The 72,089-nt window shown below is 38.4% G+C and overlaps 3 protein-coding genes across 7 annotated transcripts; 2 read left to right on the top strand and 1 right to left on the bottom strand.

Annotated features, from left to right (window-relative positions):
* Positions 1–2,619: 2,619 nt before the first annotated feature.
* On the top strand, positions 2,620–23,727 carry stard15 (StAR-related lipid transfer (START) domain containing 15). Its single transcript, XM_066716660.1, has 6 exons — positions 2,620–3,288; positions 16,250–16,397; positions 17,864–17,967; positions 18,866–18,983; positions 19,854–19,906; positions 20,930–23,727. The coding sequence occupies exons 1-6, from the start codon at positions 3,139–3,141 to the stop codon at positions 21,137–21,139; spliced, it is 783 nt and encodes a 260-aa protein (XP_066572757.1). The 5' UTR covers positions 2,620–3,138; the 3' UTR covers positions 21,140–23,727.
* Positions 23,728–27,163: 3,436 nt separating this feature from the next.
* arap3 (ArfGAP with RhoGAP domain, ankyrin repeat and PH domain 3) lies at positions 27,164–62,022 on the top strand. 5 transcript variants are annotated; one of them, XM_066716656.1, is made up of 34 exons: positions 27,164–27,314; positions 39,802–40,902; positions 44,206–44,249; positions 44,684–44,757; positions 45,103–45,176; positions 46,674–46,910; positions 47,240–47,309; positions 47,616–47,736; positions 48,037–48,221; positions 48,552–48,658; positions 48,992–49,191; positions 49,307–49,392; positions 49,556–49,738; positions 49,967–50,117; positions 50,908–51,033; positions 51,220–51,373; positions 51,620–51,722; positions 51,925–52,123; positions 52,308–52,371; positions 52,764–52,927; positions 53,288–53,500; positions 53,690–53,795; positions 54,064–54,211; positions 54,608–54,676; positions 54,902–54,976; positions 55,552–55,669; positions 56,253–56,381; positions 56,631–56,767; positions 57,055–57,137; positions 57,482–57,517; positions 57,739–57,802; positions 57,961–58,098; positions 58,499–58,537; positions 59,465–62,022. In XM_066716656.1, the coding sequence occupies exons 2-34, from the start codon at positions 39,806–39,808 to the stop codon at positions 59,951–59,953; spliced, it is 5,283 nt and encodes a 1,760-aa protein (XP_066572753.1). In that variant the 5' UTR covers positions 27,164–27,314; positions 39,802–39,805; the 3' UTR covers positions 59,954–62,022. The 5 variants fall into 5 exon arrangements, with proteins under 5 accessions (XP_066572753.1, XP_066572751.1, XP_066572755.1 ...); XM_066716654.1 differs by having other exon boundaries at positions 50,905–51,033; XM_066716658.1 differs by having other exon boundaries at positions 50,905–51,033; positions 59,379–59,604.
* Positions 62,023–63,269: 1,247 nt separating this feature from the next.
* Positions 63,270–66,358, bottom strand: LOC136762997 (proteinase-activated receptor 4). Its single transcript, XM_066716659.1, has 2 exons — positions 66,235–66,358; positions 63,270–65,350 (listed from the first exon to the last, which is right to left on the bottom strand). The coding sequence occupies exons 1-2, from the start codon at positions 66,323–66,325 to the stop codon at positions 64,317–64,319; spliced, it is 1,125 nt and encodes a 374-aa protein (XP_066572756.1). The 5' UTR covers positions 66,326–66,358; the 3' UTR covers positions 63,270–64,316.
* Positions 66,359–72,089: the final 5,731 nt, after the last annotated feature.

Raw genomic sequence — 72,089 nt, 5'->3', positions numbered from 1 at the left:
CTTTAGGTGAGTGTATACTATACTGTACTGGATATAATAACAGATAATAATATGAGAGGAAGGAAATAACCTATTGGGGTTATAAGGTAATTGGGGCTGTGCGTAAAGGCATAAGTGGAGCCTTTCAAAAATATGTAGTTGCATGCATTTCCAGTATCACAAAAGGGGTTAGGAGCTTTTGTTCTGTATTGGCTCTTTTCCCTATTTTTCCCACACATGGTGAAAATAGTAATAATATATTGGGCTTTTTAAAATGCCTTACAGAATAATACTGGAATCCAAGATGCTTCTCTATCCACACAACAGACTGTGATCTTCTGATCAATGTAGATTAATGTGGTGGAGGAACCCTTCAGAAACAAAGGTGCCACCTGAATAACCCTGAGCATAAAACTGGATCCCATTGATATGGTATTGACTCTTAGTGAAGCACTGCCCTCTGCTGGAAACTGTCGTGTCCTTCCATGTGTTTTGGTTTCTTTGTGTGCGATTTATTTCCAGAGAAGGACTTGCTTACAGGACAACTGCAATTCCGATAAGAAACCAAGAAGAGTGTAGTCTGAGAGGAGAACGCTTCTCGTGGAATTTGTACATAGAAAGCACATAAATGCAAGCTATTAATCAATAATTAGGTTCCTATATGAGTCATCTATAATCACAATAGATATAGCAAACAAAGTAATTCCCAAAATTAGACTAAGAGAATAACATGACAAGAACCCGGAGGTCCCAGTGGATCATATTCAATCACCTGGCTTGGTAGCTTGTTCCAGACCCCTGCAACTCTGCAAATGTGTGCTCTTCCTGATTAATGGGGTAAATGCTCCTGCTGTTTATTTTAAACACTTGAATCAAATCCCTCACCTATTGTCTCTCTTCACAACTACAGAGATGAATTCCCTTCAGTCTGTGTATATTACACTCCTTTGAGACCAGGGATGCTTCTGGTCTTTGTCTTTCCAGGGTAGTAGTTTCTCTGTTGTTACATGGGGATCAAACAATATTGCAAATGAGGTCTCACTAGTCCAATATATATTTATACATAATGTCCCTTGATACAAATCTTATGCTTTTTACTTTATATCCAATTTTTTAGTTCATAGTATAGCAATTCCACATTCAGTAGGTGGACAGAAAAACAAATAAATGCTGAACACATGATGGCACTGTCTCCTTATTGACTCGAGAGCGCCTTCGAAACATGTATCCCAGTTGTTTCTGTGAAGGTGAAAAAAGTGAAATTTTGATATGCCTAATGTTCAGCAAATGTGGCTTTCTCAAAAGCATGGCTACTTAACTGATCAAAAAGTTACCTAAAGCATAATAATCAATAACAGTGTTTCAAATCCTCTCTCCAATTGAGACTGTATACACTTAAATATATATTCAGTTTCATATTGTGAAAGGAAATGCTCCTGTTTCATTATTATTACTATCATTTCTTAAAGTTGAAATGAAAGATGATAGACTCATCTGAAGGTCATGCTTGATGTCGCTATGTTGGAGCTCATATGCCTGGTGCCATATCATTAACTGTGATAATCAGGTGTTAATGAACTGAGTACACTGAGATTTACAGTGTTTGTATTGAAGAATTTTTAGTTTGTTTTTTTCATTCCTGACTGAAAGTCAGAAGGGACATGCTTTCATGTTGAAAAGGTCATAATTAGCACATTACAGATATGTCAGTGTGGTAAGAATGTTCATTCGGCGAAATATTGATATATGCATGACGCAGTATTTCAATCATGTGTCTCTGATTCTGGGGAAGAAGGTGGTTTGGTGTTGTCGAGTCTCTGGCGCCTGTACTGGTGCAGATGCTTTTGTGGTCCATGGTGAATTTTTTATATCAAAACTGGGTTGCTTCACTGTACATATGTTGCCTTTTCTCTGAGCCTTCAGTTTACTATTTGCCAACACAATAGTATGATTCCCAGGTTAGATTTATAGCTATAAACTCTGTATAATAGTGAATTCAGACAGCTCCATATTTCAAATTCCCTTGCAGCCTTGCATTGAAGAAACTCAATACACCATTAATAATCCATGTAAGATTGCAGCCAAAATGCCCAGGTAAACTGCAAACCAAGCAGATCCATTCTCTTCCTGAAAAAGTCTCCTTTTAAATATATGGCTGAGGGATATACAATATTCAAACTAATATTTGATGTAATATATTTGTATTTATTAATATATTTTTGCAAATACAAATAATGTAAAATAACATCCCAAAATAGCATTATTAAGTGACAATTAAGTATGTAATTCAAACAGGACAAGTTTGCATATGAATAAATTGACTCATGTATATACAGTGTCTATATAATTTTCTAATCTCTCTATTGCAATGCCAATTTGCTGTCTATACCTGGACCCCTACAAAAATAATAATTTCCCCTTGTAGTAACAATTGCAGAAACAGAAACAAATTCAGTGTATAATGCTGAACTCAATGGAAATGGGTGTTTTAGGCTTCCTCTGCGTGAGTGTCACGACTCGAAATGCAAGCTTAGAAGAAGAGAGAGAGAGAGAAAAAAAAAAAACTGGGGGCGGGCGGCCGGGATGACAGAAAGAGAGTGAGTCTGAAGACACGCCGAGCAACCCGAGCCGCCGGGCTGATATTCCATCTCCCACTACACACAACACAACACAATAACCATCAAGGAAAGGAAACCCAGTTCAACGGAGCCACCAGGACACCCGATCCGCCCCGATCAGCCAGTCTGACTGTGAGAGAGGTCCAGTAGCCGCCCCACTGCAAGCCCGGGATATCACTGACAGCCTTATCTATATATCGGCCCCCGGCGTGCGACGAGTGACGGGACAGCGCTGGCGGTGCTGGTGCTGATGCTGAGGTATCGGTGCGAACCCGCGGCACCGGCTGGACGACAGGGGCGATCCAGACCCCCGCGAAATACAGCATTTTCCAAAAAAGTGCTCTCATTGGGAAACTATCTTCAACCCATCCATTAACCCAACACCTGCGTTAGCACAGAGATCCAGCGCGGAGGGAGTTTGTGCGAGATCCGATACAGAAAGTAGAGGAGGAGGAGGAGGAGGAGAGCTCGTTGTGTTTGCCTCACACTGTCTGCGCTTCATCTGATCTCTCTCCCAGGCGCCTGTGATCGGGGCTTCGAGATGCCGGTCCAGATCCCGGATGATTCCGACTTCTCTTCCTTCAAGGAGCAGTGCGAGAACCAGGACGGCTGGACCGCCCGCTACAACAAGGGGGGGGTGACGGTGTGGTGCAGGGACGGGGAGGAGAGCCACGCCGTGCAGAAACTGAAGGCAAGTATTGGGCTTCCCTCTTGTAATACGCACTGCAGTGAAAATAGCATTGCACATTGCCAGAGTGCAGTGTTAGGTCCTTCTGCAGTAAGTTATACAAGTTTGCTAGCTTGCATGCAGGTTATTATCCCATCAAATACAACGGGGATGGATGCATTCAACTTGCTGCCTTTTTTGTTTGTTTGTCTGTTTTGCTCTTAATATGCAGGGATCTGTCATTCCAGATTGCCCCACAAGTGATCCATCAAATGACAAGTATACATGGCAGTGTTTAGGTCATGATTGAGGATTACTTAAAAGATTAGTCTCATTTCTACATATATAGAAATAATGCAGACTCCAGCTGTACACAACATATTTCTACAGTCACACATCCCTTCTGTACTTATGCCATGCTTTGTGTTTTGCGCTGCAGTATTGATTTGCCAGCTTCCAGTGATGGCAGGTCACTGCCTCTGTAATGGCTTTTATTAAATTAGAGGCGTAGCCCACAAGATCAGTTTCTCTCTGGGATCATGTGTCTGCAAGCACTTAGTGTGTTGACACAGTTTTTAGTTTGATCAATCCCTGGATAAAACTAATGTGTATATGACACAAGGCCTGTGTCTGAACCATCACGCTCCTGGGGAATGTGATGTTTGAGGGCACTGTTGAGGTTGCTGTTCTTGTTTGGGCTTTTTCTTGCAGACATGGAAGTATTCAAGAGAATGGCCATTATAATTGTCTGTTGCTGTTCATGTAGATGACCAGATGCTATTACAAGAGTTTGTCTTCAGGTGTTTTATATAATTGGATCCCATACACTATTAAGAAAGCATTCTTGTTAGCAGTGTATTTCATTTGCCTTCCTAGTTTAAAATAGCCAGTGTCATTATGTTGTGTTATTTCATAACACTGTGGGGTTGCTGGAAATGAATGCCAGGGGTGTCCAACCTTGGTCCTAGAGATCTGCAATTAAATTAGTTCTACAGGTCATACTTCATCCACAATTTCTCAGGACTGCAGAAATATGTCAGTTTGTACATATTTTAGCAATTGGCTGGTTCAGTTAAAGGGAATCTGGTAACGGAGGCCAAAGGGTAGTCAGGTGTCAAATTTATTGAATATAGAAAAACACCTGCTAAAGTGATCAGAATTACATCTTACATGCTGGGTGATTTTAGGATGACCCAAAAAGTTTGCTGGATTTAGGTCGTTAAGGGACTTCTTTTCCCTCGGTCTCCCTCACCTTTTTGTAACCTAGACATTTCTTATTGCACAAATACATACCAGAGGCTACACTCAAAGTGTCATATTGTTAATTTTTAGCACATTTGGGCAGTTAAGAATTGATTGTGTTTATATTTTGTCTTTAACCAAATCACTTGAAAGGATGATAAAGTAAGAGCAGTCCACCTTTGAAGTATTAGGATCCATTATGTAACGAGAAGTGATTTTGGCAGAGAAATTGATTGAAATTAAGTGCAAATCACGTGGCTGAAAATGAGAAATTCTAGATAATTTGAAGGTAGCAACATAAACGACAGTTATGTACTACACATTTTGGCTGTTGAAGTATCCCTGTTTATACAGCCAGTAAGGATATACAAAAATAAAATAAAAACATGAGTGATATTGTACTTGAAATACTGGCACGATTTTCTAATTGGACAATTATAAAAATACGAAGAGGGCCTAGGAAGGCCATGGGTAGTGAGTCTTGATGGACCAAAATGTCTGAATAAATGACATTGGCGTAATTACATTATTAAGATGCTTCGATGGCTAAGATAACCTTTGCTCTGAGAACTCATTGAAAATAACCAGAATTTTTCCAATGCAACTGCCGTTCCCAAAGGCTCACTCGGCCAAGGTTTCAAATACTACTAAACTAAGCATAACACAAGTGAAGTGTTCTGCAGGGCTTTGGCAATGCTAATTGAGACTCTGTAGTATTAATTAAAATGAGGAGCCATGGCCAGTGAGAATTGCACACTATACTTATGACTTTGATGTGGTCTTTGTGCATCATACAACAGCTATAACAATAGCTTTACATGAATTACCATGTTTCATTAGCACAGTACACCACCATACATGTTATCATATTTTTACCACAGTAGGCCTGTGTTTTTATTTGATTGACTGGTTGTCGACCATATGATGTCACCGTTGTCTCTGCAGGAAGCGATACATTAGCGATACTAATTTAATTTAAATCAGGGTTTTAATTACTTATTAATTATTTAAAATAAAGGGAGGAGTTAGTGACTGTCTGAATGTAATAATAATAAAGACCCTGGAAGAAAACAAGACTGCGCAGACTAATAACTGGTTGAAAGCATTAGAAGAGAATTAAGTCAACTTTGAGGTACACCTTAAATCCTCAATTTCAACTGACACGATTTAAATCAAGTAATTAACTGTGAAGTTTAGATGGTTAAATTAGCTCATAAAGTTATAATAGTGTAAAAATGTAAGTATAACTATGCATTTGGTATATTGGTATATGTTTGTGTATTATTAAAAGGCTTTTACAATATTTGTTGTGTATTAAAATGATTAGCAATTCAGGGAGAAAGATAGGAGAAAGATATAAACTGTGCAGCAGCCATAATTTGGAATGTATGATTTTCATTATATTTTGTAAACTGATTGTAAGGAAATATACTAAATACTACATGTGACTATAATTGTAATGTAATATAACTTAATGAATTAATTATTCTGCCATTCATGCTCATAATAATACACATCCTTAAAAGTTCGCCATCTTACATTGAGAGTCTAATCCAGTATTCTCATAGGACCCTGCTTGGCAGTGTTGTTTCTGGATCAGTCATGGAGCATGGGATGATGACACAGTTAATCAAGACACAGATACAGTATGATAGACAAGCAAGATAAAATATTGAATATTTGGGCAGTTGAAGAACAGATAAAAGCTGGATGGAGGGGGTGGAATTGAAAAAGTAAAGTGACTCCATTTAAAAAGGTTGTTAATTTATTTACATGTAAAGGTCAGCAGATCACTATTATTATTATTATTTTCCCCAACGCCTAACACATTTGTCAGACATAATTTGCAGCCAAACTATGATTACATGCTTTTAAATGAAAATACTAGTTTCTCTTTCACCAATCAATAAACCCTTTTTTCCATAGACATCCTGTTACGAACAGCAGTGACAAATATCGATCTTCCTTCAGCAGCAGTTCTTAGACCAACTTGGATATTCGCAGCTATAAAACAGTGTGAATAATAACGATTTGACCATTCAGGAAGTCTCCATTACATGTACAGTCATATACCAAGACAGGACAAGTTAGGATACGCACTTTGGAAATTTAATTGATATTAATTAATAGCATTAAGTAGAAACCATTTGGACAGATATATAGTTTTACTGAGATAGATAACCAAAAAACAACAACAAGAAAACAATGTTGCTGAAGAGAACCCCTGATAATGTGATTTGTTGCAGAAGCATTTACACTAATCCTGCCAGTAGCCGTGCTGAGCCTGTCTCCCCAGGGATAAACACAATAGCTTCTTATCCCAGGGTCTCTTAGTCCCGAATGGCCATCAGGAGATTAACTTCTGGTACAGCCATGATGAAAAGCAAATCCTGTATCTTCCTTTAAATTAGATGCAGACCGCCTTTCATTTCATTCAACTGTACTGTACACAGGAAGAAGAAAAAAACAACTGGTGCGATAAACGTACACATTATGTCTCTGCAGCAAAACAGGACATGAAGTGCTGATACTAAATAGAGGAAGAATCATATAAAAAAAAAAAAGCTTTCAGACGAACATCAAAACAGAGTTGGTAGTATCCCAGGTACAGAAGCTGTCAAGGTGTCATACAGTGCCATTCGTAGCTCTATTTTCCTGCTCGGCACAGATTCTGTCATTATGCCAGTCAAAACCCACAAGCTGGCTGATATGAAACTTCACCAAGGGGATTTTATTGTAAAATTTGAAGTGGATGTGACATTCGATTTCTATAAGATGGTTATACTAAATATTGTTGAATTTAAGCTTGCGTTCCCCTGGTTCTGCTTTAACAGTAGGGGAAAATAGCTATTAAGATTAATATTTCACCTTAGTATTGAACACAACAGGTGGAAGGAAAGTCTATTTCAAGGCTTGGGGGATATCGGGCTTTAATTTCATACAAGTCAATGTCTGTGAGTGAATAACTCAGCCTTCCTGACTCAAGCAAATTTCGTGTTTTGTGCAAAGTAAATTTGTTACCAGGAGCTTGTGTTACTGGGATGGAAGCAGAAAGCCAATACAAAACAGGTAACCTTTGACTTCACATAGTAGATCATCGTGTTTGGGATGAGACTCAGTGACATGTTAAATGAAAATGCCCTTTATGAATGTGATTCATTGGGCAAGGAGAGTATGGTGGTGAAAAACTCAACAATTTGCAGTACCTCAAGAAATTCCGATAGTACAGAGTGGTAATTAAGTTTGTTCCAACTTAATATTTAATACAGATACAAATACAGTTAGAAATAAACCTTATTGCCATGTGTGCTGAACCTGATTATGAGTTTCGTTAGGAAATACTTCACTCATGGAATGGCGTAGAAAAGAAAAAGAACAGGAACGTGGGAGCAACACAGCGGGTGGAGGAGGTTCTTTGCAAAAACTACAGCTTTGTTTAATTCAGTTATTTTTATCTCATCAAGGACAAGTGCCACAGTGTGTTAAGACAGTTCCATTACATGAAGCTAATTACAGGGGGGTGTCAAGAGAGGTTTGTCTCTTCGTGAACAGATCCGCTCATAGTGTATTGTGTTAAAATCAAGGCCTGGTTTTATTGGGGCTATTGCTGTCCTTCTAATACATTAAACTGGGTGGCATTGTGCACAAACCCAGCACAGACAACAGTATTTTAAGAAGAGCGTGTAATGTATATAAAATAAGGCTTTTTAAACAAGTCTTTTTATAATCCACTCACATTGGTCTCCCGTATGGAATTCATATATTGTGACTCAGGCTGTGCTATAGATCTATGATATGATCTATGGTTTCATGTCAGTGTAGGCCCTGTTGTTTGTGTGGATGAATATACTTGTCCTGAACAATTCCCAGATCAATTTCTTGCAATATAATCAACATTGAGTACAGCATATAGGTATACTGAAACAAATGGTTGATATTTTGTTAACAGCCTTACTTGTGTAATGAAGGTAATGGCCTGGCCTTCTCACTATGGAGACACTATTAGGGAACATAATGCCAGCAAGTTGCTGAGCTTTGAAAAAGATCTATAATTAAGACAAGAAAACGAATTACACTGCAACACCTTTAGTCATTAGTTAGTCCGTTATTATTGTGCCGAAACACACACAACATTAATTACGGCAATAAACAAGTGCATTTCTGCTTGGACAATAATTTATAGCACAGCCGTGTGGTGTGCATGTTAATATATTATAGTAACACCTACAAAAACGATATCCACGTTAATGTAAGACACAGCTTGGGTGTACATTGATTTGAATTAAGCAGCCAACTGGAGTCTGCTGAGCTTTGTGTAACAGGGCCATTACTTCATCACAAGGGCCCTGTGACGTCACAAACCACAAAAGCAGAGTTTACACCTTATCCCTCATCCTACCGCATCCCCCAAGATAAAATTCTACTCCTTACTGCGGTCTCTTGGGCCTACCTTAGATCTTGGCGGCACCTGTAAACTGAACTGGTTGCAACTCCAGCCTTTTCATGATTTGCGATACATTCATGCATTCATTACTCCGGGGTTGTGATTATAAATAAAGTGAATGTCAAATGCTATACTATCGTGGTGATAAAAAAGGTTTGGTGCCTTTGCTCTGTCAAGGGTGTTTTATGGATTTTGTGGGTTCCTATGTTACCCCTGATGAAAGTACTCTCTTAATCAGTCTTCGTCTACCTTTGCAGCACTGGATTGATGTGTCTGCTGTATGTGGGTTGTTTTTTTGGGGCTTTTGAGCAGAAGCCATGGTCTCCCTGCGAGCAATAAAGGTTATTGCCTAACATGGATCTTGTCACATGAGAATAACATGGTGTGACGGTTAATGAAAATGTAAAATATGGCATGAAATGTAAATTAATTAATTAATTACAGCAAAAAAAAAACACATTTTCTGCTTCCACTGTGAATTCCATTCTTTCCCAGGGTGATTAATGGAGTGAATAGTTATAACAGTTGAATTTACGCTGGCATGAGCGTGTTATAAAGTTGCTGTGAAAGGTGAAATTTATGAGGCTGCAATAAGTGAAGGCGGTATTTTCCTCCAGTCCATTTCAACTTTATGAATGTCAGAGGTACCGAGAGCTGCAGAGCAGTGATAATTGCCAGAATAAATTAAACGCAGCACTCACTTCTGAGGCCTACATCAAAAATGGAAGCGAGAAAAATGTTTTACAAAACTTTGTGCAAAAGCAAATCTATATTAGGCAACGTAAAATACCCAAGACACATTGACATTCTTTGGGGAATACGCCAAACAAATCTGTGATATATCGGTAGATAGAAAATAAGCTGCATCCACATAAATATTTGTTAGTTTAATTACCTATAATAGAATTTGTAGATGTAGATTCTGTTCTCTTCTATTTCTCATGCATTGTATATAGAAAAATAAATACAATAATAAAGCAACAACACTTTGTTGACATATTCTTTGTGTAACTTTGCAGGTTGTGTGTTTTCTAACTGGTTGCCAGTGGGTCTCCAGATTCATGGAAATGTACCGTCAGTAAAAGTGTTCTTATGCACATGCAGATCAACAGGATGTGTAATGGGCAGCCTGGGTACAGTTTATTTGGTGAGTGCTAGGCCAGTTAACAGATGGTGTATTACTGTTTTTGACAGGCTTGGCCTCCTCTTTTCTCACTGAACCTGTCATTTTGCTGTAATAAAGATGCTGAATTGCATTGTAATAAAACCCAGCAGCTGAGTTTGCAGACGGTTTGAATCTGGTTTGAGCTAAATAAGTCTCACTGCTGAATTTCTGCTTGTCCTGCCCTCAGTGCTCACTGTTGTTCTGGGTCTTTTCTTCTGCTTTGTACAGCTCAGATCTAGAACTAATGAAAAAGCTGCTAACTTTGTCCTTTTTTTGACGCAGTGCAGAGGACTACAGTTTTCCTGCTCTGTAATTTCATTATTTTTTTATGAACCAGCTGCATTAATTTTGTTACAATTTGTTTTTACATAACAATAGTTAGCTTTTATTGTAATAACATACGTGAGTGGAAATTAAATATGATCCGAAGAGATTTCACCAAGAATCTTTTTTTTTTTTTTTTTACAATTACATGGGAGCAGTTTCTTATAGGCTGTACATTTATGCACATTGTTCTCATTGCTTTTTGCTAACCCCTCGGATTGAAACACTTAACCCTTTCACTACTTTCCCTCATGCAAAAGCCTGACTGTTTGACTGACTGGATGTTTATCAGATTGTCCAGTGCTCTGACAACATTTAGCACTTACAATAAAACAAAATATCTTGCACAGCATCTAAACACATACTAACAAGGCACATTATATTTTTGTCATTTATATAACATCAATACAATGTCACTTAGTTCTATCACTTGTAAACAGATCTATCCCTGATATATATAATTTTCATCATCATCAGTCTATATCCATCCACTGCTGGATGAAGGCCTCCTCAAGATGTTTCCACTTGCTTCGATCTATAGCTTCCCTTTCCCATATCATTGTTGCAAAATGTATTATTTAATCTTCCCATATATAAACATATAAATATATGCTATGTCATATCTTTGGATGTATTTATGTTTTCAAGTATTTCTCAAAGCACACTGTATTGGTATCATATTCCTATAACTTAAACGTATCAAGTGTCAAATCTGCTATCCTAGTGGTGTCAGAAAAAGAAGATACTCTCTTTCAAGCTGAATATAGCAAACATGACATATCTGAAAAATGCAAAACAAAGGTAAAAACAGTGTCACTGCTGAAACCTGAGCTCCTCTGTAAGACAAAGAATCAAAGCGTTGGGAAGAGACCTCCCACTGACCTCCTGGGTAGTTGCAGGTGGGGGCACCAAGCAAGGAGGGGTGAGGGGGTTAATAAGACAAGAATTTGGACTTCCAAACAAAAAGAGCTAATAGATCTCCCTTCATAATTAATCAGCCTCCCTTTGCCACCCCTCTGCATCTCAACATGAATAATTAACAGTGTTCAGAGGAGGACTGACGACATCCCATTCACATTCACATGGCAGCCTGACAGAATTATTCCAAGAAGCCGAGTGGAAAGGGGGAGCTGAGGGGAGCTCATGAATAATGAAACCAGAGCTAGAGGCTAGGAAGAGATTGAGTTACACGGAGAGTATGCATCATTACCTACAATGGTAACTGATCGCGTGGCATCTGTAATACCTTTAGAATTCGGTCTTGACATCACCCGTGCCATCGGAATGGAAGAGAGACCTTAAGGAAATTGAAATGAAAAATGCATTTGCTCTGTGAAGCATTTGGTGTCTTTCTGCAGGTTGCAACGTCTCTGGGCTGTAGCGGGGGTTGGATACAGAAAGTGCAACCTGGGATTGCTTATTAAAGTTAAATTGCACCTGTTTTTGTTAACGTTCTTCCATTCTAAACCAATGATCAGCTCAAAACCCCAAAATCGACAATATCTCTCTCTTGTCATTGTTTTTTCATCACACATACACTTCAAATGATATTCATCTTCTTAAACATATCCCATTATTAGCCCTAATAACAGCCAAAACGTCATCGCTTGCCCACACCCTACAGCCTTTCCACAACCTCCCAACCCCAGACAAACGCAACCCCGAATGCAACAGATGTCTAGATGTTCTGGGGAACGCAGACAATACCCCAAGCCAAAATGGAATTCTAGTTTCATCTCTAAAATGAATTATTGTTTCATTTATCTTTCATTCCTTCTCCAAGAGTCACCAACACCCATTTTCCTCTAGTGATTGTATAATTATCTGTGGTGAAATTTGCGTAGTAACTATTATTATGTTTTTCTTGATGCGAACAAAAATGGATATATATGAATAACTCCCAGTACTTTGTTCTTCAGAGACACAATGCCCACCATTGATGGAACTATACACCACATGACACTCTCCACACAATGATTTATCTCCTTCGTTGCCATCCTTCTGCTATAATTGTCCTTCATGCCCATGCATAATAAAAAGCGTCAGCCCTAATTATGACCAACACTGAAGGCATTGTTTTCAAGTGCAGGTCTTAAAGTCTGCAGGAGGCGTCCAGCACTCAGGCCCGATTACCGCTGTGTATAATAACGGGCCCAGGGCACGGCGTCACCAAGCACTGAACTTGCAGACTCCTGTGGATTAGATATCCTCTAGGTGAAGAAGTTACAGCACTTGTACGGAGCAAAATATAGGATTCCGGACAATATTGTATGCGCCCTTTTCTTGGGTCTTGCTGTGTTTAATTCATTATCAAATAAACCCAAAATCCCATTGAGGAAACATCCAGTTCATACAGATACCTTATTTACTTTTTTAATTGTTAATAAGTAGGTATTGCATTCCCTGCTTCATAATATTTAACACATTAAAAGAAAATATTACAACATGAGTCATAACAAAGTTGAAGGTTTGAACAGAATGTTATGACACCACGAGGAGCTGAAATTATTTTCTGTAAATGTGCTAATGAACATCATTTTGAAAATGTAGGATGCTGTGGGACTTATAAAATAACATATTTTTATTACACCTACTGTATAAGGCCCTAAATGTATTCTCCTAAGTAAACAAAGCCAATGATTAAGCTTCGTCATGAAGTCACATTCTGTAGGTTTAATTATTTAATTATCATTTTTTTCTCACTTGACACCTTAATTAAAACAGTAAAACTTGTAAAGGAAGACAATGCCTTACTCATTGCATACCCTCAAGCAATTTTAATGTGCTCTTTTCAAATTAGACCTAAAACATGTTTAGATTCTTTAGGGGCTTTATTGTTTGACTTTTGGTTAATTTTTAATGAAATTTAGCCAATAATGGTCTTTCTGCTTGATTGTTTTTTGTTTTCTTTAACATATCGAAAGGAAACTTGTGCTTGGATAATTTGTTTTTAAAACCCTGCCAGGACCCAATTCTGTTAACACACGGAAATTAAGGAGCATATTGTGTCAACTGTATTTTCCTGTCTTGTTCTCCAGTGATATAAAACTTAAACTTAGGCAATGGCAATCTTCTTATTATGTTGTATGCAGCTTTCATCTCCAGGCCCATTCTTTATAGTTAATTTGTTTGTTTGTTTTGTCTGATTCCCAAGCAAAATACCTGTAATTCGTGGCAGTCTTATTTGGTACTGTAGAGGAATGAAATATACATGGCCACTACACTGCAGTGTTAGAGGTCAAGCAGTGAAATAAAGGAAACCAAAGTAATCGAGAAACAATAATAATGCCACCAAGAACCTGTTGAAGAGCAAATCACAGCTGGGATTTTCACTTATTACTACACTCTGAAAGCGGAATTCAGAACCGCTGCCTATTAATTAATGGAATAGGTTAAGGCAAAGGAGGGCTTTTTCTGACTGAGATCAAAATGTATCTCAGGCTGTGAGATTTGAAGTGGCTGGTTGGCATTTTAAAGCCTAACTGAAGGTTGCAAGGGAAGTAATTGGTATTCAGGTATGGCATTTAGAGAGAAGGGGGTTTTGTATTGGAAAAGACTAAGAACACTGTGAAAAAGGGCACCCCGTATTTAAACCCTCATGTTTTATTTACATTTCCTTGCTTGTTTCTGTTATATTTATGAAAAATGCAGTCCGAGACCAATTCGCAAGGGATGTGTCCCCCCAATAAATGAGGATGAAAAACACGTTTTTCTAATAGCTTAAGACATCTTGGAAGGTACAAGCAAACGCTGAGTGAAAGGAAAAGATCGTTTTAAAAATGCATTAAGGTTCAGTTTCCAAACTCTGGATTTTCTTGTTTCAGGAAGTGATATAAAGTTTAATCTGGAAATTATGAGATTATATACTAGTATGCGTCTTTACATGTTGCTGTAAGATCTAGGAATTTACTTGATAATATAAGTTGCCACGGGGAAGACAAATCCAGTGAATTTGTAGTGTTTTCCGCTTTCCTGGAAGTTATGACACAACACATCCAGAAATCCTGAAAATGCTTAAATTCTGGCTTTTGACATCCCCCATTAGGTGGGGTTACTTATGACTGGAATGATCTGCTATACATCTTATTCGCTATAGCAACACGTAAAGACGTATAAAACCATCCTTGTAGGAACCTGCGTGTTAGGCTTTAAACACAGGAGCTTGTGAATTATATAAACTCTTTTGAATGTGAATCCTGACATTGAATATAGTTAATATCATTTCTTCATTTGAAGACCTAGATGTTCTTTGAATTTGAATTTGCTTGCTGAAGATGGAATCATAATTGATTCCATTAAGGGAACGTGCTTCAAACAGTCTCAAAATGATTATGTTCACATTACAGAAGAAATTACCAACATCAGGTCTAAATTTAACTTTTTAACTTATATTCTAATGTCTGAAAACACACCAGGCTTTGAGATTTAAGATGGAGATTAATCTTCCAGTCTTGTGTTATATATATAATTTTAACGTATGTATTTATGTATGTATGTATATATTATCCAGACAGAGGTATATTCTTCCGAGCTGGGTTACTTCAAAAGCAGTGGACGTTGTCCTTTAGTTGCAAATCAAACAGATAACCAGCCATATCATGCACTGTAATCATCATTTTAGGCCAGTTTAAGCCAGTAGTTAATTCTGCTAAGCCTCTCTGAGCTGCCGAATGTGGTAAAGTTATTACTGTGAATGATATATAGAGGCAGACGTCCAGGTTCAGTGGACCTTGACTCTACCTCCACTGTGATCTTCTCATTCAAGTCGGGCAGTGTGAAATATCAGCTCCGGTCTGGATGGCATCCCAGGTTTCACAGCCCTAATTAATGAGGACAATTCAAGGAGATAATGGTTCACAGAGCATGGAAACCTGAACAGTCACTTCATCTTGGATGGTATACCAAATTTACAGCAGGTGATTACTTGCCTGCCCAGCTCCATTGTGTGGAACTCTTACCTAATCGGACAAGAAAGAAAGAAAAAACTTGTGTCTACTTTGTCTTACTTTCGTTTCGCTCCGAATAAAGCACAGATGCGTTTCAATTTCTCCACTGCTAAAATAATAATCTGCTATATCATAACAAAACACAGAATAGATGTTACATGTATACGTTCTAATGTTTTGAATCTGAACAGAACAAAAAAGTATTCAAAGAAAGGCAAATCACGAATTAAAACATTTAAAACTGTGCTGAGAAAAGGAGAAGGAAGTGAGAAAGCAAGGAAGGATGAGATAAGCAAGGAAAGCTTAAGTGCTGACTGAGCTGTGGTTGGACGTGCAGTTTCTTAAAGTATGCCAGAAACATTGGGTAGGCCTTTTCAATCACTCGCTGGAATCAGTTTCTTTACTAGAAGTATACGTTACACAACCTCTTTGATCCATTGCACGTGTAAAGTAGGGGATTTTAAACTGCCTGTTAAAAAGTCAGACTTCCCGACAGTGAGATTATTAATGCCAGTGTTTGTAAATATCTGGAAAAAGGTGGAACTAATGGTGATACTAATGAAAAAGAGATCCCACTTGAAGTTATTATGCTACAATTATCCATTAAATTGTTTTGCATATTTAAAAAAAGGGATGTAACATTTAACATGATATTCAAGTTTGATGAATATGGGCCACTGTGTAGTGCAATGTGTTTAATTGACAGTAAGCTAAAGATAATGTCTTGTAATGGTGGGTAAATATCCCAGCTGTACTTCCTCAAACTCATAAAATGTAATGATTCTAATCAAAGACATGTTTATTTTCAAACTCGGTTAATTTGTGCTTCATGGTAGGTCTTTTTTTTTTTTTTTAATCTTTCAGATGAGAATAGTCTGTAAGGATGTCACAGCAGAAACTCTGTACGACGTCCTCCACGACACCAGCTACCGCAAGAAGTGGGACACAAACATGATTGAGACGTTTGACATCGGGAGGTTGACTGTAAACGCCGATGTTGGTTATTACTCCTGTGAGTGACGTTTTCGTGTTGCAAGTCCGAAGCGTGAGATGTAGTATCACACTTTCTCAAATATCAGCTGGCGCTTCACTTGTAAAAGCATCCGTTTGCAGCGACAGATAGGGAACCCTCTGACAAACATAATTGACAGTGTATTTGCATTCATTATTTTATTTCACCCCATATATAGTATAAATTGTATCTGTGTAATACATTAGTTATCGTATAATTTCACAGACTATTAAGCCAGCTAGTCCCCTGCCCATACACATACAAATATCAGTCATAAAGTTAATCTCTCTCTCTCTTCTCTCTCTCTCTCACACTCACTCACTCACTCTCTCCCTCTCTCTCTCTCTCTCTCTCTGGCTCATACTCATCCATATAAATTAGCTCCCTTCACGGATAAATGTAATGGTCAAAGGGGCTTGGAGACTCATCATTATCTTATCAAGAGACTACCTGCCTGGTCTGGAACAATTTGATTTGATTTAGCTGTGTTTCAATCAGAAAGGCTTGACACAAACAAATACATACTCGTATACACACGTTCATGTAAGGGCAGGGGCAGATGATACAGTCCTGTTCAGCTGGTAGCTCAGTTTGGAGGTTTACAGCGGATGTGGCAGTGCTATAAGGTATTCATGTCAACAGGGCATAATTCTGTGCCGTTCTCAAGCACTGCAGGAATCAATAGCAGCTAATTTAGTGCAGCTGCTGTCTTCGTGAACACCACTCCAAGATAATCATCTGAGCCAGCGGAATGGCAAGGCTTTAGAGGACATTAAGACTGATGGTGCATGAGTTTACAGAATGATTACCCTTCTGAGATGCAACACTTGAATGTATTCAATTCTATTTTTCAATTAAAGCTCTTTTTGTAGTGTGTATCACATAAATTATTTGGTCTTTAAACAGAAACCTTGGTGCTCCTGTAAAGCTAACCCTTTTTGTACACAGAGCGTTCAGCAGCAGCTGTGCCACTTGGCTTTCTTGGCATGGTGGCCTGTCTCTGTAGTGTTTCAGTCGGCAAACTGCATGTGCTTTCTATTCCCAGAACTGAAAGTCATTTTGGAGTTGAAGTTTAAAGTGAGATAGATTTTTTTAAAAGCACATGTTCCTTTGGATGAGAAGATTTCCAGCCATGGGGTAGTTTGTAAAATAGCTGTTCCCTGTTGGGGGATGTTGTCGGTAACAAATCATAGAAACAAAACATGCATAAACGCATGATTGCACCAGTGTAATTACTGTATTTTGAAGACGCATATGCTTTTCTGACCCCTTACTTCTACTTTAGGGCTTGATTTTGTTGGTGATCAATCGCATCTCTACCATAGTTGTGTTTCTTTTCTGCCATTCTTGCCTTCAGCCTCCCAAAACAGTCCTCAGCATGACTTCACATGGAAATTGAACCGCAGATGTTGAAAGAAAACACAGTTGGAAATGCACAGGCACTAATATTGTTTGTGTTATTACAGGGAAATGCCCCAGCCCTCTAAAGAACAGAGATTTCATCACACTGCGATCCTGGCTTCCTCTTGGCAGCGACTATTTGATCATTAACTACTCGGTTAAGCACCCAGTAAGTTGTTCTAAAATATATATTCTGTGTAAAGTAATTGTAGGTCATCATGTGTGGTTTATACCTATATATTAACAGACATATATTGCACATAACTAAGTCCCTATCTGGGCTTAAGAGATATGTAACAGGTATAATTGATAATTGATAGCAGTGTCCAGTAAGTGTTCACAGTCATTTGAGGGATAACTTATATCTATAAGACTATTGTAGAGGGCCTTACTATCACAATAATAAATTCTATAAAACCAATTACGGTTCCAAATTGGAGGGATATGAAAGCCATTTTTTATAGCACCAAAAATGCTGCCTGACTGGCTTAGACAATTTATTATACAAGTGGGACTACTTAAGCCATTGAAGTACGGTAATCATAGCTCGTAAGATGTGCGTGTTGCCTCTTGCAGCACTTTTATCTATGTGTAGCTATTGCTGTTGATATATCTGTGTTGTCATGTGAAAAGTTGATGCGTTTTGCTTTGCACTACTCTACTGTAATGCTCTCCAAGCAGGGGGAAATAATAAGAATGGGAAATGTATTATTTTCCCGTCTGTTACCCATGCTATGGAAATTGCTACCATCTGACTCTTTCTTCACAGTTCATTCTGCCATAAATCCTAACAGAAATAATCCCTTGGTCAAAATAATGATTGCACAAAAAAGCCTATGGAATACTACTTTAATTATGCTTTCTTGATGCTTTTTAAAATGGCTGCATTATTATTATTAATGTTTATTTTGGCTGTGTTAACACACTTGCATTTGGGCTTTTAACATAGTTTGCACCACGGCCACCAACTAGACTTTGCCAAATATTACATTTCCTCTGCATTGTTGGTTTATCTGAACATTTGAAATGACTGGTGTTGAAACAAATGTGATTCAATATTTCCCTAGCAATATCCTCCAAAGAAGGACTATGTGAGGGCTGTGTCACTGCAAACAGGATACCTGATCCAGTCCAATGGGGTCAGCTGCTGCACCCTTTACTATCTAACACAGGTCGATCCAAAAGGTGAGGATTTTATTCGGTGTCAATAAATTATACTTTGTTTCTCCTATATGAATGCATACTTTCTCAAAGCTGTGTCTGGCCTTTTGAAATGCACAACAAGACTAACTAAGATATGTGGGGCAAATAACATTATTTGATAAGGTTTATTAATGGCCCTTTTTATTTATGGATATAAAATGGACAAAGACAAGTTGATGTGATGCGTTAACTTGAATAAATGAAAGCAAGTTCAGCTGTAAACATTTTTTATTGTCGTACTCCTTTCAATCCTTCATTGTGCCACTATACCCCTGTGAATTATAATGCTCCATCACGGTCTGTGGTTAGTCTGTGCTTCAGTATCGTAACCACAAGAAGAAGGAAAAAAAGCAATGTATATTTCATTTTTGTAGGAGTTTTGCCAAAGAGCAATAAGCTTTCAATTCAATAATTAATATCTGGGATTTTTCTTGTATTGTGAAAACCCTTATTGGACACCTTTGAGATTTTGATGAAGAATGTTAGACATAACCTTGACGATAATCCAAAGAAAAACAGACACAAAAATGTTGTATAATCTTGTATATGTTTAAATGTTTTTATTTTATACCATCGTAACATCGATTTGCCCTAGCTTTAAAATTGTATTTTATAAATATGCGATTGATTCAGACCTAGAAATCATGCCAAATGAGCAAATAATCTATTCACTTAACTTACTGAAACCTTATCCCTCCAAAACTGTGGCCCTTGAACACTGGATTTGGAAACCTGTGTTATGCTGACTTTTTATTTTATTTTGCACCCTGTAATAAAGTTTGTGGACCTGAGCCAGTTTTCTCAGGATGGTTGGAGTGATTTGTGGTCTAAACGCTCTTATTTTTATTACAGGTTCTTTGCCCAAGTGGGTGGTGAATAAGGTCTCTCAGTTTGTTGCGCCGAAGGTAACTTTAATTTATTTATGATATATTTTATGCTTCATGTCTCTCATCTCACCTAAAGTGCGTGGGTTCATGGAATTCCACTGCTTGTTTGCAGCGTCTAATTCCAGATACACAGCAGTATCTGCTTGGGATTTAAAGCTGAATTTCTCAGGAGCAATTACCCGTATTATTTTCTTCATTTTCTACTGTGGGAGCTTTATGCATCTATCTTTTTTTATTGCTGTTATAAAATTGCAGTTCCAAAATGCAACTGATTTTTATTTTAGCCTTTATTTTAATAGCCCATAGCTTAACTTGGAAGAAAGACATATCCTTAGGTTGTTTACAACACAAAGTTGTGTTTAGGATGACTACATAATAAGTCTTCATCCTTACACTCTTCATTTTGAGTTGTTTATTTTTGAGTTTATGCCTACTCCTTACAAAATGTGGTTTATATTGCAAATACTCTACTTAAACAAATTAAAAACAATCCTCTAGGATAATAATAATATTAATAACGAATAATCATAATAATGGTTTGAAAGTTGTCAATTACTTTATATATTTACTTTGACTTCATGAAAGCTCATTACCTCTTAAAACTCATCTGTGATAGCAAAATCCTTTTTGTAGAAGCTGTTAATAAATCGCTATCTTGTGCTGCCATCAAGTGGTAGAACATCAGATTGTTTTCTTTCCAATGCAAATGACCACACAATCCTGTTTGTTAAAGGGATTTATTATATGAAAACGCACTACTAAAGTCGCCACCCTTTTGAAATGTATTGTGGAGCATCTTTCTCATAGTTTATTTCAGTGTACAGTAGATGTTTCTGCATGTGTCACCTCTTGATTTATTTAGGACATTACTTTTACACTTTGGACTGGTTTCTCGATTCCCTTTTCGACTCAATATATTTTGTAGCAAAACAGAACTGGTAAATATATATGTACAAAGGAAAAGTATTATTGACAAATTAGTGAGACTACCACGCACTATTAACCTGGGAAGCAGCATCATGGGTGCTTTCTCATTGGCAGGCCATGAAGAAGATTTACAAGGCGAGCCAGAAATACCCCGAGTGGAAGCGGAAACACAACCCCAATCTGAAGCCGTGGATGTTCCCCGAGCAGAACACGCTCCCCTGCATCAGCCTGGCCGACCTGTGCCTGCAGCGCGCCGACTCCCTGGAGAACATCGACGAGAGCGGCCTGAGCGAGGAGAAGGGCCACATCAGCGACGAAGACTAGAGCTTCTCCAAGGAGTCCTAATGACGCCCTCACTGCGCCCAGACCACCCTGGCGATAACACAGCGGGAGAACAGCACATGGTGACTGTGGGTGTACATATGTGTGTGCGTGTGTGTGTGTGACATACATATTGTAGTCATTTCCCTCTGTACTATGGAATTACATCACATTATATCAAGTGTTAGTGTCTGTTTATAGGCAGGGTAAGTGACTGATTGCTTATAACTTGCCGAGATAGCATACCACCTGTGTTTTTTTTTTTTTTTTTTTTATATCGTTGAATGAAGTGGCAACCTCTGGTGGCAAAACATGCAAATTCTGCAAATGTGTTTGGTGTCCCTGTGTGTATGTACACTTCATTTTGTTGACATATGTGTTATGATTTAGGAGCTATAAGCAGCAGAATGTACAGTGTGATTTTCCCAGAATAGACACATACGCACCGTGCTCACAAAAGTATTCAGTTACTCCAGCATGGGAAGGGACTTGGTTTGACAACTAGTGAACGTAATGACTTCTTTCATGATAGAAATTTGTAGAAAAGGGAAAAAAAAAACAGGTTTCTCATAGTATTTGTATAGTGTCAGATGGGTGTGATATATTAATTGCTGAGAGAAAAGAATGTAGCTAAAACAACAGAAGTTTTAATGGTGGCACTTTTGCACTAAACAGAAGGTTCATGCAAATAGAAATATAATTTAAAGACTTTAAAGAAGGAGAGTAGCACAACAGCTGGAGAACAGAGGTGTGTTTTTGAGCACTAATTGCTGAGCTAATAAACTATTTTATATATTTGTGAAGTGTAAAAGTAACACAAGCAAGATTTTCTACATTTCTACATTCTGCTCTCTGTATAACATGCTATCACACAACCTGAGGCACATATACACACAGTACAGAGTGAATAATAACATGATGATCCCCCATGTTTGTTTGAAACTCACACACACATTATGTATTCAGAGTTCAGAAACGGCAATGCCAGCTCCCTGTTTAGTATTATTTTGAATGTATTTATGTATTTTGGAGTTTTGTGAACTGATATGTATTGATACATTATCATACATAAATTGCAACACTACTGATGCCACACAGTCATGGGGCGACACTAAGAAATATAGCTTATGAGACCTAGGCAATAGATACAAAGTTTAAATATCATTTCTCAAGAGAAAAACATGTTTGTCTGTATATAGATTTTAGAGCACTATCAATTATATAAATTTGTTATGTATTAAAAAAAGAGAAATACTATTTAGAAAACCTAGATTTAAAATAAATCTATTTTGTGCATGTCAGTTTTAAATAAAGGCAGTGTTTTCTTATCTGGCCTTCAGAGTGTTTCGGTAGATTGTTTTTAAGATGCATGAATATCAATCAGTAACAATGGGGGGGAAGTATCTTCATATAAAAAACCTCCCAGAATACTGTTCTCATGGAAATATTTAAATTTGTATTAAAAATACTTTAAATTAGCTGGACACTTTTGTAATTGCAAGTCAAGTAACAATTAAGAGTTGGCTTAATACGTCTCACACAAGTCAAGAGGGCATTTAAAAAATAATAAAGGCAACTAAAATCCAAGTATGAGACAATACATATTTTTGGGGATGGCAAAGATAGGCATGTTAAAATATCACCCTAAATAATTCAAGCTAGTCAATGTCTGCAAAAAACAAAGAAAGAGAGAGACCTGAATAGCACTAACAGATTGAGCGAAGTGTAAGAAATCAAATGTCAACACAATATCCATGTCCTGCTGGCAGGATACAACCCAGTAGTACAAATATTGACTTTCTATTTCGCAGAACCACCTTTTAAGATTAGATTATAAAGCATGTATGTTCTACATCTCTTAGTCGTGTGTGTATATATGCTCTTGATAATGTAATTAAATAGCATCCTCCGTTCTTAAGTCTCGCCCAAGTTTCTTTATCCAAATAAAACATATTTACAACCCTCGTGTTTTGCTTTCCATGCATATATTAACTTGGAATTCATGAGGATAAGAGAAAACCTGTTTAAAGAAAATCGCCATTTTATTCACCACGATAACTTGGGAAGAAACTAAATAAATACAAAATAAGAATTTCACTAAATGAATTGGATCCTTGTACAATCCAAAGAGAGTGACTGTATATATTGATATCTAAGAGTCTAGGAGTGCTCAATTACAGTCAGACTGAATTAGTTCCTGATGTAAATAATGTTTAAAATTCTACTTGATTTGTGTGTTTAGGTGTATATTTAGGGACATACGGGCCTACCAAGTGTGAAGTCAAGTGGATGCTGTCCAATCAGACTACAATTTGAGACCGGTCAATTGTACTTCAACTACTAGAAATGGAGGTCATTAATGTTGATGTGGCGTTTAAACCAAAAAGAACTGTTAATCTTACATGACTGTCAGTTGGATCCTTTAAGGTGCTGGTTCTCACTGTTCAGTTGCACATTTTCTTAACAGTTGGTTTCTCTAAACTTACTGTAGGTTTGACACCTAACTTTTCTGCTGTGCCTTGTGTCCAACTGATGAGAGGGTTTGTTTTGTGTTAGGTTTCTCTTTTTAAATAAAGACATTGCTGGTTTCAGAGTGATTTTGTCATTTTTGTGAGGCTGTTGGACTTTGCTTTCCTGAATTATAAATTTGACTGCACTGTGTCATGTTATTTAAATATTATTTCCTGTAGGCTGTACTCACAATCTACAAAATGCATGCAGCAGCAGTTAGGAATATATTATATACACACACACGTATATGTGACAGTGAGGGAAAAAAGTATTTGATCCCCTGAACACTCTCTTAAAGGGAGTGCTCCTAATCTCAGCTCGTTACCTGTATAAAAGACACCTGTCCACAGAAGCAATCAATCAATCAGATTCCAAACTCTTCACCATGGCCAAGACCAAAGAGCTGTCCAAGGATGTCAGGGACAAGATTGTAGACCTACACAAGGCTGGAATGGGCTACAAGACCATCGCCAAGCAGCTTGGTGAGAAGGTGACAACAGTGGAAGAAAGACAAAATAACTGTCAGTCTCCCTCGGTCTGGGGCTCCATGCAAGATCTCACCTCGTGGAGTTTCAATGATTATGAGAATGGTGAGGAATCAGCCCAAAACTACACGGGAGGATCTTGTTAATGATCTCAAGGCAGGTGGGACCATAGTCACCAAGAAAACAATTGGTAACAAACTACGCCGTGAAGGACTGAAATCCTGCAAGGTCCCCCTGCTCAAGAAAGCACATGTACAGGCCCGTCTGAAGTTTGCCAATGAACATCTGAATGATTCAGAGGAGAACTGGGTGAAAGTGTTGTGGTCAGATGAGACCAAAATCGAGCTCTTTGGCATCAACTCAACTCGCCGTGTTTGGAGGACGAGGAATGACCCCAAGAACACCATCCCCACCGTCAAACATGGAGGTGGAAACATTATGCTTTGGGGGTGTTTTTCTGCTAAGGGGACAGGACAACTGCACCGCATCAAAGGGACGATGGACGGGGCCATGTACCGTCAAATCTTGGGTGAGAACCTCCTTCCCTCAGCCAGGGCATTGAAAATGGGTCGTGGATGGGTATTCCAGCATGACAATGACCCAAAACACACAGCCAAGGCAACAAAGGAGTGGCTCAAGAAGAAGCACATTAAGGTCCTGGAGTGGCCTAGCCAGTCTCCAGACCTTAATCCCATAGAAAATCTGTGGAGGGAGCTGAAGGTTCGAGTTGCCAAACGTCAGCCTCGAAACCTTAATGACTTGGAGAGGATCTGCAAAGAGGAGTGGGACAAAATCCCTCCTGAGATGTGTGCAAACCTGGTGGCCAACTACAAGAAACGTCTGACCTCTGTGATTGCCAACAAGGGTTTTGCCACCAAGTATAAGTCGAAGGGGTAAAATACTTATTTCACTCATTAACATGCAAATCAATTTATAACTTTTTTGAAATGCGTTTTTCTGGATTTTTTTGTTGTTATTCTGTCTCTCACTGTTAAAATACACCTACCATTAAAATTATATATATATATATATATATATATATATATCAATCTATACTATACTAATAACACTTGATGAGAATATGTACAGATCAGTTTAGATCATTGTTTTGTAACAACTAGAATTCATAACCTATTGACAAAAGCATTTTATATGTTTTGTTATAAATGGGTATTAGCATACCCATAATCACTTTACATTAATTGTAATATAAAAATGTTTTTATTTTGGAATGCTGAGATATAATAGGGGGCAATGAATGTTTACATGAATGCAATAATTAAAATATAATGAACATACATTTAATTTTCGAGTACTAATAATACTCCCGGGTGTGTTAAAGGCTTTATAAAATGGCTTCTGGAGACACTAACATTGTCTAGACTGTGCAATGTTATGAATACACACCAAGCAAAGTCAATTCAAAATGGTGGGCAGGAGACAAGAAAAACAAAGATAATTTTGAAAAATCCAGAAACCTTGACCTATTTTTCTAGTGAACAGGAAAGTATATGCTTACACATATGTGGTTTGGTGTCTCCTTTTCTACATTTCATACACAAGTACACATTTGGGGCCACTCCTCATAATCTGTATTGTCTCAGGCACTTCCTATTTCCCTTTTGGCACACTTCCTGTCTGCTTCAGGGCCAGATTGGAAGGAAAGGAAACACCTCAGCTTGAGGCTCTCAGATTTCTCACAGGACAGCCCAGCATTTCCAGGGGCAAGGTCTGTTTTAAGCACTCGGGGGTTTCATTGGTGTTTCTGGGAGATGCATTCTGAGCATATCATTAAATGTGTTCTTTTAAAGTAACATAGTTCTGCTTCATTTAGACATACAAATAAAAAAGCAGCTTTTTCCCAGAATGCAACACCTTCCAGAACCACAGGTTTTCATTCTGTTCAGTGTTTATATATAATTCATAAATCCTATATGAAACAGCACACTATTCTGTTAATTTTCCCAATCATAATGTAGTAGTGCCCTTTTACAAATCCCCTCCGCAAGGAATGTTATTATTTTGTAATCATACATTATGATTCCATTTGCTGGCCTCGGGTACATGTGCACACACTTCCCAAAAAGCCCTTTTCCCTTTCCGAAGGTGTGGAACTGAAGGAATACAGATGGGAAATGCATGCGAGGGTCAGGATGCTTTGCCTTCTTGTAGTTTCTCAGGTTACACAGCCAAGGTTTTGAGTTACCCTCTTACTCTCGGCCTTTAGTGATGAATGATGTTGAATAATTACTGGAAAGGCATAAGGGATTGAAACACTACATTTTGAGTTTGAGATCTTAAAAGTATCCTCCTTACTAGATAATGCGGTCAAAGGGGAGAAGTTTGAATGTAACACATCTCAAATATATCATTCTTCAAGTAGTTTGAAAGTGGTGTACATGTAATTCAGTAAAAAATATGTGTCTGTTTCTATTATTGTTGTATAGGCTCTAAAAAACAACAAAAAACATCCTTCCTATGATTTTAGATGCTACTATTTAACAACCCTGTGTAGACTCATCTTAATTAGTCAATGCTTGCATCCTTTCTTAATTCCTCACCATACATATAAAGTTTCGACAAAGAATTCCTGTGAACAACAATTAAACCACTTTGTTAATTTAAACTTCCTTTCTGGGTCATTTCAACATCTTTTTGTTTGTTACCAGTAACCTTATTGCTTAATCTGTTTAAGTAACTCTAACACAGGTTCAAATAAAAGAACAGAAAAGAAGCAGAAAAAAAAAACTGCCATGTAGACAAGGCCCTGGGTCTGTGTTAACTCTATTAAAATATTTTTTTGCAAAGATGGCTACACAGTGTATAACCAGCTGAAATGCACAGGACAATATCACAAATAACAAAAGCCCTTTTGTTACGTGTTCATGGACAGAAATGACCAAAAATGTCTCACCCAGAGCGGAGGAGGTGGAAATGGTCGGCCGATATATATTTGGTTGGTTTCACACGCCCTCCCCTTTAAGGCCGATGTTGTTACTGTTTCTGGTTTCTGCAAAAGCAGCCACTTCAACAAAACCTCCTCCACTGGCCGGATTCATGACACAGGGCACTGACTCCAGAGACGGAGGGATTGCAGACTTATTTTTATGCATATGAATTTTGATTTGTTTCAAGCCAGAAACCCCCTTAGGGCAACCGGTGACTCAAGGCATAAGAAAGAGGTGAGTAAGAAAAGAAAGCAAAGTTGGAATCAGAGTGTAATAGTGCAGCTCACTGGGTGTGCAGTCGTCCTGTGTAATATAATAAAATGAATATATAGGGGCTGTAATGATGACGTGCATTGGAAGTGTAGCCTGATGAACAACTTGTTAATTATGCTGTAGTCATTAGTGATCGAAATATAGAAAACACGTAACTTAGTATGAGGTGCTATAAAGTGGTTTTTGTGTGTGTTGGGTACTTTTTTATTATAGAACAATGTGTTCATAGTTCGCCATCCACGAAGCTGCTGTAAGTCTATACAAATCCAGATTAACACACACACACACACACACACTGTTTGTATTTAATCAGTGTATGTTACAGCCAAGGCTTTCGATTTGATTGCCTTTGTTTGGAGTATAGACTTATGCATGTGTTCATTCATTCATATATTGCATTTAGTTGAATCTGTTCTGGGAAAAGTTCTGTCTTTATTTAATGTGGGCAGGATCTCCTCAGAGTTGTGTGTGAAGTCATAGTTGAAGGGATTCATCATTGTTTCAGGATCCTTTGTGTTGGATGCAAGATCTGTGCTGGAACCTAGAAAATGAATGCAATCTTACTCTGTATTTTATGATTAGGGCTGGTACAAGTAGACCATTATGTATTATCAGTCAAATTTAGGATGGCACAGCAGCCTCAGTTTCTTGTATGTCATATAAGTATTCTCCTTTTTCGTGTTCCTTTTCACAGGTGTGACCAAGAGGGTTTTAATCTCTGCAAACATCCATGTTAGATTTAATGTTTTGTATTTTTTAGGCATTTCAACTTCTCTTAAGACTTCACTCATTGCGATTGCTTAAAGCTCATACTACAGAGATAGAGGGCTTGCACATGTATGAATACTCTTGACAATACAGACAGGGATGTGTCTCTAACAGAAATAATGTAACTTGATCATCACAAACCCATAATATTTGAAATGCAGTTGAAGAGAACATTAGCACTAAGAATTACATATGCACAGTAGTGTTTTCTTTTCTTCTTTTTCCACTAGCTTTGGTTTGTCGATTTCCTCTTTTTTCATTATTGGTCAAGGAGGTAACAGTGCATTTGCAGGTTGTTTTTTCAGAGCTCATTACTTCTAGGAACAATAAATCAAAAGGTCTAAAGTCCAGATCTAACAAGACAGTTTCAGTATGGAAATAAAATATGAATCCAAAAGTTGCTTTGTCACCTGGATTTGGAAAGATAACTGAAGTTTATTATTTATTAATAAGTGGAGCAAATTTTCCATTGTAGAGAGACAATTGTTTCCAACTCACCTGGTGTTCTCAGTCTAAGAAACACAACCTCCTTCCCAATGTTAAAGTCCTGTAGTATAATTCTTATTTAAACTCTTTCATGCTGCACAGTTGATATACTTTAAATTAGGAGAGCCCCAATTATTTTGAAAACTCGTATTCAAATTCTGATTTCAAGTTGTCAATCATAATTTTCACTGTGGAGATGGCAACCACTGCTCTTAGAGTGGTTTGTTGTGCTATAGTTGTTAAATGCTACAACCCTGTTTGTAGACCCACAGCTTTAGGTTGTTAAAATGTCCTCAAATGGATACAATAATTAAGCTAGTGATTGGTTTAATTAAGCAAGAGAGAGTGGTTTGAAAGATAACCAGTAAACTTTCTTTCACATATTACCAGGGATACTAATACCTATCTATCTGTCTGTCCATCTATACATATTAATTTATCTACACATCATGCCCCACTACCTCCAATATTGTAGAAAATGTATTAAAAATAACTTAAATATCTTGGTTGGATAAGTGTGCACCCCCCTTGTAATAGCAATCCTAAATTAGCTGATGTGTAAGAAGTTGCCTTCAAAATCACACACCAAGTTAAGTTGCCTCCACCTGTGTCAAACTGTAGTGATTCACATGATTTCAGGATAAATTCAGCAGTTCCTGAGTTCCCTCTGCTGGGTAGTGCATTTCAGAGTAAAGACTCATCCGTGAACACCAAGGAGCTTTCAGAAGGACAAAGTTGATGAAAGGCACAAATCATGAATGAATATAACAACCTATCAAAGGCCTTGCATATCCCTTGAAACATGGTCAAGATGATTATTAAGAAGTGAATGTGTGTGGCACCACCAAGACCCTGCCTAGATCAGGCTGTTCCTCCAAACTGGATGACCAAGCATGAAGGAGACTGATCAGAGACGCTATGAAGAGGGCCCATTTTGAAGTATGCAAAATAAATTATTGGGAGATTCTGTAGCCATGAGGCAAAAGGATTGGTGCTCTGACAAAACTAAAATTGAACTGTTGGCCTAAATGCAAATCGTTAGGTTTGCCGCAATGTCAACACAGCGCATCACCCAGCGAACCCCATCCCTGCTGCGAAGTCTGGTGGTGCAGCATCATGTTATGGGGATGTTTCTCATGTGCAGGGGCAGTTGTCAGGATAGAAGGGAAAATGAATGGAGGAAAGTACAGAAAAGTCCTTGATGAAAACCTGCTGCCCTCTGCAAGAAAGCTGAAACTGGGATGGATATTCATCTTTCAGCAGGACAATGACCTGAAGCATACAGGCAAAGCTACACTGGAGTGGCTATGGAACAAAAAGGTAAAAAGTCCTTGAGTGGCCCAGTGAGAGCCCTGACCTAAATACAACGGATTAAAAATAAATTGGATTTGTGCCATGACTTGAAGGTTGCTGTCCACCAACACCCCTGAAGGAACATGACCGAGCTTGAACAATTTTTGCAAAGAAGAATGGGCAAACATTGCCAAATCAAGTATTAACTCGGGGGGGGGGGGTGAAGACTTATAAAATAGTTATTTCAGTTTTGTATTTAATATATTTCACAAAGGTATGATGTGTAGATAAGTGTGTGTGTAGGGGGGAAATCGTCATTGAAAGGGTGTAGACTTTCTACAGGGATTGTAAGACTATGGATACTCTATTTTTAGCAGTGTGTTTAAGTGAAGTTTAGTGTGTTTATTAAGAGCTGTAAGTAGATTGTGGTATTCACACCATCTTCAGCTTCATGTTTTGTCAAACTGCTTCCTGTGAAGAAAGTAAACCTATTGACAACAGGACATTTAAAGACGCATTATAACCTCCAGGATTAGTATTTTAACTTCAAGTACATTATTCAAAGTTGAAATAACTGGATTGCCTTTTCTATTTATTTAAATGCTTAATTGTTATCCAGTACTGACATCTGAACTGTGTAATGACTTGCACTTATATTAACATATTTACTTAATCTACTACCAAAGACTCCATCTAATGTCTAGGCTCTCATGTTAAACATTTGTCCCTGTTGAGTTCGTGTCTCTCTTTTTGGCATTTGTCACATGATATAAATGCTTTTAATAACCCCTGGTTGTTTCTATGGATAGTGAAGACATGGAAGAGAGCTTTTTATAGAAAATAACTTTCAAATGTGGAGAGAAATTGTTTCTACTTAGGATTTTGAGGAGATAAAAGAGTTGGGTATGTTGCATTCATGTGAAATTTCACGTATCATTAATATTTTGGTCTGTTGTTTTTAAGTCTTCGCAGAAATGAATAAGTTGAATTGTTGAGTGAACATGGTCCCTTGCTGCTGCTGCTATTAAACCTCTGCAATAAAACATGACATGGCAAATTAGAATAGTTTCCACCTGCCATGAATAGTGATATAAAATTCCTTTCAGATCATCCGTCAGGAAAGTTACAATAATAGGAAGCTACTCTGAAGAAAGACTCCAAAAAGAAATGTCTGATTTCATCCTTTAATTAATATTCAACTGAGTCATTCGTGGTTCAACTAGTTGTAGTTTAACTTGCTGCATCACACTTCTGTAAAACAATGGCCTTTCAATCTATACGCTGAAAAGAAAATACAGAAAATAAGACCAACCAATCTAAATGATTGATTATATAACCATATCTGATGTACATGAAGCATTTGCACAACCAAAATCAACATTTCTCATTTAACATTAACGCATTTCTACAAAGAAAGATATGAGTTTAACTTGAAAGAAGTAACATATAGTATAGGAAAATGCATAACATCACCTAAACAGCCTTCCTTAATAGTGTGACCATAGTAGACTTTCACACCAGATATGCTAAATTTACTTTAGAAGAAGTAGTCATTTTAAGATTATTTATGCTAATCCTTTAACACAATCTAGCTTTTCTGTTGTTTAGGGTTTGTTTTAATATTATTGGTATGTATAATTTAAATGCATATAGTTTGTCATGTGGCTTGTGATCTTTAGGTTTAATGCATTTTAAATTTCTATCCTGCTGTAAAATGATGTTGTCCTACAATAATCAAATAAAATATGTAGATGTGCTCGGTAAACAAAAAAAATGTAGTGATTGGATTGTAGTGTTGCTTCTCTTATTTGGCACTGAGTAAATCATATTCACATTTCTGGAACAGATTGAAAGCTGTGTATATAAAAAAGGCCTATTGCCTTTTCTAATTAAGTAGTGAGGTTGTATTTGTTGAAAATAAATCCTGAAAAACTGGTGGGGCCTTTCTCAAGTTTTTACTTAACGTACTTAGCAGAGCAGATGCGACTCTGTGTTTACGAACAAATACACATTAAAAGGTTTCCTGTTTTATTGCAGAGGAATATTGCCTCTACCTAGAGCGCAGTATTAGATCAATTAGTTGAGCAACCCCGCCCATATTAGCTAAAGACGCTGTCTCATGCATTTCTAAACAACAACAGAAAAGGCTGTTCTTACTTGAATCTAACAGTGCATCTCAGTTGCAGATCTGGATGATGAAAATGTGACTGTGATGAAGGGGCCAGCTTATTAGCACACAAGTGTGTTCAGTCATCAAATCAGCGTAGCTATAGCCAACTCTGAACAATGATATATTGTGCTGTACAATAGTACCCTACTGTTATTTATACACCCCCTGCACCCTTCATCCCAAAGGCCTCCTTGATTCCCTGGTTTCACAAATTGCCTTTGACTCCTTGGCTTCCACCAATTGTTTGACTACAAGACTAGGCAACATTTGTGTGGGGGAGCTCCTTTAGAACTGCTAGTTAATCTGGTGTCCATATATAAGGGCCTAGTTTTGACTTTAAAAAGTACTGAACTAGATCTGATGTATGTTATGCACCCCAATGTTTCTTTTTGTTTGGTTAAATCATTGTTAAAAGAGAACAATAAGAAAAATCTGCATTGCTCAAGTGACTTATTGTAGTAGCCTGTGTTTCTGTCTGAAGAATTCATGAAGAGAAAATGTGTTAGTTTAAACTAAAAGCATAAAAACACATTTCAATAACTATAGAAACATACACTATACTACCTTCAATAGAGTGCATGTGTAGTAGCAATATGTCAATTAGTTATTAAATAGTGCTGTATTGCACAAAGAAGACTGTGTTCATACTTTTAAATACATGATTTGCCTGTTGTGATCTGTGTTGTTGGGCAGTAACATCTTGCTTAGATTTCATTTGCCACCTCAGGTGTACCTCTGAGCCCCCAGAGCGACAGACCCAGAAAGACTGATCTCCTGATGCAGCAACAATTTACCACGTCTACAGGGCATGATGTTGCCATAATAGGCTTACTTGTGGTTCTATGCACTCAACGGAAGGATAGGTGGCATTATCAATAAGTGGCTCTTTAGTGTTACAGTACGGAAAATTACCCACGCTGAGCTCACGCTGTTTTTGCAGACCGCACTCAAACACGCAGTTTACATGCACAATGGAGCATAGATGTTTGAGAGTAACTGGCAGTGTAAAAATGAACTTCTAGAAGTGAGAATCTGTGAATGTGGCCTGGGTGTTCTCACTCGTGGTTCACTGCACTTGCCTAAAATGTCAGATTTGATGGTGTATTGTTAATAGTTAGTACTATAATATATCTATTGCCTTTTTAAATTAAATATGTATTTATGATTCATTCTTTAGAGGTATGTATGGAATCTGCTCGGCCCAGGAAACACATCTCCATGTCTGAAAACAGACGGGAGAAGTCTGTATCTGAGGCCTTCAACACGTTTGCAAGGTTGTCTGGAGTGGGAACATTGGATGTGTTGCTTTTATTTCAGGACATTAACTACCACACCTCATATTTTGGCATTTTGTTTCTATTCAGATGTCAGTGGCTTATGAAATAACCCCTTGGGGGAGCAGATAGATGTTGGACCAAGACAATAGTTGAAAGAAGGGACAACAGCTGGTATTTCAACACATCGATGTCATGCCGATTGAAAAAGTGCAAGTCAGACATCTATACGCCTGCAATATTTTCTTGGGCCTAATTAAAATTTTCAGTCAAAATGTGGGCTTGCATGTGAAAAAAGGTGTGAATGGAAACTTCGGCTTAGTTAAGTATCTTGGCAGCTTCAGCGGGCTCTCCGTAAAGTTTTCTTAATAAAACACTCTCCATATATGGAATTTAGGCCATTTACTATAGCCTGTTCTCATAAGCTCTATGTTCATTTTAACAGGCATAAAAACGTGATATGACCGAACTTCCCTGTAAACAGACAGTACCCAAATGTCATTATAATGTCATAGTGAAATGCAGAAACTGTTGAAAATGAAGGAAGCTTATCACTTGTCTATTTTATTTTTATATTTGTAAATAGCTGCCTTGCCATACATATGAATTTAGGAAATAATTTTGTTGACAATATAAACATTCAAAATTGTTCATTAATATGACATTTATTTCTGATTTAAAGACTGTAACTTGAATGTTAAAGAAGTTCTTAGGAAGAGACTATAGACTAAAAATATGTATGTAATTCCCTTTTAATGAAAAGGTAAGACTTTCTACAAATTATTTGTAATTATATTGACAGTATTTTTTTTATTTTGTAAAGGGCCCTGTCATACTGGGTTTCTCAAAAGCTCTGTTGTTTTGCTCCTTGAATCTCATAAATGCTAATGAACTGACATGGGGTTGTTTGTCTGAAACTGTCTAGTTTCTACTTTTGAAAGAAAAAGAACAAGAAAAAACAGGGTTATATTGGGTTGGGGGAAAAGACAGAAAGAAGAGAGGAAGGAAATGAGCTTCAGGACAATTGGCGGAAACTGGAGCTCAGAGTATTTAAAATGGAAACCAATGACTTATGATGAAGAAAGCTCAGTTAAATATTTTTTCTAAGATTTTTGCAGTTACCAGACTAGTTACATAGCTTTTAAATAATGTTCCCAGGGATTTGGGTTTGTTCATCTGTAGTTCACGTGCAATTTTCACATTTTCTTTACTTTCAGTTGTATTTTCCATGTCATATTTGTTTTTTGTATAAATATTAATTCATTAATTAATTGGCATTCAGATTTTGTATTTATTCTTTACTTTTACTTTGCAAACTGTACTTTTCAGCTTCAGTAATCGTCTTTTTTTGTTTTTTTCGATTATGAAAATGTACTGTGGCTGTTAATACTATATACTGTCTGATACATGCACTTTGTTTTTGCTGTTTGGACAACATTAGCAACATTGTAGTAAACTCTGTGAAAACAAAAAGAGAGACATTCTCAGATAATTTGGTTAGATCTGTACTCTCCCAGGGCATCAAACCCAGAACCCAGAGTTTTACAGCACATGAGAAAGCTGAAATTACTTCTGCCCTGGTCTTTTTTTGATAAATGTTAGGACCTTTCCTTTGTTTGTTTATAAAAATAGCTGAGATAATTGTATGTTGTTACTGCAGGAAATCCCTTAATTATTTGCAGCTTTAGATGAGGATGTTTTTTATTTAGGGTTCTGTCGAAATGGTACTCTAGGATTTTTCCTACCGTAATAGATTTTAGAGGTATTCTAGCTTTCTGTGGTCTTTCGCAGAAAACCTGTGACACTAAGCAACAGTGACTCTGTATGGAAAATATACATCAACAATAAAATCTTCACTGTGCATGCATGATCGATTTCCATTTTGAGCTGAGTAAATGTAAGCCTATTTTATTTTAATCAATACTTAAGCATGGCTCAGTTTATGCTTTATTCAATACCCTGCCAGTTAAATAACAAGCTTGTGTTATTCCCTGAGGACTGTAGCTGTGTTTATCTTTGATCTGTGCTAACATCACTAACTTATCTTTCTTCCTTCTGGATTGAACGGGAGAGGAGGGTGTGGGCCCCTGTTTTTCGTGCATTTGGAGAGACAGCTGTATCCTGTATTTTCAGCAACTCTGATGAAGTCAATGTGAGAGCATGGTTATGGGAATCCAAAGGGAGCAGGATAGAGATGGGCCACTGAGATAATGTTGACTCACATGGAAAATGTGAAAGAAAATGTAGGCCTTTTTACACAAACATTACGCAGTTTGAATCATCGGTACAAGCTTTTTTTTTTTTTTTTTTTTTTACCAGGATGTTCTTTATGTGTGGATTCAATCTGTTTAGATGTAGTCGTTGTTTTGCAAAATGCCCCTTGTGCATAGAAATGCAATGCCTGTTTAATGCGAAATTCAGAATATTATTTTGCGCTTAAAAAGGTATATAAAAGAACAATTCAATGACAATTCTACTAGAGGGCTAGTTATCCACTTTCCAGGAAGTATTTATAAGAGATTTAAAATAGTCTTTTTTTACTGTTCAGTATTATTTGGAATCCAGTCCATGCCATATCACAGGTCAATACAGTCCTGATATAACTGCATTCCTCCCACTGTGACTAACTTAATTAAATAGTCTGCAGGCTCCCAGCCCCAGCAAAGCGGACAGCATGCCTGCAAATCCGTCTGTTTTGCTTCTAGGGAAATGTGTTCTGTCTTTATCTGACACAGGTTAAATCCTCAAGGGACAGCACTGAATCTCTGGATGAACCCCACACTGCTCGTGATATTACATGTAGTATGTTTATGATGGTTCCTACTGCCTGCACATGCTATCGCAGGGGCCTTCATTCCTTCTTTCCCTTTACTGTCTGATTAGGACGATAAACTGAGACACCAGCCCAATAGCATTCCTTACTTCTGGTCACATCAGTCACTAAACCCCACTTCTGTGTATCTGTCATCACCTCCCTCTGCTCTCAGGCTTGGGTGTTGTTTATTGAGCAGCTGTGACATACTTGTTTTTGAGACTGGATTTGGTATATATGCCTTGTTTACAAGCCATGAGATTGCTCTTTTTTTTTTTTTTTTTCAGTAATTTGAAATTGCAAAAACGTAATACTGATACCACTATCAGTGCATTTGCAATATGTCAATTTTGACTGGTTAGGTAAGAAGAACTTGGAAAGGGTGTAATAATCTTATATAACTGCATAATGTATTCCAAACCTTGATTAACTGTTTCCTAGTGATCAACACTTTATTTACATGCATTTCACACGTATGAGCTCCCCTTGCACAATGGGAAATATTCTTATTGTAAATGAGGAGGTATTTTGTAGCTCTTGTTCTATGTAGACCACAAATAATGATATGTTTAAAAACCAAAAAGTGGGCAGTTCTGCTTTGTTTCATTTTTTTAAGTCCCCTTCTTGTGTTTGGTATATCTTATCAACAATTGCTGTAATAGATATGTTGTTGGCTTGTGCTTGTTTAATAGATCATGGCTTCTCAATTGATTTCTCATTGATGATAACCCTTTCTTGTGCATTCGATTATCAGTTGAGCTCATATGCTTCCTCTTTTAAGATCCCGATAAATCCGGTGTATCTGTTGCAGGAGTCAAAGGTTACCTGCCAGCACTGACACATGGGAAAAGTAGGATATGACTCACTCCCTTTTCATCATGTGCACAATGCCTGTTTTCCCACCAAATATCACTGCTTTACAAGAGAGAACACTCATTAAAACCCTTTATTTTAAATGACCTTGTTACCTTGATTTTGCCAATCCTCTGCAGGATAATCACAGAGAAGCTTTCTTTCAGTCTTGTTTTGGCAAGTATATGAGGTACAAACATGAGGGCTGTGGTATACGATACACCTGTAAAAGGTGTTTTTAATCTGAGCTATTAAACCTCTTAAAATCTTAAAATGTCACTAGTGAAAAACATCTGGCCAAGAGACTCATTTGGCCTTGAGATTTGTAGCTCTGCTCTGTTCTCAGGGCTTTACTCCCCAAAGGGACTCAAAAGTCAGGGAAGCTCTTTCAAGGTTCAGCTAATTTTAAAAATATTCAGGAAGTCTTTGTTTTTTGGTTAAAGCCCACTCCTGCACTCACGAAGTCTACTAGCAGTTTCACATTGTTTATTTACTTCTTGATGTATTTATTTATTCATCTGCAGCCCAATAATAAATGACTTGAGGTCAGTTATGTGCATGGACTCACGTAAATAGAAGGCATTGACATTTAAATTGATTTAAAATCTCATTTTGAAGATCTAGACATTTTTTGGTTTGTTTGTACCAAGTTACATTTTAGGGGGCGGGGAGCATAAATAATATAAAATGGCCTAATGCAGGGATGAGTTTATCTGGCCCACAATCAAAGCATGATCAATACGGTTTCAGATTCCTACAAATGATATAAATATGCATCTGTACTAAAATCGTGTTGTTAATGCAGCATATATTTCTTCCACTGCATTTCTTCTTCTGTGTGCTGCAATTAAGTGTCCTGGGGCTGAAACTGTAATTAGCACACAGACACTAATTATTTGTGCCGGTGTGATATCAGATTTCTATAAACACAGCCTCCCCCCAGCAGTGTTGTGGCTGTTGTCAGGTCTTGTTTACGACAGTGCGATAACAAGAACGGGTTTAATTACTGTCTGGAAGAAAAATACAAGGTGGGTTGTTACAGCCAAATGCCCTGTTAAAAGAAATGTCTATCCATTTTAAATGGATTATCTTTTGAAGTCGAAGCATTTGGGAAGCAATAAAAGCTTTCTTCCAGTTTTATAGGTAAAATAATTTTGCTCCTTAAACAAAATAAAAGATAACATAATAATTTGCTTTTTCCATCATGTATTTTACTTGCTTTTCTCCATCTTGTTTGATGACAAAACAAAATGGCACTTTACTCAGCCTTCATTAGCAGCTTCCTGGGTTCAAAGATTAGACCAGAATAACATATCCTTATTTGTTCTTGGGCAGGAAGATCACATTTTCTTGATCATTTTGTATTGCAGTCTTATGTAAGTGATTATGCATTTCCTATTTAAACCTCCCAGGCTATGAATATGGAGATTACAGTATTATATAAAGTGTGAACAAGGCATGGTATCTCCTCTTTTATCAGTCCACACAAAGGTACCTATATCAGCCAGATTTGAAAAATACAACCCACAATTATACCACCGCTAAATGAAAAGTATTCAGGTGTATTTAGTATTATTGTTGTATGGGCTGATTAAATGTTTCTTAAGGATTTGTTGCAAAAGACATTTGAAACCTGTCTTTAAAATAGTAATTTTACCTAGAGCTATGTTGCGGTAAATCCAGTCCTGAATCCGATGTAATCTTTATGAGAAGAATAAAAGCATGACCTTGTAATATTACACAGTTACGATAAAGTAGGCTGACATAAAAACCCTGTTGTATTTATATACAGTTACACGGAATATTTAGATTTCTTTTAATATATCACGTGATCCTCTTTCAATAGTAATGCCCCATCCGCCTGAAACTCAAGAAAGACAGGGGTGTGTCACGGGGGTAGGGTTGCACCTTGCATGTGACATCATCTGGCAGTGAGAGGAAAACACGTCTGCTAACAGTGCTTTAGCAAAGCAGAGACGGCAGGATTTGTTTGAATATGAATCGTAACAATTAGAGCTCCAAAATGATATGAAACAAACAATTGCTACATGATCTAACCTGGGTAAGTGAGTCTGCTAAGAAATAAATAATAATAAAGAAGTACTAATAAATAATAAGATGAGGAAATGGTAAGGTTTTGTTGAGTTTATTTTCATGAAAACACTTCTCAGTTTACCTTTAAGATGTGTCGTGATGAAGAGGAATGTATGTAATTTGAGGATAGGAAATGCTCTAGTGGGGATGGCGTGGTGAACTGCAGGGCTAAGCACCAAGGGCCTATATCCGCTAGCTCCTAAAAACTGTTCTGGTGGAGCTACTTGTTCATGAAATGCTACACTTATCATATCCACTTTGTCCATGGGTTGTCTGGAGGTTTGTCCTCTTTCTCTTGCTGTGCTGTTGCACGCAAATACAAGGATCCTTTGTCCAACGCATGACCCCAGTCTTTGTTCCAAATCAATGACTTTATGATGCAGAAAGCCCTTGACTCTTTTTTCTAGAAAGGTCACCGTGACATCATCCTAAAAAAGGGATTGCAGCAGTTTGTGCCATTCCACTTGTTTGACTGTCAGCCTGGTACTACCATAAGAGAAATATTGGCATGAGATCTGAAAATAGATAAGATCACAAAATTCCATTTATTCGTATAACTCGGACACAACAAGGTTTTGGTGGGGGATCGATTTTGCTAGTGAATATTATGACCTTTAACAACATATTTTTGTGGCTGTGTAACTGTTGGGTGTTGCAGAAAGTGTTGTTACTGACATCTTTTTCTTTTTACAATTTCAGATGAATGAGTGGTGTAAATTGCGTTTTCGTGGCCAGTGTTGGACACTGTTTTGGTAACTGGCTAGATCTGAAGGCTTTGCTCAACATGGCAACACCTTGTGATGAGAATTCAGATGTTGGGACGGTGCTCTCCTCCATTCACCTCGAGAAATATCAGGACAGTTTCAAACAGTTTGGCCTCCACAAGGCAAGCGATTTCTTCCACCTTGACAATGAAATTCTCATCCAAATTGGAATAACAGCTACAGGCCATAGGAAACGCATTTTAAAACTTGCTGAGCAGATCCAGCGAGCAGCAAGACCAAAAGACAAGGAGCCTTCTCTGGACCGTTCTCGCTCAGAATCCGCTATTAACCAGACCTCTCCCTCAAAGCTGGGGTCCTGTTCTCCAATTTCCAGCTCTACTGAGATGATCAGGAACTATTCTGTCCCGAACATTTCTTCTATCATTGAGGATCTCAGCCCAGAAAGAGCGGATGTTTTGGTGAAACCAATACCTAAACCTAGAACTGTCTTCAACAAACCAAAAACGGAGCAGCAGGCTTCCTGTCCAAAACCAGATCGCCACAGCCCAGACCTTTCAGAAGAGCCCTCTGAGGACGCCAATCATTTCGTGGTATTGGAAGGTTTTGCTCCAGTAGAGTCAAATACGGATTCCGAAGTCTTGGGCTTTGAACAAAGGGAAGGCATCAATGCACCTGAGAGGAGTTTAAGTAACTGTAACTCACTGGAATCTCTATGTAAAGCAGATTCGTCTGCTGGCACTCTGCCGCCAGTTCCTCCGAGAGTCCACAAGGGAATTCCCCCATCCAGCTTCAGGGGGCCGAGGTCTCCTGACAGAGCAGAGAGAGACCAACTCCTCACTCCTCCCCTGTCGTCGTCGCCTGGGTCCCCTTGCAGCTATGAAGATGGGCCATTCTCAGCGATGCCCATCCTGTCTCCTCCCAGTTCTCCTCAGCATTGCATAGAGATGGTATCCAATGAGATTTATTGTGGTTCTTTACCTCGCTCCTCAGTGAATTCATACGAGGGAAATAGGAATCGACCTGTCCCCCTGCCCCCACCCCGACAAGAACTGAGCTCGTCTCCGGATAAAACCAGGTACACCTCATCCTTACTCGGTTGCCTTAGCATCTTGTGTAGAAGAACAGCACCATATGTTTCTAAATACAGTAACAAACTATGTGCAGATCATATTTACAGTCATCTATGGCTGTAAAGTCTTGGCTGGGTGTTTTTTTTCCATTTAAAAAATAACACCTTCCATACACTATAATTTAGTTTTGTTTAAACACATCTCAAAATGTCTGTTTCAGATATTTTTTATACTACTATGTCTTCTTCAGACCATTTGTCTTTCAGCTGTCTCCATTTTATTACCCCTTATTGCTATCCAAAAATGTTTTTGTAGGTTTTATTGTTTTATCTCAAAACAAGACTAAATTAGAAAGGAGAATACAGATACAGCTGTGTAATTTATACCTTTGAAACAAAAAGCAGAATAGAGACAGTTTAGAAATATTGACAGATGCATTCACATCCACATTCACATGCCAATCTAATTTAAAAGTATATCCTGTATCATTCAGTTTTCTTTCCCCAGCCGTTCAACATTCATTGCTTTTGCAGTTACAGTAAAACCGGAAGTCTTGCGTACGGTCCCCTTGCATCACAGATAGACGTAACTGAGTTTATATTTCTATGTACGCAACGATCTATTTTGTTTTCCTGCATGTGTTTCCACACACTGAATACAATGCATGCTGATTATTTATTTTACTTTGAAATGACTGAGAAACTAGAGTTCTTGTAGCCCTCTCTGGTTGTGCCTAAACATGAGAGAATAATATTGCAATTATTCATCAGGCTGCATTTCCTTTGGCTGTAGCGGATATGCCAATGAGCTGATTTCCCCTGTTCTTCCTTTCTGTGTAATATAGCCCAGACATAGTAACATTATTCAAGATGGAGACGTCATCGCAGGAGATCAGATCGCAATACTTCCTAGTACTATATTGTAGTATAGCTCCTACCTAAAAGACTGTAAGATCATTTATATGTCCTAGGTTCATATGCATGTTTAACTATAGTGTATCACTCTGGAATGTATTTGCGTAAATTGTTTTAAAGCACGCAGTATTATAGAAGATTTTAATGAATCTAGTGTAAATATTTTGTAGATGCTCATGCTAAAAGATGATAAGCAATTGAAGCAGGTTTTGAACTGGTAGCTAGATATGAAACCTTGATGTACACATTTGGGTTTTGGCTGCTACATTGAACTCCATTTCCCAACACTCTCATATATCGACAAAGCTGTACACGAGCAGGGACTGTGCATTGCAGGTTCAAAGTGTTTTAAATAGAAATATATTTTGCTGATGTCTAAGTTTTGCAAGAGATAATGTCTCTTAGCTAGGTGAGCTAAGTCCATTTTTTTCATTGCTAATATTTGCTGCTCAAACCACAGGAAGTGCATGTTTGGAATAGGACCCAGTCGATGACACAATGCTTTATTCTGTTCAATTTATTAGACAAAGAATACCTCTGTAAATTCTAATGAAGATGATCTATGACTCAGTTGTTATTTACACCACCAGTGGAAAGTAAAGCATGTGTATTTATTCTCGTGTAGCCTCTTATAAATGTAAATAGAAAATGTGCATTTCTATTCTAGTGTAATGGACTCAATAGTTTAGTAATTGTAGAATGCTATTACAGAGTACTACACAAACAGTATTGCCTTCTCATGTAAAATGGAGGATTTGTATGACTTTATGGTGGATGTACCATGTTGTAAGCAATATGATACCTATGTTGTTACAGCTCTATTGTGATCACTGTTACTGATCTGTCTGGCTCTGGCATTACAGTTTTAATAGCTGTGGGTTATGTAACTTCATATCATGTCAGCACTGCCTTATCAGGATAGTGCATCTACTGTAACCGAACGATTAGGGATTTGTTTGGAGTCATTGCTGGCAACAGAAAAAACAAACTACCGTAATAACTCTTCTGTTGTGGTATCCAACTTTATGCTTTGATGTCAAGTCATGTGGGCTTGAGTTTGATTTTCTTTTTAGTATACATTAAGAAATGGCTACCTGTTCTGAAGTTCAGTGGCTTTGGTGTTTTGGTATAAAAATGATCTTTTTAGTGCATTGAATTGAGTCCGTCAACCCCTTTTTAGACGCCTGCAGTCAAGGTGTGCATTAATGTATAACAGCTGAAATGAAATGTCCAAAAGGTTATTGCTTTACTCAGATGCTTTCCTCAAATATCTCCTTAAACAATGGGTGGAAGTGTATGAGATATTTGTTGTTTTTTGTGGTTTGTCCTTGCCTCCCAGTGGGGAGTTGCTTTCTCCACCCTGTCATAGAGCCCCTCTGAGTGTCAAGTCATTTGTTAAGGTGGTGAGAGGGAGGAGGGGAGCAGGAATGTGGGGCAAAAGTTAGGGATTATTTCAGCATTATTTTCAGAGGAAGAGCTTTATTAATGATGGCAATAGAAACAGGACTCCCTCTGGGGAACTACACAAAGGATCCAGCAATAGTTTCCTTTCCGATGTTTAATTTGTTGATGCAACACTCGGGGACCAGAGACTGAGATATCTGCAGTGTTAGTCATGTGTGTCGGACTTGTTTTTAAAAATGTATACACTCCTCTTGGTTAAAGTATGGCTATGTTTTGAATGATAAAAAACTCATATTTTAGGTGACTAAACAGAAAAATGTATGTATGATTTTTGGGGGAAATACAAATTAGGTGTTTAGAAAAGAAAATGAAATAAATCGAACATAAAAACCAAAATACTATGAACTTTACATTCAAAATAAATTAGTGATTCTAGTTTCAATGTCTCCATCTGGCATCAGGATTTTAAGACAAATGTTTCTTGGCTCTGTGAACAGTTTTCAGATGTATATGTTCAGTTAATGCTCAGAGCTAGGAATTAGTAGAGCATGATAACCGATTAATCCATTTTTATGTATTTTGTGTTAGACAATGTGGCACTATGCCATGAAAGGCATGTGTAGATCATTGTGATTTCAGTATTGTGGTGGTGAATGTGAGCTATATCTTGAGCATAGGACAGTTTTCTAAGTGGAGGAAGTTATGCAAATATATTACTAATAGGTAAGAAAAGGAAGAAAACATTTGTGAATATGCAGCTAACCGTTTGTTTTGTTAATACTGTTGTTTGCAGGTCTGTGTTGACTCCTTTCCCTAATTTAGCATTAAAAAATAAAATGGTTTCAAAATGCTTGCATGATTAACTCTGTGTATGTATATCTGCTGTGAAAAATGATGGTGCTTGAATCATGCTCTATCCCATGATTAATGTATCCCCTGTATGCACTGGTATTCCACTGAAGGGTTATTGTCCGCTTTTTGTTTCTGCAGCACTTTTAAGACTCATTTTGCAGAGCCCCCAAAGAGAACCTTGAGTAAGTAATGGATTTCTTATCAGAAAGGTGGTGTACCGGCCTGCTCTGTGTCGCATGTATGGTTGCCTTGGAATTGCATTTCGTTCTGAATTTTCTTGCTTTTACCTCCCAATAATAACTTACTGGTGCATATTCACCGAACACATTTCACTATTTCAAGGATTAACAATCCTCCCTCAGCTGTTCAAATAATGTCAGCCATTCTAAGTATCACTACTATAAAATGTAGTATTAAATGTATGGATTTATGACTGAGAAGATTTGAATGTATTAGTCTATTTCTACGCATAGTTGTCCTTGACACCACTCAACCTTGCTTGTTGTTTGCTAAGCTGTGGCCACGGTTTCACTATGAAGATCTTAAGGAGATGTGGTCAAACCTTTTGATTCCACAACTGCTGTTAAAATCTGAGTTGCTTCCTACATTTCTGCAGTTCTCCAGGAGGAAGCAATCAGCCCTTACTGTGAAACAGTCTTTCAGAGTAAAAGGCCATATCAGGAAGTGAAGGTGAGCGTTTCGTAAGCAGTATTTTGCATCTGAGGAAGCCACACTTATCCAAGAATTAGAGCCACAGACTGGCAGAGAGACAAGTGTGGACAAGCCCAGGACAACCTGTTTATCATTTCATGAGGTCATCATTCATTTCCTCAATCACATTATTTGGAAAACTAAAAGTTGTCAGGCAACCTGAGAGGAAAGCTATGAAATGCATGAGACTTGTTTTAATGCTCTGTAAATAAGATGCACTGTGATCCAAGCCAAGGGTGTGAGAACTAAGGTGAGCTTTGTGTATTTACAGTTACCACCACCATTCACATAACATTCTTGACTGTTTATCTTTGTCGTGTCAAGATTGTGAGAAGTCAAAGTGATGGAAGGAGTGGAACTTGGGAGAAGGCAGACGATGCAAAGGAAGGGGATGCTGGGTAAGAACCAAATATGCTTGCGCTCACAGCAGAAGCACCACATACACTCACCTAAAGGATTATTAGGAACACCTGTTCAATTTCTCATTAATGCAATTATCTAACCAACCAATCACATGGCAGTTGCTTCAATGCATTTAGGGGTGTGGTCCTGGTCAAGACAATCTCCTGAACTCCAAACTGAATGTCTCAATGGGAAAGAAAGGTGATTTAAGCAATTTTGAGCGTGGCATGGTTGTTGGTGCCAGACGGGCCGGTCTGAGTATTTCACAATCTGCTCAGTTACTGGGATTTTCACGCACAACCATTTCTAGGGTTTACAAAGAATGGTGTGAAAAGGGAAAAACATCCAGTATGCGGCAGTCCTGTGGGCGAAAATTCCTTGTTGATGCTAGAGGTCAGAGGAGAATGGGCCGACTGATTCAAGCTGATAGAAGAGCAACTTTGACTGAAATAACCACTCGTTACAACCGAGGTATGCAGCAAAGCATTTGTGAAGCCACAACACGTACAGCCTTGAGGCGGATGGGCTACAACAGCAGAAGACCCCACCGGGTACCACTCATCTCCACTACAAATAGGAAAAAGAGGCTACAATTTGCACAAGCTCACCAAAATTGGACAGTTGAAGACTGGAAAAATGTTGCCTGGTCTGATGAGTCTCGATTTCTGTTGAGAGTCAGAATTTGGCGTAAACAGAATGAGAACATGGATCCATCATGCCTTGTTACCACTGTGCACGCTGGTGGTGGTGGTGTAATGGTGTGGGGGATGTTTTCTTGGCACACTTTAGGCCCCTTAGTGCCAATTGGGCATCGTTTAAATGCCACGGCCTACCTGAGCATTGTTTCTGACCATGTCCATCCCTTTATGACCACCATGTACCCATCCTCTGATGGCTACTTCCAGCAGGATAATGCACCATGTCACAAAGGTCCAATCATTTCAAATTGGTTTCTTGAACATGACAATGAGTTCACTGTACTAAACTGGCTCCCACAGTCACCAGATCTCAACCCAATAGAGCATCTTTGGGATGTGGTGGAACGGGAGCTTGGTGCCCTGGATGTGCATCCCACAAATCTCCATCAACTGCAAGATGCTATCCTATCAATATGGGCCAACATTTCTAAAGAATGCTTTCAGCACCTTGTTGAATCAATGCCACGTAGAATTAAGGCAGTTCTGAAGGCGAAAGGGGGTCAAACACAGTATTAGTATGGTGTTCCTAATAATCCTTTAGGTGAGTGTAGATTTGAAACTGTAAATGATTGTAACTGTTTTGTAAAAATACAGAGTATTGGTATTCATAGTTTATCCTAGATAAAGGAATCTCAGCCACCAGATTTTCCAATCTCTGCAATGTGTGCCGTAACCATTTTAAGACGGTGTTTATCATTTCGGTCATCAGAATTGACCAATAGATGGATTGCAAGATGCACGATCACTGATGCCATCTCTCCTGATCTGTGCGTTGCTGTTGCTTTGTTTTCCCAGGCATGAGTTGTCTCGGAGGGAGAAGCGCATCTCCCAGATTTTGCACAGCGAGTCAATGGGCTACTCCACAGTGGGGGATCTGCAGCCTCCAACCAGGTGCTTCTCTCTTCCTCCCAACCTGTACACTGATGAGATCAACGACGATCTCACCATTTCCCCCTACGCCAGCTTCACTTCCCTCTCTGACCGAGCTGCGCCCATCATCAGCGGGTGGCTCGACAAATTGTCCCCTCAAGGGTGAGAGACTCAATCCATATGCTGTTTTATGTTCCGCCATTTCCTCTTTGCCAGTGCTTCATGCTGTCTGTCTTTTAGGGTGTGTCCCCATGCCTACATCCCCGTGTCCACCTTGCTTCCTTCTTGTCATCACGAAGGGCTTAACTTTATTTTATTTATAAAAAGCATAAAATAAGAATGGGAAACCCTATTGAAAATGATTCTGCTCAGCCTACTCATGTTTTATTGAAACTATATTTTTAGAGCTTCACTGCTAATTGTTTCTTTGGATTTATGGATGTGCTTAGTATGTTATGTGTCCTTAAGTCTTTATTGTTTTTTTTTTCCAGGAACTATGTGTTCCAAAAGCGCTTTCTGAAGTTTGATGGGAAAAACCTGATGTATTTCAGCAGCGATAAGGTACTGACAAGATTCAGTTTGTGACTTTTTTCTGACACATTTACGTAGGGAAAGGAAAAATTGTTGATAATACTGAGGTCTTAATATAATAAAAAATTAAACTCTCGAGTCCCAAGTGTATTATCGGCAAGGTGCAAATCACTTGCAGATGTCTTGAAAATCTGATGTTCCATGGCTCCTTTTTATGTATATGTAAAGCATACAAAACACAGCTGGATGATTTTTTAAATGTAGCTATATTTAAATACTTGACTTGCTCTGGAGATTTACAAACAGTATTTACCGTCCTTGTTTGTTTCTCACTAGGAAGTTTATCCAAAGGGCGTGATCCCTCTGGCAGCTATTCAAATGGCGCGCACAGCCAAGGACAACAAGTTTGAAGTCGTCACGAGTCAAAGGATATTCGTCTTTCGTGCAGAGAATGAAAGTAAGCAACTCAGGAATTTCAGACGGTTCCACGCTGCATGGGCATTTAATGAGGAAATGACCCCTGAATGTTTTGTTAGTAAGTTGATGGGCTCATGTCAGTACTTCGTCCAAAGTCACGTTTGAAAATGAGTAGGTTTAAGGCAGTGTGTATATTTAAACACGACAGGCCTCCATCACATCCAGTTTGTTGAATATGTAGAGTGTGTTTTCAGTGTGCAGGATGAATGTGGATTACAGGGTGTGCACGTTCTGCCTCATTAAACAGAAAGGACCACTATCTTTCTCCCTTCCCCGGCAGCTCAGCGCAATGAGTGGTGTAACACACTACAGAACAAAGTGAAGGATCAGCAAGTTAGCTCCAGGCCCCGGTTTGGCCCCGGCAGCCACTGCCAAAAGAGTGGCTATTTGGAGCTGAAGGGAAACAAGCACAAAGTATATGTAGCCATCAACACTGACCAAGTGTGGCTGCATAAGAATGAACAGGTGAGCACATCTACAGTGTCTAGAACCAAGAGGAACACTTTTATTCTGACAATGTATTTTTGACATTTTACCCTTAAGAAAACATGAGTAAAATGCTGATTTGTCACCATACTAGATATGGGTCTGAAAGGTTGTGGCTTATAAATAACAAACAAACATATATGCCAAGTTACTATGAGGATGGCATAGTTTTTTGTTAAAACGATCTGTCCAAAAATAGAAATGTAGGTTTTTGTTGTAAATAAATGTTTAGTAATCCTGTAATTTAATGTGAATTAGTTTTCTTTCAGAAGTGGTCTTCGTTCTTAATCTTTTTTCCTTTTGTTCCAGTGTTTTAAAAATGGAATTGGGATCAATCTAATTGAGGTCCGAGGATCTACAATCAGAGACAACAAGAGCAAGAGCTTTGAACTGATAACCCCCAGTAAAACTTTCAGGTAACATTTGCAAGTTTGAGAAATAATGTCTTAAAGAATTACAGTTTCGGGTGAATTGAAAATGTCAGCGGTTATGGCAATTTTTCAGCGGTGTTTCAGACTGTTTCTAAACAAACAATTTCAACGAAAACAGTATCTGAGTTCTTAAATCACGGGGATCTGTGGGGACCTGTCAACATGTCAATCACATGCTCAGAAACCACTAAAGTAAGATTTGCAGAAGTTACAATTTCTCCCTTCAAAATAGATATATGGTAATAGGGTTGTGTCAGGAAGCCTTGTGTCCTGAGACTCTAGATACGCAGAGGTCAAATCACTGTCTGCTCTCTGTAGCTTCACTGCCGAGTCAGAGCGCGAGAAGAAGGAGTGGATGGAAGCACTACAGGAGTCCATCGCAGAGACTCTCTCCGATTACGAAGTGGCTGAGAAAATCTGGTCCAACAGGTCCAACAAAACCTGCGCTGACTGCAAGGCTATTAACCCCGACTGGGCATCCATCAACCTTTGTGTGGTTATCTGTAAAAACTGCGCAGGTGAGTTGCTCTATCTAAAGCAATAGTTCATAATGTGTTTTTTGTTTTTCTTTCCTTCTTTCTTTTTCATTTCTCCACCATTCCAACTAAGGCAAGTGTTTTTTTTTGCCTTAAGGTCAGCACCGTGGTCTGGGCACAACCATCTCTAAAGTACAGAGTCTGAAACTGGACACCAGTGTGTGGAGCAATGAGATTGTGCAGGTGAGAGGAGTATTTGATTTTTGAGGAATGATATAAAATCCTTCACTTAGATTTCGGACCTCTGCATTAGGCAGTAAACACAAAAGTCGTCTGCAGTGCGATACACTTCAAAGTATCTGGCGTTTGACAGTGTGTCATACTGTTTGTCTCTAATATGTCACAGCTGTTCATAATGCTAGGGAATGACAAGGCCAATGAGTTCTGGGCCGCTCGGCTCGCCCCAGCCGAAGAGCTGGACTCTGACGCCACTCCAGAGCAGCGGCGAGATTTCATCACCCTGAAATACCGCGAGGGGCGATACCGCCGCTCTCACCCCAGCATCGGCACTCAGGAGGAGCTGCTTAAGGTATGTCAACACTGATTTTTCAAGATTTTAAACTATTTGAATGATCTCCAGTCTAACAATGGATTTATTGAATATAACATTTCATGGCCTTCTGTATTAATATTATTGAAATACGTTGTGTTTCAGAGCTCCCTCTGTGTGGCATTGTCTTTCAGTGCTTAGTATCTAATCATGTTGAACATTGTGTTTATATTTGAGTTTATATATGTGTGTGTGTCTTTTCCGCAGGTCTTGTGTACTGCAGTGACAGAGCACACTCTTCTGAAAACAGTCACACACATTTTCTTGGAGGCCGAGGCAGCGGACTTATCCGTCTCTAATGGATATGACAAAGCTGATCCTAAAAGCACCTCAGACTTGCATTTATACACTACCTCAGGTGCGAGTATACCAAACAATTGTGTGATAGAGCCTTGAAGATGACGTCTTCTTTTGCTTCTGAACTATCAGACGAGGATTATTTCAAAACCGTAGGAAAGAAACTAGTCATGAATCTTAGACCATGTAACACTGAATTGTTCTCCCTCTCCTACTTACAGTATGTCCTGCTGTTTTTCCTTTGTTTATTATTTATTTTCCAAGAATAAATTAATTGTATGTATTTATTTATTAACGATTATTTCTTACCAGATGCCCTTATCCATGTATTTTAGGCCTATTTTTTATTAAGGAAGGTCCTTTTTGGTTAGATTGTTCTCTGTTTTATATTTATTCCTTTGTTGAAATAAATATCATATTTATTTGGATGCAGGGGTAAACATTTAAATTGGGGTCTTTTGTTATTGGGAAGAAATTGCTATGGTGATACTCTGTCAGATCCCTTCAGGGAACCGAAATGATAAAGAAGGCTACCCACACTTGAACAGGCATAACCCTCTCCTTATTGCATCTAATGAATTAGTGCCTTTGTGTGGGAAGATAATTTACAAACTGAGAGATCAAGGGAAGGAATGCAAGATGGCAACCAGATCCTTCTTGTAAATATTTGAAACCTTCAAAAATCAACAAAGTACATTTAATGGTTGGGGTGACAGTCCAATGAAATAATTAACAAAAATATCAACTACAAACATTATAAAAAAATCTAAAATTTGTCACTGGAGGGGTAAAACAATGAGCTCTTCTATATTTCCACTCTAACTGCCATGCTATCTTCCTGTTCCCAGCAGATTTCAGCTTAGAGGATGGGTCCCAAAGTGTGTATGATGAAATAATGCAGCCTGTCTTGTATTCTGGGTACCTCTATAAGGCAGCATCCATGAACAAAGGAACGCTATCCAGGAAAAACAGAGAAGGTAAAGCAGTTTCAAGTCTCCACAATAACAGAGTCACAGTCTCTTCTGCAAATGGATGTACAACTCAGTTTCATATTCCTTTTGCCAGTTACTGTAGAAAACATTTAGTGTATTTAATTTGACAAATGGTAAAGTACGGTTTCTGTTTTCATGACCTTAAAAATAACACCAGCGTGTTGTCGACAGATTTCCAGAAGTACTGGTGCTCAGTGGAGCGCTCTCTCCTCTTCTATGAGTCTGACCGAAGCCATGACCCAACCCTGAAGATCGATATGAAACATATTACCTGCTTAGGAGTCAGCCGGCCAGATTCATGTAATAACACTGGATTTATAGATAGGTACGAAACATGACTCAAGATCTGTTCAGCAAACTACTAATTGCTTTTGATTGCTGTGAAGGTGTTATAAAGGCTGCGTCTCTCACTTTGAAACAGGAGCTCTAGTTCGCTAATCTTGTGGTTGCTTTTCCTTTTTAATTTCGCTCTCTCACTCTCTCTTTATATCGTTAGTATCATTGTATTCTTATCAGGTTCTATACCACTGTGTGCTGAGGGTTTTATCAGTGCTTTTGTGCTTGATTTTAGGTTTCGCTACACTTTTGAACTGTGCTTATCCTCTGAAAAGCTGTATCAGTTTGGTTTAGAGACCCCGGAAGCTCTTCACAGTTGGGCAAGTGCCATTGCAAAGGTACAGCATTGGATTCACATGTCATTCACGTGTCACACATCCACCCCCCTGTGTCTACATGTTTTTCATTAGTACTCATAAATATATTACTTCATGTACAGTCATATATCGCTTACAATATGAATTAAAAATGCCCCTGCCCCCCAGTGCTGATGTTCGCCTCATACTGTCAGATAATCACATGAAGGTGCTTTCCCCACAGGGCTCCACCCCGCTGAGCTGCCACTGCCTCCTAGCCCGGGAGTTTGAGCGCGTGGGCCGCCTGCGCTACAAGGCCATGATGGATCCCGAGCAGTGGAAGGAGGGCTACTTCGTGCTGCAGAAATCCAACCTGTTCATCTGTCCAGGGAACGACGGGGCTGCTGAGGACACGGTCAATCTCAAGCGACTGCAAGAACTCAGTGAGTCCAAACACTGCTGTTCCTTCACCACACATCATGTAGTTCATTAGAGATGCTTTATTTTCATTACCGTTTCAATACAGCTTTAATTGTTTGTTCTTCTGTGTGTGTATTCACACTTGGAGACAGTGTCAGCACATTGTTTGTGTATTCGTTATTAAATCCTCCTTCTCCTTTCTCTCAGGTGTCACCTTCCAAATTGAGAATAATGAGAAGAAGGACATTCTGGTACTAGTTGAAAAGGGAAGGTTAGTTTTCAATCTTTCCATCTCTTTCATGATTACGTAGCATTTCATCAGATATTAATATTGGCCCTTTTCAACCTTATTCGTGTTTTAACCCTTGTATAATGATGGTTGTCATTTTTATTTGAAGAAAAAGGGGTGCTCTTTTCCTTTATTTTGAACGCACATAGATTGAAATCTTTTTAATTCTACATTTGACAAAATTGTTGATACAATGACTGCTTATACACATCACAGAATGTATTTCTCACCGAGGGCAGGTTTGATCTTGATTAGCTGTGCCCGTTCGCACACATTAGCGTCTTTGTGCTGCAGTCAGCTGCTCGGGCCCACCACGGTGACAGCGTGTCCACAATGGCGTTCCTTGTCTGAGTGCGGTGGTTGTGTCGCTGTAGGACGCTGTACCTCCAGGGCTACGGCCGGACGGACTTCTCCCTGTGGTCTGCCGACATTCAGAGAGCGGCGGGAGGGAAGGGCAACGCGCTGCGAGACCAGCAGCTCAGCAGGAATGACATCCCGATTATAGTAGACAGCTGTATAGCCTTCATCACCCAGTATGGTTAGTTGGCTTCTTCTATCAATCTGGTAACAACCAGACTTTCATCTTTCTCCATAATCCACCAATTGCTGGTCCCCATGTCATTAACTGAGGCTGATGTTCAAGTTTCAATCACACAGTTTTCCTTATTTCCATGTTCTGCAGTTCTGTATTTGGATTATCGAAGTATGGATGTAACTCTCTGGCCCAGAAAGCAAAGAAGCACCCATTATTTGTGATTATTATAGTGATAATGATCTTGCTATGCTTAAAACTAATTCATCACAATTTTGGTTAAGTGTTTTGTTTCCTATTCTGGAAAATGTACTCTGAATTAGACATGCTTCGCTCAGTATGTGACTTTATGCCTTTGCTACTAAGGGCTGGGACACGAGGGCATCTACAGGAAGAACGGGGCAAAATCTCGGATCAAACTGCTGATGGAGGAGTTCCGCAAGGATGCCCGCAACGTCAAGCTGCGCATCGGGGACAACTTCATTGAGGATGTCACGGACGTGCTGAAGAGGTTCTTCCGGGAAATCGACGACCCCGTTTTCATGGCGGGTCTCCACTCGCTGTGGCAGGACGCTGCAGGTGAGTGTCGCAGGTCCTTTTGATCTCCGAAGTATGAAAGTCCAGCTTGTGTGACAGGCTGATACGTAATCTTTATATTCAAAATGAAATGGGAGACACCCGACATTTGCAGCATGCTCGGGAGACGTATCAATTTGCTCTTTGTTCTTTGACCTTGCATTGAACATGTCTCCTGATTGTGTCCCGCAGGGATTTCCAATAAGCTGCGGCGCCTGGAACGGTACAAGGAACTGATCCGCAACCTGCCGAGAGTCAACAGGACCACGCTGGCTGCTCTCATCGGGCACCTCTACAGGTCAGCTGCATGACTGTTGTCAGTTGGCATTTACTGAAAGGCTTCTTACAATGTCTTAGAACAATGCCCATGTGCCAACACAGTAGTGATCTGTGAAGATCTGAATATTGTTCCCAGTTTAATCAACCACCCTTATGATTTCAAGGAAACATTTGTTCAATTTTTTTTGTGTGTTTGTCTTTGGTTTTACCTTGTGTGTGTGTGTGTGTGTGTGTGTGTGTGTGTGTGTGTTTATTATTATTTAAGTATGGTGCTTGTTTTATTCTAGGGTCCAGAAATGTGCAGACCTGAACCAGATGTGCACCAAGAACCTGTCTCTGCTGTTCGCTCCCAGCCTCTTCCAGACAGACGGGAAGGGGGAGCACGAAGTGAAGATCATCGAAGACCTCATCGACAACTACCTTCATGTCTTTGACGTGAGTGTATTTATCGGTTTATTGGAACGGAAGTACGTTTATGATGGTGCACACAAAACACGGTTTGTATGTGTTGTGTTTTTTTAATCAGGGGTTCAGACAGGAATGAAAAAACAAACCAAGCCAAATCATATGTGGGTGGGGAGGCTGTCAAGCAAAGGTTTGTGTTAAGATAAGATAAGATAAGAGTGCTTGCTGCTCTTAAAGGGAAACCAAAAGACTCAAAGCACAAATGATGTCGATCTGTCTGGTAAATCCACACTATATGATTCATAAATAGAAAAAGAAGTCACTAATAAGTCACCTTGCAAGCATCTCCATCAGACAAAAACTAGTTTTTGTTTGAATGTAATGTTATGCCAAGTCAAACTTATTACCCAGTGTTTGTATTTACAGATCGATGAAGAGCAGAAGACACAGATTGAGCTGGAGATCAGCCTGATCACAACCTGGAAGGATGTACAGGTAACACTGACTGACATCTGTCCCGTGAGACTGTTTATACAACATGATTGATTATGAGGAATATATATATTTTGTTGTATTGATATAGCACCCACACCTTTGGAAACTGTGTGCCGCATTAAAATAACATTCAAAAGTTTATTAATAACTTAATTTCTTCGTTTAATTTAACCAACCTCTTTGAATTAGTTTGTTTATATATATTTTTTTGTTTATATATGTCAGCTGTCCCAAGCGGGTGACTTGATTATTGAAGTGTACCTAGAGAAAAAGCTACCTGATTGCTGCATCACACTTAAAGTAAGTAAAGCGCTGCAGGATCCACACATGCGGTTAAATGTTTGTCGTCTTTAGTTTTCACATGACTGCACAGAATCCACAAATGGAACAAACTGATAAGGACTGTAGTGGCATTGAGTCTGATGTATCTCCTCCAGACATGCTGTGGAATGTTTTGTTGAACAGAAGATAGAACTGTATATTATTTTTCATTTTTTTGAGCAATGGCATGCAAACATACATTTGAAAGTTCACAGATAATGCTAATATATGTGCATTGTATGTATATCACTGTGTATTGGACTGTGACTTGCATAATTTACACTAAAAGCTTCAATGTATTACTGAAAAACAATGTATAATAGTGGCATCAAATGTAATGGGATTGAAGTGGTGTGTGATTGCTTTTTAAGATCAACTGTTATATCTTATTTATTTACTGCCAACATCAAGTTCCTTACCTTTATGTATATACCTATTTTCTTAGGGTGCAAATTTTCCAATTCTGTAGTTACAGATGTTCACCACATAGTGGCGCTTACTCCCCACATTTGTAAGTGAGCGAGTTGTCCTGAGGACTCATGTTGTTTTATTAGGTGTCTCCAACAATGTGTGCCGAGGAGCTAACCAATCAGGTCCTGTACATGAGGAATGTCCCAGCAGGAGAAAAAGAGATCTGGCTGACATTTGAAGCCATTGAAGATGGGGAGCTGGGTCAGTATGAGAACCTGATGATTCAGGTTTCAGAAGATGTGGAACCAAGCAAAATGCCATGATGAGGTTTAGCTTACAGAAACACACAGTCAAAACTGAAATTAAAAACAAGAAATGCTATCCGGAACTCTGAAGCTTAATAAACCCTCCACTTCTCTACAAACACAATCTGCTCTTGAAGTAAAGCTGAAAGAAAAAATAATACTTGGAACTGAGACAGAGTTCAGATTTATTACCCACCTTTCATATGTTTGGTGCCGACTGCTCATGTGAGTAGTGTATGTTAGTTATTATTCAGAATTATGATCTTGTATTTTGCATTTTTAATTTTTTGTATGCAACATTTGTATTTTTATTACGACATGCAAAACCACAAGTCTCTCCTACTGCACTAAGCTCTCTTTTTTGAGGTGATAGTGTTTTTGTATCTGATATGTTCAAAGGTCATTAAAATATAATTATCAGACACAATCTGAACGCGTGAGGCACATTGCTGGGTAATCTATTGCACCACATTCTCGTGAGATGTGTTTTGAGGCATTAAGAGTAGTTAATCATGAGTTGTGTTTGTGTTCTGCCACAGAGAGGCCCCTGCACCCCAAAGAGAAGGTCCTGGAGCAGGCGCTGCAGTGGTGTAAGATGTCTAATCCCAGCTCAGCCTATCTGGTTGTCAAGAAGGTTCCCAAGGGTGAAGCAATCAACATATTCACAGGTAGAGAGTGTTAAAATTAGTTCACAATACAGGCCTCTGACACAAGGCAATTTCTGACATATACAATATAAGAAAATGACATCCTCCACAATAAATTACTTCAAAAGCCTTGTTTGCTTTTTTTAATGAATTACAATGCCAGACCATTATCACACTCTGAGCTCTCTTCAACGGAGGCCTTTGTGCCTCAGAAAATGGATGTCTGTAGTGTGTTTTCCCTGATGTCTGTGTTCTCCTTGTGTGGGCCAGCTTACAAGAGTGAGATTGTGAAGAGTGGCGTGTTGAAGTGCCGAGAGGAGTCTCCCAAACTGCTGCAGGGAAACAAGTTCCAGGAACACACATTTCAGATCCACGATCGCAAACTGCTGCTTCTCAAGGACAAGAAGGTGACGCCCCAATCATAGCCCAACTCATTTTCGTCCCCACTGAAAATAAAACTAAAGAAAAACAACCTGAAGTACCTATTCATTGTTACATGTGAAGCAGCTTGAGTGCTAAACGATATGTAGATGTTGATTTTGTCTTTATGTTCTACTGTTTTGTCTCTCTCTTTGCTACTAAAGCTGTCACTTGGTTTCAAAAGCAGTCCTGTCTGAGGTTTTGTTTGTTGGTTTCCTTTCAGACGTATTTAATTTGTTTTCGTGTTTCCTCTTCTGTTTCGGTTTTATTTCAGAGCAATAAATCTGAGAAAGAATGGCCATTGAAAACTCTAAAAGTCTATATTGGGATCCGCAAGAAGCTCAAAGCGCCAACGCAGTAAGACTTCCCTTTATACCTGTCTGTTTAGATAACTGCATAACTTCTGTAAAATTCATTGTTTAAATTTCCCCCTGCACAGTACTTCTTGTAAGATGTCGGTAAAAATGTGGATTTGAAAATGTGCTGAGGTTATCAAACCAGTGTTTCCCATGTTTAGTTGTTGTTGAGGTTTTTCTTTATAAAACCAGTTTCTCAATTTAAAAGAACAGAATCAAAGACATTTTTATGTTTTAAACAATTGCTGATGAAATAGGTTAAAGCAAATTACAGATATGAAAATTAGATATTTTCTTTCCACTTTTTTTCACATGAAACAAAAATAAAATGTGTTTTATTTTCAGGTGGGGTTTTACTGTGCTCTTGGACAAACAGCAGCTGTAAGTAATTAATCTGATAAGTCATTTGAAGGGCAGTGTGGCACGATTTCAAAATACTATGTCTCATATATGCTATAGTGTTTGGAAAGTGCCTGCTAAACATAAATATGTATGTTTATATCCTCCCTGATTCAAAAATTGAAGGTTTCTCAGGTGTATAACTGAAATCTAAGCACCCACAGTGTTTGTAAAGCCGGTAAGAATCCCGTTTGCTTCTACAGATACCTCTGCTGTACAAGTGAATCTGAGATGTGGGATTGGATGACCTGTTTCCTCAAGGCCCAGGTAGGCCTTCCTTTTCGGACCTCCCTAATCTGTCAATAGGAACTGTTGTTAACTATTACTTTCTTTAAGAAAAGTTCCTCATGTGGAAAAGCTTTGCATGGATGAGTTTGCCCATTTTCCTGTAGAGTTAAACACTTTGTCATATGGTTCCTTTTCAGCACGATGACCTCCGACCCCCCGTATTAAGACGGCATTCTTCCTCAGACATTTCCAAACAGAAATTCGGAACAATGCCCTTGGTGCCTATCCGTGGGGATGAAAGCAACTCGACCATGTTGTCCGCCAATCAGACCCTGGTAATGTCCTGTGGATGCCGGTTAACTCTGTAAATGGGGGAGGAACATGTGTTGCTCCCTTCCTGTTTTACTTCCTGTTTTACTCATACCAGGTCAGGCCCTTCTCTGCCTGCTGTTCTCCTTTCTAACAACCAGGTCTTTCTGTGGATGTCTGCCTAACATTGTGGAAACACTCTAAGGACAAGTGTAGGTGTTACTGTTTTAGCGTGCCATTACAAATGAAGAAGAGCAGAACAAACGATGACAAAGAATCACACTGACAGTAAACCTGTCCTCGGCTCCCTGCTTCGGCCCCCGCCTCCCCGTTGGCGTGTCTGTACTTGTTGCCGTGTTGTCGTTCCCCGCTTTGGTGGCAGCTCAGCGTAGCAGCTCATTTGCCCGTCTGTTTCTGTCTTTGCAGCGAAAGCTACATGCTAGGAGGACGCTCTCCATGTTCTTTGTAAGTATGCCTCTGCTTGTGTCTGCCCGCAAAACTGTTCAGAGCTCCTGTGGACACGCCATCTGCCCGTCTGTGCATGTCTCGTGCATGCAGTTCCGATGGTGCTCTTTTTGACATTGTCCTTCATTCTGCAGTGTTTGTTCTGTCTGGCATTCTCTCTGTTCAGCGTGTCATGAAAAACAATATGGGAAACCTATGTTTAAGCAAGAGGGCAGTTATATGAGTAACATTTCTTTTCTACAAACCAGGTCAACATTGTTATGATCGTGTTATCTTCACGCCCATGGTTTCAGAATAGGACACTGCATCTTGGCTTGAGTGTTTAATACCATTAGTTCTATTTTCTAATGTTTTACTGGGGGTTTTCATTAACAAAAATATTTAATTTGCTGTATTGTAAAACTACAGTACCTGTTTGTCCACCAATGGGCCATCCTTACACAGGATATAATTTGTCCCCTACTGTTCTTCAGTGGTTTTAATTGCAGGAAACTGAGAATGTAGTTATTGTTCTATGGGGCCCCTAAAGGCAAAGCTTTGTGTTTTACACCTGAGGTATATTTTGAAGTGTTAGACTACCGTGCAAATATGTATACATTTTTGGTGAAACTGCTGCTAGTCAGTTGCATTGTTTTCTTTCTGACACATTTGAGCCAATTGGACTGTGCAATTGTTGTTTTTCAGAGCACTCGATATTGTCTGTTGCTTTTCTTTTTCTTTTTTTTATAATCAACATGTGCATAATGTGTGCTGTTTCCTGCCTAATAATCTGCTATAATGGTGGAGAGAATAACATCCATTCATCATCCATCCTTTCACTCATTTGCTTCTTACGTTTCAGTTGTTTCATTTCTCCAAAAAACCAAACCCTTAATTTATTTATTTTCCGTTTGCTTTTCATCATCCGTCATTTCACCGTTATTCCAGCCCATGAAGATGCAGCAGGATTCCTTCGAGGAGCAGTCGGAGAGCCCCGAGCCGCTCTACGAGGAGGTCGGGGACTTCGGCAACCAGGTCTTGAAGTCCTTAGAGACCAGCTTTCTCACGGCCACTGACACCGAAACCTGCGAGATCAAAGAAGTGACGCCCCTGGAGAGGCCGGTCAGTCTAGGCCAGAGAAAGACCGCGTCCCTGGACAGGATGATCGGGCCCAACCCGGTCAAGAGGCTGACCGCTGACCCTCCCAGAGGCCTCACCCCAGCTGCCTCCTTGGACACACTGAGCAACCAGCCCCTTTTCTTGGACGTCTCTGCCCACCCTGAGCACGAGGCTTCTCTCAGACCCTACCCCAGGAAAAAGGTCTTGGGTCTTGGTAGTCCCACACAAGACAAACTCCTCCAGGAGCTCTCGAATGTATTTATAAAGAAGAATGAGTCGGACAGCTTCCCCAAGCAAGAGAGTGAGGGGATCCTCTGAAAGGGGGGGGAGATTGTCGTGTTGAAAACGTTTCCCCCACTTGTACAGTTGTGTGAAAGTGTTTAGAAGCACTGTGGTGTTGCTAATCCACTGTTCAACATCAATGGTCATCGTTATCTCTTAAGAGGTCAGTCCAAAGTGTATATACTCTCCCAAAATTGTTAGCTGACCGACTGATGAGATGTTTCCTTAGACCTATTCTTTATATTATTGTTTGTATTGCGCTTATAAGTCGCCCTGGATAAGGGCGTCTGCCAAGAAATAAATAATAATAATAATAATATTTCAGCATAATCCTTGCCCAGAACTAACCTTTAGTTTTAGGAATATATCAACTATTTATGTCAACTCTTATATATTTTAAATAAATATATTTTGAAACGGGTTTCTTTCCAGTCCAGTTGTTCCACAAGGTTTGGTATGGGAGAAAGAAAGATTACATTTTATTTTTATTATTTTTGGTATTATCAACAGAGCAGGCATCACTTTGAAAATCAGCAGCTAACTTCTGGTAAGTTTAGTACTGCTCAACCGCACTTACATCGTCTGCCAAAAATAGTATTGAAAGTATTAAGATTGTGATCTAAAAAATACTTTGTGTCATATGAACACTGGATTGAGTGTCAAGTCTTCTGTCCGGCCCATTATGGCTTTACCTTCAGTCCTTTAGGTCTATGTGAAAAGCAGTAAAAAGCAGATGTACTGTGAAAAAAATGTATGTATTCAGAAGAAAACATAGTTAAATAATACAGCACACAATGGAAAAGATGGATCATGGGGGGATAATCTTCAGTTTAAAATGTGTGTGTGTATATATATATATATATATATACTTTGCACGCTCTGTTTCTTTTTCTTTATAGCTTTACTTTTGACTAGCTGTTTAGTAAAAACAAAGTATATATTTTTTTGTATTGAAGCTGGAAGAGTGAAAAAAGCAAAATCACAATCTCGGCTAAAGAAAGAAACACAGATGATTCCCAATCAGATCCTCTGCACAGAAAATAAAGACACACATATGTTCTTGTGACAGCAGGTGTCAGTATTGGACAAGGTCCTTTTATAGGAAAAAAGGAACAGAGGAAGAGAAACAGACTACACATTTATGCAAACCAAACTTTTTTGGCCCTTATGAAACACATTAATTCATTTTATCATTCATTATTATCATTATTTATAATCTTTACATATATCATTTCCAGCAAGATTTAGATGAGCTTTTATTAATACAGCGTTTTGGTTACAGTACCTAGCTGCATTCGAAAGCAAAAACAGTTGGAACAGCTTTTGCGTAACATGGGCACTGGCAGAGATAATGTTTGTTCTGCATGTAAACTTCCTCCTGTGCGACTAATAGCCATATGTCATAACAGTGTTATTTGTACTTGAATTAATTCAGTCTCTTGGAAACACACACCTATTAGTGTTATTAGTGTAACATGATGTATGATGATGTAATGAATATTCATTCGTGTAGAATCTGAAAGTGAAAATACTTTTTTACAGAACCAAATTATTTTGCCATAACAATTGAAAACCATAGCTGACCAGCATGACATCATCTGATGAAAAATATGTTTTTATCATAATATCTATCTATCTGGGGGAATTGGGTAGAACGTGAGCAAGCTTATGTTGACGTTAAATGGAAGGGAAAACTCAATCCCCAAACAATTAACACAGTGAACATTTTCAGAAGTTTTTCTGACCTCACCTTTAGTATCTGAACATGATGCTTAAAAACAGTAGACCTTGGCAATTTGGTCCTGCCTAACTAAGTGCTGCACTTTGGATTAGATCAGTATTGTGCTTAACTGTTGGAACTTTTAACATCTAACAAGTTCAGTAATGAGATTCTGATCCTGTATAAAAATATTTTTAGTAATGTCATTTTATCTTTTTTATGGTGCATAACTACTTGTAATGCTCAGTATAACTGTAAATAATGTACAGTTGTATATGTCTACCATTTGTAACTTGTTTATTTACCTTTTTTAAAGGATGTGTACATTAAATTTTGAAAGAGGAATTTGTTTTTCACATCTTATTAAATTAATATTTGTTTTCTATATTGTGTTGATGCCTGATTATTAATTATAATTTAATGTATTAATATTAAAACAGTATTAACATCGGAGAGAGATAAGTAGTAAAGGTGTGCAAAATATTATGAAAATGTTTTCCACAATGTTTTAAATCTTAAATCGTGTAATGCTATGGTCACACTAGGAGTGCACAGTACACAATCGCTTAAGTACAGGGCGTCACACACTTAAAGACTGAACTGAACACGACCAGGAGGTTGCCAATGTTGCAGTTTGCGTTCATCTGTGTGGACAAATGCAAAAAGCAGACAGAAAAGAGGATGTGTGTAAAGACATGACTGGGGAGGTGAGGGCAATAGCTTGTATACTCTGTGCGAGAGCAGAAGCTGAGCAACGGCCACAGGCTATATTTATCCCACAGTGTGATCATTGCATTGTAGGTCTCAATATTTAGCACAGACCTGGGTCAATTACAGATATTAATTGGTATTTGTATTTGAAAATATTATTTTCCCTGTATTAGAGATTTTTTAAATAACCTGCCCCAAAACAACCTTTGTTATTTGAAGTATCTGAATAAAATATCTGCTTTTTCCCCCCCACCTAATTCAATAAGCTCAACTCTCATTGGCTGCTGCCGGTCTCTGTGTGTCACGCTGATCACGTCACCCTATATAGTTGGTGCTGATCAAGGTGTAAATATTAAACATGTTTCATAAAATCGTAGTGGCTCCGACTAGCTTACAATCGGATCAGAGATCAAGCGATGGCACCGTCTCACACTACATTATCATCTGGTAGCTGCTTGTCATCACATTCAGTGCGGATTTGTCGGGAGGGCCAAATTGGGCTAAAATTGGGCTACAAATCATGTAGTGTGACCTTAGCTTCAGATGAAGAAACCCAAACTATAGTTTATCATCTTTTGACTAGTAATTTTAAAAGACAAAACAACAAAAATGTGAACAACGTATTTAAATAGCAGTGTATACACTTTTGATGTACTGATAGAAACTATGTTGAAACTCCATTCGTAATATTTTTTGTGTTGGGTGCAGAAAGGCTGCTGGTTACTGTGTTGCTGAAGACTAGGGTGGTCTAACAGACCAAGGGGTGAATGCAAACTGAATACAGGTATTCAACCAATATTAATAATATTTTTAAAATGCCAGTCTCATCTTCTTGTATTTTTGTTGATTGTACGAAATTTGTTTAAAAGAAACAGAAAAATGTACTTCCTCAATTCAACATTCAATCACATTGTGTGGGTATTTAATTTCATGTGTATTTCAATACACAGTTGCAGTCAGCAATTTATTGATGGAAACTAAATAAAATTATCTTCACATTCACATTGCTCTCAAATGGAAACATGTTTTTGTATTGCACTTGAACATCACTCTCCTGAATGGGATTTGATTACAGACACACCCAGCAGCACCCAGAAATCTGTAAGTAGACCATGTTGGGTTGGTGCTGGTGCTAGTAGGAGTAAATTTCAAGATGGCTGTCCTTTCCAAAACCAAGCAAGAAATGCCAGGTGACTGTTGACTTCTGAGTGTTTTATTTTTTGTGTCTTTTATTTGCTCATCCCAGGTTCATTCTTCCCTTCTACATTCTGTAACTCTGCTATAGTTCAATGGTTCAATTTGTTTTCCAGAAATGGTTAAACTGATTACTGTATTTTAAAGAGAAGTGCATTGTGGGAATACTGACACAATTACAAACTGGGACCTGGAGTGAAATGAATCCCACAGCCCAAGTGTATTAATTTAAAAACTCTACAACTGTAAAACATGCCATGATGCAACAAAAAATGTTGCTAAATAAGCATGATGACTTGCCCTAGATCAGTTATGGTAATCTGCATTTACGTTGATTTCCTGTAATGCTTACAAACTTTTTAGTGCAACATTTATTTTTATAAACAAATTTTCTAAAAACACATATTATTCTTGATTTTTTCAACAAGTGATTTAGCTTTTCTGTGTATTTAAAGTGAATGCTTTACATTTACATTTTAAATACTCTGAAGCCTATTGACACTGACCGTCAATACCAACTTCAATACTAACATATGTATTGACATGCTTGAGTTATATATATTACACTCATTACATACCATGACGAAATTTAAAAAAAAAAAGCATACAATGTCTTAGAGGAACTGAGTATAGCCACTGGCAACAGTGGAACATACAGAGTTTGCAACTATTATTTAGTAATTCATAAAAGATTGCTACAACTATAAAGATTGAGAGCTTTTGTTTAAATTTGACTGTCCAAACCATGTACTTTCCTGATGAGTTTCATAACTACTAAGCTTTTAGACTCAATTCTTCAGACTTAGTCTTGTATGACACGCTCTGCTCTGTTCTTTCTGATCCCTGGAGGCTTCCTCGAGCTGTAACCCTACGCAGTGCCTCCCTCACTTTGACTCTGAAGTCATCTGACACGTACAAGTACAGGAAAGGGTCGATGCTGCTGTTGAAAGTGCTGAGCACTAGGCTGACCATGTAGGGCCGGTACAGGCGACTGTCCTGGAGGACTTGATCTCTGTTGTAATGGAGCAGCAGAATGACATGACTGGGAATGTAGCACACCATGAAAACAGTCAGTACTATAGCACAGATCTTCACAGTTCGGGCAAAAGGCTTCTCCTGTCGAGACAGTGAGCATATTATGGACACATAGCAGATTAAGATGGAGAGGAAAGGGAGGATGAATCCAAAAGCAGTCAGAGATGTGAAGTAGTAGGCAAAGAGGTTAGTCTTCAGATCAGCTGGTAGAGCATCATGGCAGGTGATCATGCTGGTGTTGTTGATGTGGTAAGACTGTTTTATTGCAACAAACGGCACCATTGCAGCGACTGCGATCGCCCAGGTCATGATGCTAACTGAGATGGCCAGCTTTTTGCTCCTGAAACTCTTTGCCGAAAAGGGGTGGACCAGTGAGATGTAGCGGTCAATACTGATGAACATGAGGCAGAGGATGGAGCCATACATGTTGCCGTAGAAGGCTGCTGTGACGACACGACACATTGCTTCTCCAAAGATCCAGCGGCTGCCCATAAAATAGTAGACTATTTTGAAAGGCAGAAATAAAAGGAGAAGGACATCTGCAATCGCCAGGTTGATGAGCAAGATTGTACCCGGCAGCCTCTTGACCTTGGTAAGCAGGACCCAAAGAGCTAATATGTTTGCTGGAAGCCCCACCACAACCACCACTGTGTAGAGGATGGGGATTATTAAGGTTGAGACTTGATCTGTTAGCAAGTTTTCTGTGGTTTTATTCAAGGTGTTAACAATGACACCATTTTCACATCTGCTTTGGAGAGTGAAAGACCGGGTTCCTGGTGATGGAAATAAAATAAATGTGTTTTTAAAATGTCATTTTTAGTGTCTTTTGTACTTCAGTTTTCAGATTCACTATATATTCTGAATTGGTAGTTGTAGAACTATCTCCATTGAGCACAAGGTATGGCAACTTGTATGTAAATAGCATAATGTGAGCACTCCATTTCATGTATATAAACCTGTTGCTTGATCTTTATTTAATCTTATCTTCACTTCTCATTCTTCATAGTCTGATATATTGTAATAGTGTCCTACTCATGACATGTATTCAATTATGCAGGACTAATCACAGATACTTCTATATAATAAAATTCCCATCTACAACACAATTCATTATGAGCTTATGTTATTATTATTATTATTATTATTATTATTATTATTATTATTATTATTATTATTATTATTACTACTACCTCTATAACCTTAAGACATTTAAACAATCTGTTAAATCAATGTTCTACAAACACACATGAATTGTAACCCATGTTGCTAAATACACTTTGTTGAAAATCAACAAATGTATATAATATATAGGAACATAATACGCGATTTTCAGAAAAGTTCATTCTTGTAAGAGCATATCCAATATTTAGATTTTGATAACTTTAACTTAATACTTTCTGTTCTGTCCTTTAGCAATGTTACAGTGATTCACGTGAGCAGTTTCCAACCAAGTAACTGTCAGATAAGTAGATCACATTATTTAACAATTATATATTTTATCCAACAACAATATATACAAATACAAATAATTGAAGATCAATTGGAGATAAGCTGAGGTGGTTTCACAAATGAAATATATAAAGGACAAAATATAAGTGTCTTTTTAAGGGATTTAAGATGAACACCAGCCTCTCTCCTCTATTTTTTTCTCTCTTACCTTTACATGATTCCCCTTTGATAACCAGACCAGTCCAGCTGAGAGCAAAAAAACTCAGAAATATTTTCACTACAAATTGTAAAGACACCATGTTCACAGAGCTTGTCACAGGCCAGCTCTCAACTGAAACTAAATGTTTGGTGTCAGTCTTAGTCATGCCACAGCTTCCTCTTCAGAAGACAGAATGTATGTATCTATACACTGCTTTGAGGGTTTGAGTCACAAGCATGTCTGTGGACGGAAATGGCAATGTTAAATACCTAACAAGTAGTGGATTTTCCAGACCCTAAAAATATACCTTTAGCACCATTAATAATTCAATTTATAAATTCAATCAATAAACCTTTATAAGATATAACAATCAGATGATATATACACCATGGAATTACACTCAGCTTTAAGAGCAATATGTTAAATAAATAAATCATGATTCACACATTTTTGTCCCTTGTAGAAGAAAAACAATGCCAGTAGGTCAATTGAATACTTCAGGGTATGCACTTCCACAGTGCACCCTAGAAAAAGGATAGACAGGAATCATGGATATAAAGAAGGTTGACTTAATTCTAGGGCAGGATACAACCTTTCACTCTAAACCTTTCGGTTCAATCAATCATGTAGATGCCTGAAGTCATACCACCTTGAAGTCTAATCTCATAAGCTAAGCAAGGCTCAACATGGCTTTTAACTAGATACCTCTAAGAAAAAGAATTGCTTGAAGTGCCTGAAGTGTCCTTTAGGTGATACATTTTCCACGTGTGCTAGAAACTCCGGCCAGTCCTGTCAGAAACTCCAGCCCATTACAAGCTGTCCTTAGTAATGTGAAGGCTCTTATATTATATTACTCCCGATGTACTGAACTGATGCTCCACATTGGCCTTTCTATCTCATCTTGGTGACAGTGAACCTTCACAGGTTCACAGGTTCACAGGCACAAAATAATACGGAAACCCAAAAACACTTCAAATCCATGATTTCTTTAGCGTATGTTTTTGTTTTCAGTCATTGTCTTTGGTCATGTGAGCTCCTGTCATACTAAGCGTATTTAAGAAGGGGTTAATTATGTTGATGTGATCTTCATTTTTTGTCAATTGTCAAGGTGTCATCACATCTTATCATTATCCTCCACTAGACATTGTGGGGTACTCACTAAATAGGAAAATATAACACTTGGATCCATATCTAAAAGCATAAGTTTTGCTATCTATACACGATTGACTGATGGATTGATTGATGTATGTATAAGCTGTTTTGAAATTGGCCTAACCAAGATTCATGTATATTGAGAAGTAGGTAGAAGGCATCTGAACTTGTCTTACTGTGATATTAATGGCCACCGCCAAGAAACAACAACAGCAAACTCCTGCTTAGAAGAGAACAAAGGATATGATTTTCCACTTCCTGTTTCCTGTTGTTCATTAAGCCCTGCGATTAAATTCTCTTCAGCTGAAGATTAGCTTAATAAGCATGGAAGATGAGGTTAAATGTTAAATTAAAGAGAAAAAGATCAATAGAAAATGTGAGTACCAAGAGTATAATTATAGGTTCATGTTGTGATGAGATCAGTCACACCTAGTATTTTCAGAACATTAGGTTATTGTAGCTTTACATTTATTTATATACTAATATACTAATGAATGAGGATTTGTTTGTGGTAGCCTCATGGAAAATTGTATTGTTCTTCTTTTTCTTCTTCTTAGTAGTAGTAGTAGTAGTAGTAGTAGTAGTAGTAGTAGTAAAACACTAGCAAATAACTCGTTAAACCTTTCAGAAAGTTTGTTTGTTTGTTAGAAGCTCATTTGAAAGCTGACCTTGGCCCAGCTGAAAATGCCTGCCAGAAAATAGTATTTAAGCAGATAACGTAGTGTTTCTTACAGTATGTAACATAATATGAATAATAAGAGGAACAGGGCATTCCAGACAGAATATGTCCTTGGATAAAACTATTTAGTGAGAGGACATTCACTTTTGTATATATTTTTCTAGTCTAATCCAACATGTCTGTTATCTTGCTTCAGTTACATCCTCCTGTGCATATATCCACATATTGGATAATGATCTGAATTCATGTGACATTTTTTAATCTATTTTTTATCCACAACCAGATATATTTATGCTTAGTGTGTACATTCTCTAAACTTATACAGGGTTAGTTCAATTTTGATAACCACCTTCTGGAAAATTCTGTGGTCGCAGAGAACAAAACCAAGGTGGGGATTGTATCAATTAGCTTTCAGCCTGCTAAGCAAGCCAGTGCAAGTCACAAGAAACAGATCTGTCATGTACTGTGTGCCCAAAACTTAAGATGTATATGTCATGGCACGAGAAGTGTATGCACCGGCTGTGTGAACTATGCCTTGTTGCTTTGCGAGTGTGGCTGGAGCCCGCCTTTCAGAGAAGACAAGCTGCAACAAGGGCTTAAAGGATTAAGTTCATTCTCACTGCCAGTTTTTCACCGAAAAAGGTACCCTCTGCCAGTTGAGTAATTGTGCTGAATGTTTTGTAATGGGCGTTTCGCTCCACTTAGCAATGAGGATGGTCCACCAGGCCTAGTGCTTTAAAAACTAGCCTTGGGAATAAACCCTTTGTCCTCAAGAGTTGATTATTTTCTGTTTGTTTGTTTTGTTAAGCAAGAGGAGGTTTCATCTGTATGTGTGCACTCCACTTGAACTCAAATAATTACTAGCATAAGCCGAAATAACATTTCAATATCTGTAGAGCATTCAGGAGTCAAACAAGATTTAGGCAGCTTCTCATTTTGAAATGCACTAACAGTGCGAAACGTTTTGGTCGTGTCCGTGTGAACCCTGCCTTGTTTCCTTGCCTGCTTGAGTGTTGCCGCACAGCTGTTGAGGCAATTTAAAAGGAGACGGATCTTTTTTTCAGTTGAGGGATCTGTGTGGATCTGTAGGTGCCTGTGTGAACCACTTTAGAGAGAGAGAGAGAGAGAGAGAGAGAGAGAGAGAGAGAGAGAGAGAGAGAGAGAGAGAGAGAGAGAGAGAGAGAGATTTAAAAGCCAAAGCAACCACAGGATTATTTATCTAGAGCTCCTGTTTCAAAAATGAGAGACAAGCAGCCTTTATAACACCTTCACAGCAATCACGAGCAATTAGCACTTTGTTTGGACCTTGCATTTTCATCACAATCCTCTTTACAGTGTTCACCCTTTCAATACTATGACATACATACACATTAAGAAAAGTTCACTTGTGGAAAAAGTATGTCTTATTTTGCTACGTAGAGCATCAGTTTGATTTGTGGTCTGCAAATCAAACCTATACAATAAAACCCAATGTTTCCTTCAAAATGAACTCATGATTAGAAAATAGACTCTGCTTTAACAATAGTTCAATCTTGAGATACATATCTGACAATTCAATCAAAAGTCATTTTTTGTGAAACTAGAAATGTACTGACTACTATACAGCCATTGCAGTCCACATCAACAGACATTTGACTGGCTAGAAGGAACTAACTAGTTTTGTACAATTACACACTGGTAGTAGGGCTCTGACACCAGCTAAATGAGAGGACTGGTAATAGAATCTTAGCCTAATCCAAATTTGACTAGGAGGTAAAAATTGATGCCAATACTCTGTTTGAAATATGTCACTACAGTCACTAAATGTGGACAACTTGTCTAATCTTGATGTTAATCTTCTGAACATAAACTTTCCCAGTTGAAAACTTAGTCCCTGTTAAAGGTAAAGTTATTGAATACATCCACTGGTATATATTGTAAGAAATCAACATAGTAGGAAATCTATCGTTTTCTGAGAATAATAGCATGCATGGACTGAGATATTGTGCCCTATTTTCAACTCACCAGTGGCTAAAAGCGAGAAAGACATTAGCCACAAAACAATCCACCCAGTTAGTTGCCCCAGTTATTTCAAACAACTCGTGACTGTTTTGATTGGATTGAATTATGCCTAAATGACTGCATTGTTGCAAAGATTTCCCCGGAGGGACCCCGTAAAGACCATAGCAGCATTCCTCCCATCCCAGTCTTTCCCCAGTTACCAAAATCAATAAATAAAGAATATGTTAAAAGGGTATAATCCCAATGACGACCCTGCTTTATCACGTCATCTCCCTGAGGACAGAAAAAAAACACACACACACACACACACACACACAACAGCAAAAAAAAACAAAAAAAAAAAACATTAAATTCACGAGACTGAACGTCAAAGCTGTCACCTCTGAAAATGACCCCCAGATTCGTAGAGGGGGCATTTTATTTTTTTCAAATGGACACACTTTATAACTCAGACTCAGCCAGAAGACCCTCTTCTCATTTTTACTACCCTGCGCTTCAAATGTTGTTGCTTGGCTCTCTGTACATTAATCTTCTTTTCTTTCTCCATCTCTCCTTTGCTGCTCCTCTCCATTGTGGCCGGGCTCATTGTAATGTGAGCCTGACTTCATTTCTATGCACTGGCAGGCAGGACGGCCTTCTCCTCCTTTTTTTCTTTTTTTTTTCTTCCTTTCCACCAGGGGCCTAATTGCTTCAGACCACCAGTATTTTGGTGCTGCAGATGTCCCTCTTCTTAATTTGCGTAGAGAGCACAATCAGGCCCATCTGTTGCAGTTTTTACTTTCCAACCCCCCCTCCTCCACCCTCCCTCCCCAACTCTCTCCAAAGTAACCCCCCCCCACCCCTCCCAAAAAAAAAGCCACAACTCCGACTCCCCCTATAAACCCTCTTGTCAGTGGGATTCAGATTGAAAGCCCATCAAAAAGCTATACAAGAGTGCTTTGGTCTGGAAGGCCACAGTCGAGGGCTGGGCTGAAATGAAGACCCCCTGCTAGTTTACTTTTTCTTTTTTTTCTTTTTCCAGTCTCAGTCAGGGGTCTGAAAGAAACTTGGTGGAGATAAACAGGGACAGATGGGAAAACTTTGGGGAGGAATAATCTGGTGCACCACAGCCGATAAGGTAAAGCGTGTTGCCGTGTTTATACAAAACAAAATAAAATATATGACTGTGGTGCTTCTTAATTAGCCTTGCAAGAGTTGGCAGAATGCAGCTAACCCCCCAACCCACAACCAGCCCCATCTTACACACAACTTGGTATCGAAATAAATAAACTGGACAAAAACAGAAGATTAAATAAATACATGCATCAAACGTCTTATGGATATGCATTATGTGATCTTAAAGTCAGGAGTATTGTTGTGGCTCCATTTAAAAAAAAAAAAACATTGTTCCTCAAAAAATACTTACACTAAACTAATATCCAACACCACAGTTTCATTATAATTGACCATAAGCAAAACACCAAGCTCTTTCAGTGTGTGGAATAAGAACACAACTACCAATTTACTCCTAAAATTGCATATTATTATTATGATATGGGTTGATATTACAACGCATCATTTAGCTTACTGCCATTTTGGAGCTTGGGAAACAGACGAATACATGCATCCTGTCTCACTTCCTGTTCTGCAAAATTTTATTCTCCACCACAAATTATTATTATTATTATTATTATTATTATTATTATTATTATTATTATTATTATTATTATTATTATTATTATTTATTTTTTAGCAGACACCCTTGTCCAGGGGGGACTTACAAAATATAAGAACAATACAAAGTGCAATAATACAGTGCAATTCAAGGCATTTTACAAATTCAAAATGTATACGAGATATACAGTAAACAATATATGGGGTCTTACATCCTAGATTGTAAAAGCTGATAAGTGCAGACAAGATGTTAGGTGAGAGTCAAGGGCCATGGGAAAGGGAGCAATTGTGAAATCAAAATAATATGAGTACTAGTAAAGCAAATTACTCACATAAAGCAGAACATAGGTTATCTGGAAAATAATGAGCTGTCAATCAG

This window comes from Amia ocellicauda, chromosome 11 (assembly GCF_036373705.1).
Source record: "Amia ocellicauda isolate fAmiCal2 chromosome 11, fAmiCal2.hap1, whole genome shotgun sequence".
NCBI lineage: Eukaryota > Metazoa > Chordata > Actinopteri > Amiiformes > Amiidae > Amia > Amia ocellicauda.
Note: the sequence above shows the minus strand (reverse complement) of the source record. Positions and strands in the feature narration are given on the sequence as shown.

Excerpts from the sequence above, each read along its gene's own strand:
- stard15 (XM_066716660.1), top strand. The coding sequence starts at position 3,139 with ATGCCGGTCCAGATCCCGGATGATTCCGACTTCTCTTCCTTCAAGGAG. Across the intron at positions 18,984-19,853 it reads AACACAGGTCGATCCAAAAG|GTTCTTTGCCCAAGTGGGTG; the intron begins GTGAGGATTTTA and ends TTTTTATTACAG. Across the intron at positions 19,907-20,929 it reads CTCAGTTTGTTGCGCCGAAG|GCCATGAAGAAGATTTACAA; the intron begins GTAACTTTAATT and ends TCTCATTGGCAG.
- arap3 (XM_066716654.1), top strand. The coding sequence starts at position 39,806 with ATGAGTGGTGTAAATTGCGTTTTCGTGGCCAGTGTTGGACACTGTTTT. Across the intron at positions 46,911-47,239 it reads GACAAATTGTCCCCTCAAGG|GAACTATGTGTTCCAAAAGC; the intron begins GTGAGAGACTCA and ends TTTTTTTTCCAG. Across the intron at positions 49,739-49,966 it reads CTCAGGAGGAGCTGCTTAAG|GTCTTGTGTACTGCAGTGAC; the intron begins GTATGTCAACAC and ends TCTTTTCCGCAG.
- LOC136762997 (XM_066716659.1), bottom strand. The coding sequence starts at position 66,325 with ATGGTGTCTTTACAATTTGTAGTGAAAATATTTCTGAGTTTTTTTGCT. Across the intron at positions 65,351-66,234 it reads CAAAGGGGAATCATGTAAAG|GAACCCGGTCTTTCACTCTC; the intron begins GTAAGAGAGAAA and ends TTCCATCACCAG.